Source organism: Pavona decussata, unplaced genomic scaffold (assembly GCF_977016875.1).
Source record: "Pavona decussata unplaced genomic scaffold, jaPavDecu1.1 SCAFFOLD_386, whole genome shotgun sequence".
NCBI lineage: Eukaryota > Metazoa > Cnidaria > Anthozoa > Scleractinia > Agariciidae > Pavona > Pavona decussata.
Window position 1 is genome coordinate 1,647,126 of NW_028145758.1, and position 72,089 is coordinate 1,719,214.

General features: G+C 38.9%; 5 protein-coding genes across 7 annotated transcripts in view; 4 read left to right on the forward strand and 1 right to left on the reverse strand.

Moving 5' to 3' along the window:
• The window catches only part of LOC146451567 (uncharacterized), a 12,947-nt gene extending 5,918 nt beyond the window's left edge, over positions 1-7,029 (forward strand). Inside the window, exons 3-4 of the mRNA XM_085099094.1 lie at positions 1,176-1,241; positions 6,640-7,029. Coding sequence (XP_084955220.1) covers positions 1,176-1,241; positions 6,640-6,747 — 174 coding nt within the window. The 3' untranslated portion in view covers positions 6,748-7,029. The remainder of the gene's footprint in view (positions 1-1,175; positions 1,242-6,639) is intronic.
• A 7,495-nt stretch (positions 7,030-14,524) lies between these two features.
• On the reverse strand, positions 14,525-16,213 carry LOC146451568 (uncharacterized protein KIAA1958-like). Its single transcript, XM_085098812.1, has one exon. The coding sequence runs from the start codon at positions 16,185-16,187 to the stop codon at positions 14,985-14,987; it is 1,203 nt and encodes a 400-aa protein (XP_084954938.1). The 5' UTR covers positions 16,188-16,213; the 3' UTR covers positions 14,525-14,984.
• Positions 16,214-31,714: 15,501 nt separating this feature from the next.
• On the forward strand, positions 31,715-46,026 carry LOC146451569 (uncharacterized). 3 transcript variants are annotated; one of them, XM_085099070.1, is made up of 4 exons: positions 31,715-32,209; positions 42,537-42,662; positions 43,136-43,919; positions 44,275-46,026. In XM_085099070.1, the coding sequence occupies exons 1-3, from the start codon at positions 31,850-31,852 to the stop codon at positions 43,145-43,147; spliced, it is 498 nt and encodes a 165-aa protein (XP_084955196.1). In that variant the 5' UTR covers positions 31,715-31,849; the 3' UTR covers positions 43,148-43,919; positions 44,275-46,026. The 3 variants fall into 3 exon arrangements, with proteins under 3 accessions (XP_084955196.1, XP_084955194.1, XP_084955195.1); XM_085099068.1 differs by having other exon boundaries at positions 31,726-32,209; positions 42,537-43,919; XM_085099069.1 differs by lacking the exon at positions 31,715-32,209 and adding an exon at positions 32,620-33,112 and having other exon boundaries at positions 42,537-43,919.
• Positions 46,027-55,111: 9,085 nt separating this feature from the next.
• Positions 55,112-57,279, forward strand: LOC146451570 (uncharacterized). The gene is made up of 2 exons (XM_085098763.1): positions 55,112-55,263; positions 55,420-57,279. The coding sequence occupies exons 1-2, from the start codon at positions 55,112-55,114 to the stop codon at positions 57,203-57,205; spliced, it is 1,938 nt and encodes a 645-aa protein (XP_084954889.1). The 3' UTR covers positions 57,206-57,279.
• Positions 57,280-64,135: 6,856 nt separating this feature from the next.
• Positions 64,136-72,089, forward strand: part of LOC146451571 (uncharacterized) — a 12,930-nt gene continuing 4,976 nt past the window's right edge. The window contains exons 1-2 of the mRNA XM_085099093.1: positions 64,136-64,385; positions 64,511-64,630. Coding sequence (XP_084955219.1) covers positions 64,218-64,385; positions 64,511-64,630 — 288 coding nt within the window. The 5' untranslated portion in view covers positions 64,136-64,217. The remainder of the gene's footprint in view (positions 64,386-64,510; positions 64,631-72,089) is intronic.

Sequence of the window (72,089 nt, forward strand, 5' to 3'; positions counted from 1 at the left end):
CTGTAGTCCCACTTTACCAACCAATGTGAATTTTGGGGGTGATTGTACTATTCATAAAAATATTGTAGACCCTTTGGGTAGATTTATTGTTTTCAAAGCTGACACGAAAGACAAACATACGTGCTAATAAACATATATGCACCAAATAAGGACAAAGATCTCATACAATTCTTCAATAATTTACTTAAAAGAATGTAATTAAACAAAAATAATATCATCATAGGAGCACTTACTCAGCTCTTGACAAAAAAGGAGGAAAACGTATTCAAAGGAAAATCTGTTATGGTACACATCTCACCCTGCATAATGTTTTATTTGGAGTAATCTCGAAACAATGCCTTTTTACCAGTAATATTTATTGAATATTATTATTTATTGTATTATTTTATAATGATATTAACTGTTCTTGTGGGACTGCAGAAAAGGCCAATTCTTTCTAAAATTTGGGGATTTTAAGCTAAAATTGCCATTACATGTACATTTAAAACTGAAAGTAAAATTGTTAAAAGGATTTTTTTAAGAAGAAATGGATAGTAATCGTGTAATTATGTTGAGGTGTATTTTTGCTCTTATTTCACATTTCAACAAACTTTCTGTTCTTGTTATTGTTTTTGTCCATTTGTAACTGTCTTGTCTCTGTAATGAGTAAGAGTATTGTAACAGTTGTAGAAGCTTTGGTTAAGTTTTGTTCAGTAGTGTCAAGCTTTAGTTATATGTTATATTGATATATAAGATAGACATTGTATTGTAACCTGTCCTTTTTGTTTGAATAAAGTATTAAAATGTTGACAAAAAGGCACAAAAAACCCAATATTATCTACATTTAGATGATTTTTTATGTTAAGATATGGTGACAATTTTATGTCTAAGATTTTTCATCCTTAATCCTTCAATGAAAGGGAATCAACTAAATGGCAAATGTAAAACAACCTATGTACTTCATAGTTTTGCTGTATTCTTTCTCTATTGTATTTTTAAAACAAAAGTTTTTAGATGGTGCCTTCTAATACAGGGGTATTTTAGCACAGTTTTATTGTAGTTATAGAGGTGGGTTTAAATGGTAGATGTATTAATGAGTAGAGATCAGACTCAGGAAAGGGGGTTGTGAGGGAATTTTGTTTACCAAGCACATTTGATGAGTGAGACCTGTCTCGCTTTCCATTTACTTTTTTCAGGATGAGTTGAGGAAACTTTTTGGGCAAAGACCTCAACGACGAAAAATAACAAAGGCTTTCAGTGAGGTAGGTATTTTAGGTTAAATTCCATAATACCATCCACTACAATTAAAGGGGAAGTGTCATGGGGTTTTTGACCTCTTTTGTTCAAAAATGGTGAAATAAGACTTTCACCTGGCTACAAAATAGTTTTAGAGCACAGAGAGGGAAGAAATTAACTCACTTCTTTAAAGGAACAACTTGTGATCTGTTCTAGCGCATTTTGGAAACAAAAATGTGAGAACTTCAAAAAACGTTAACATTTTTAAGTTTCAATCCAGGCCAACTTACTCATGCCCAAGGCACTTATCAACAGTTTTATTGCATTCTGGTGATACTTTATAGTAAAACTAGAGAATATTATTTTTAGGTTTTGAAATAACATCAAATTTGCGTGATACTTCCCCTTATTAAAGCCTTAAGAACAAATGGCAATAAAAATAGGAATCTAACAAAATAGCCTAAGGTAACAATAGAACATGTTGATTAGAACGAGAGAGTTAAATTAACATGGTATAGTTGCTTGTTTAAAGAAGGTTGCCCCCAGGAGATGTGTAACGCATTTGTTATTTATCTTTGTTCAGCATTACATTATAAATTCAAATGTAACCTCAAATTAATTCTACTTTCAACTGAAGATGGTCATTGCACGACCAAAACATGTCTTGTAAACTCAAATGTGTCCTTGTTCTTATAAAAATTGTTACCAGTGCATTATTTATCATTATTTTAAGGGACTTCATACAGTCAAACCTCCCTTTGTGACCACCTCTCGTAAGCAACCACCTCTCATTAGCGACCACTTTTCCAAAATACCAAAAGTTTTCAAGTCAAATCACCATAGATGGAACCTCTCGTAGGCGACCACCTCTCGTAAGCGACCACTTTTAAAATTTTCAGTTGTTTTTAACCTCCCGTAGGCGACCACTTGACACACAATCTGCTGTATCTCTCACAGACGCAAATTGCAAAATATGTCACTGTAACCTATTGGCCCACATCTCATTACAGCGGACGCTGTATTAAAATCTCACAACCGGAGCTACCTGAAGTGTCTCCCGCAATAGCTTAGCATTGAAACAATTGAAAACATACACATGCACTATAGTGTACACTGAAATAAACTTTAATCAGGTTGTATCCCTGTTAGGAAAGAAACTCTCTTATCTTGCAAATACCATGCATGTACATGCATGACCGGTGATGACTCTCCCAACCTTGTATTACTCAACAGAAAAATTGTGGCGATAAAGAACGTCAACTGGATTATGTTACAAACAAACAAACGCGAAAGTTGTAGATGTTTTACGCTTGAAATGTAACATTGCAAAAATGCTGTTTACTGTTTGCTCCTAAATCAGGCAGTCAAAAGAAAAGTTATCACTTTGGGTTTCGATAAGCACTGGCAAAAGGGTTTGGGTCTCTGCAATTACCATATGTAAATTTCTCAAAATTTAGACCCCCTGTGGTCTGACCTATGGTAAGCGACCACATACTCACATACTCAGCCTTAAGCCTCAAGGATTTGCAAGATACAAGTATAAACATAGAATTTAATATTTTTAACATTTTGCTCGATTCATGGTAACATGACTATTAATGAACCAGACAGGTATCAGCCAAAAAAATATTGTCAATTTTGAATAATGAGTTTTTTTTTTTTTTTTAATGTTCAGATAACTCTTTTCAAGTGCTTTCTTTTGGTAAAAAGGGCTACAACAGAATTTTTTTTTATTGGGGAAGGTTATTCCATGTGAAGTAATTCTCCATGTGGTTATTACTAATTTGCTGTTAACAAGTACTTTGGCCTATGTATACCTTCTGTCTTGTGGTTTAAAGCAACAAGGCAATGATTTGGTTGGAAAGTTGTTTGGATCAAAGTGCATCAAATCGGTGTGGCACAGTGGTAACACGTAGCGCTCTTCCTCTGAAAGACTTGGATTTAAATTCCTGTTTTTGCCATCAAAAGCCCACCACTCTGAAATCCCCATTTTTCAATGAAAAAAAAAATTGGCAAAAGAGGGGACAGGTAGGGTGCCATGTCATTTATGATAAAATGATATGAATATAAATATATTGATTGTGATTGTTATGACATTGGTTTTCTTATTGATGGGCTTTATAATGTTTCACATTCTTGCAAGTAAGGATATTTTTAATGATCATGTACTAGTAATAATAATTTATAATAATTTACCAATTTATATAGCGCATATTTACATGTGCTGATCAATAGCACTTTACAATCACATGTTTAAAAGAAAACGAAAATACATTACCGTGAGAATAAAATAAACTAAGTTACAAACTATAAAAATACTTCTTAAAAAGATAGGTTTTAAGTCGAGATTTAAAACTGTTAAGTGATTTTGCTTGACGAAGCTCCAAAGGTAGCTCATTCCAGAGTTTCGGAGCTGCTGCTGAGAATGATCTTGCTCCCAATGCTAGTCCCAGCATCTTGTTTGTATTTTTTTTTTTTTTTTTTTTTTAAACAATGACACATCTTTAGCAAATTACACGTATCACAAATGACGAAGTACTCTGCTATGGCCTCCAATATTACAAATTATATTACTTACCGGTGTTTACACCAGGTGTTACTTACATACAGTAGGAAAATGAATAAAATGAAATAATTAATTCTGAATTTAGCAAAAACAACAACAAAAACAGATTAATAGCATGGGGAGTAGGAACGATTTCTGATCGTAATTTAATACAATAAAAATAACTTGGTCTGTTAAGTCTATGAGGAACATAATCATGTTACTAGTATTTTTTTGGTGTTAAATTACAAATTTTCAACTTTGTATTGATGATTGATACTAGTAATAAATTCGTTTAGTACAAGTGAACTGAATTTCACGAAGAGGAGGGTGTAATTGAATTTTCTCACTAGCGTCATGTATATTGGGTGCTTAAAGGTGGCAAAAAGCATTTCCTTTGTATCTGGTTGAAAGTTGGAAACATTCTCCAATTAATGACTTTGTTTTTGAAGGTTTTTGTAAATTCGCAGTCTGCAAAAGTGTGATTTATGGAGTCTAGCTCACTACAGTAAATGCAGTCGCTGTCTGTATTTATCCCATATCTGAAGAGTTCTTTCTTTGTGATGACAATCCTATGAATAAATTTGAATTGAACTTCGTTCAACTTATTTTCTTTGCATGTTTTAGAAGCCATTTTAAAAACATCTGTCTAATTATCTGTGTCTATTGAAATATCTCTTTTCCAGTATATTTATTATTTATTAAGTACATATTTATTTACCTTTGTTAAGCATATTGTAATTCGCTTGATTACGAGAATATGTTACAGTCCAGCAGAACGCTTTATTGAACATGCACATGATTCACAGACTGCATTAGTTATGGACTGTTTTATCATTGCTGGCTGACCGTCAATCCATCAGCTTTTAGCCTGTTCAGACCAGGTACATCCTTGGCTATCTGATTTTGCCGGTTTGGCCTTCAGGGTCCGAGAGGGCATGCTTATGCCAGAGTGTTGTTGAGGGCTGCCATGGCCACAACCACTACATGCACCACAACCAAAGGCGACAAACCACATTCCTGCCGGGAAGTGGTGTTATTGAACATCCCCACTGAACACAAAAAGGTGACCTTGCACACTGGCCTCTGTTTGTCCGGTATTGTGTTTTGTTACAACAAGCATACTGTCTGTGAGGGTGTCAAGTGATCAGAAAAGAATGCACGGCTCATATTTATTTTTACTTCATAACGTATTTTTACGTTATTCTTTATAACGTAAATATTTTGCTTCCTAACATGAATTTTTTTGTTTGTAAATTTATTGTTATGTAAGTTTTATAACACTTATATTTTTATCATGGCCCTTGTAATTTTGGTCTGATACAAAGTTTTTGTCTATACATTCAAACCTCCCGTAAGCGATTACCCATAATGTCAAGGATATGTGGTCGTTTATGGGAGGTGGTCGCTTGCCAGAGGTCAAAAAATAGGGGATCTAAATTTTGGGTTATTTACATATGGTAATTGCGGAAACCAAACCCTTTTGTCAGTGCTTATCGAAACCCAAAGTAACAACTTTTCTTTCGACTGCCTGATTTAGGAGCAAACAGTAAACGGCATTTTTGCAATGTTAAATTTCAAGCTTAAAACATCTACAACTTCCGCGTTTGTTTTATTGTTACATAATCTAGTTGACGTTCTTTATTGCCACAATTTTTCTGTTGACTAATACAAAGTTGAGAGAGTCGTCACCAGTCATGCATGTATAGCTTGCTATTTCAAGATAACTTTTTTTTCCTACAAGGGATTCAACCTGATTAAAGTTTATTTCAGTGTACAGTATAGCGCATGTGTATGTTATTAATTGTTTAAAAGTAAAGCTATCCTATTTCGGGGGTACTTCTGGTAGCTCCGGCTGTGAGATTTCAATACGGCGTCCACTGTATTGATGTGAGCCAATATGTTACAGCAACACATTTTGCAATTTCCTCCCGTGAGAGAAACAGCAGATTGTGTGTTTAGTGGTTGCCTACGGGAGGTTAAAAACAATTGAAAATTTTAAGCAATCAACTCTAAAAGTGGTCGTTTACGAGAGGTAGTCGCCTACGAGAGGTTCCATCTATAGTGATTTGACTTGAAAACTAATGAGAGGTGGTCGCAAAGAGAGGTTCAGCTGTATTTATATTCATATCATTTTGTCATAAATGGCACCCCATACACTGTAGATCCCTACAAACTGATTCAAGGCTTTTGGCCCAGATTGTAGCTCATCCCTCGGTATTTTGAGTTTCTGCTTTGTTTGATTACCTAAACTCACTACCTTGTAATAACAATTTGTCATGGTGTTTTTGAATGCTAGCAAGCAGGCCAATAAAAATTTAGTTCTTGTTTACACCTTTGACTGTTAAGACAAGAAAATACTGATCAATAGCATTTAGCTAAATTGTCACAGTTAATACTGGGAATATAGACGTGCAAGTTAACATTCTCGGAACAAGATAAAAAGTAGCATAAAGTGAGTTAAATTAAATTAAACTAAATAAACATATTTGCCTTAAAAGTATGCACAAAACATTCAGAGCCTTAAAAGAAATGTCTTTGGTAAATGATGTGGGATCAGAGGAATCTCTTAATGGAGTTGAAATGTGTAACACGTGCTTACAGCATGCAAATATTGATTTTTTGCTTGTACCATATTTGAAAAACCCGCCATTTTAAACAAAGTGCAAACTTGTGCATAGAACCTACGTGGCAATAATAAAGCGATTTGATTTGCTTATTAGTTTGTTATTCATTTCCAATTCTGGTACATATGAGATTTAATATTTCCACGCTTTTGGCAACAGTAAAGATTTTGGAGTTACACATTTCAACCCTTGTGGATTGCTTGTGTCCTGGAATGTTGCAATGGAATGATTCGATTTCTTTGCTTTCAACAGGATTCGGAGGAAAGTGAAGAAGAAGAAGAGCTCACTGTGGAAGGGCTCAAACAAACAGAGGCGTATAAGCTGTTTAAGAGTCACTTTGAAATTATTGCGAAAAAGTAGTAACAGTATTGGTCAGAGTCCGTGAGCACTCCAAAAAGTTATGGAACCTCCAATGTGGCCACCGTTAAAAATCCTCAATGATAATGTAAATGTTTGCAATTAAGTGTATATTTAAATAACGTGTCAAATAACACAAAGTGCTAACCGAGTAAAATAACCTAAAGGTTAAAATTGAGTTTGGACACTCAAACAGACTGTAAAAATGTAATTAGATAGGGAATTGTATCTTTGTAACAGTTGTAATGTGTAAATAAAGCTGCAATGAGTTTCACTTTCAACTGATATCACAGGTAGTCCAACTTCTTTTTGTGGGAAGAATCTCAATGCCTTTATATTCGCAGGGTAAAGAATACACAAAGATTTGACAAGATTTTCTTTTATACAAAATAGGAAAAGTGTAAGACTTCCTCTTGGTAGGACTTGGATGGTGGTTTTCTTTGGTAACCCTGAAGTTGCGAAATTTGTAATGAAAAGGATTTGCCAATCATTTTGGCCGTGTGACACTCATATATAGAAAAAGGACATTAAACTGGTCCTCTTTTGAAATAGAGCTCTTATCGTTTATACTGTAGATTCAGAAGGTTCATGTCCGGGGTCGAGAACCCACTATCCGCGTTTGCATGCCTTTTCCCCATCCATTAACCTCCAAGGTAAACATTTGCCACCTTTCGAAAAGAATACTGGTTTGATGGGGGGCTAAAATAATAAAAAATAAATTCAAGGTTAATGTCGATAGTACGGGGAGTGCTTCCGCGATCTCCCGAGCCAGAAGCTCATGAGGAGAGGGAAAAACCGGAGTACCCGGAGGAAAACCTCTCGGAGCAAGGGCGAGAACCAACAAATATGACGCCAAGTCCGGGAAATGAACCCGGGCCACATTGATGGGAGGCGAGTGCTCTCAGCACTGAGCCATCCCTGCTTACGTGGCATTCATTCAAGTAAATGGCAATTCCGTAGATTGCACACCGAACTGTGCTGTTAAGCATTGTGTATTTCATTGATTAATGTCGCTAACTTCTGTTTATTTTTCGGTTGGCTTGGTTTTCTTTGTTCTTTTCGGTTGAATATATTCAATAACCCCTGTCAATTAGGCCCGGTTCATACGTCGAACTTAACATGAGCCGAACCTAATCATTTGGTTCGGCGCATGTAAAGATCGTCGTATGAATCAGTTAGGATCGACAGATTTGTATTTAGGTCGACCCGCCGTTCTATTCGACTGCGCCAGTCGAATAGAACGGCAAAAGTTCGACTTCGATTCAAACGCCGAACTTTTACATGTGCCGAACCAAATGCATACGGTACTCCAAAAAAATTGGGTAGGGTTGTGCGGCCCGCTTCCCAAAACCCTCTAAAAAAAAAACGAACCCAGGACTACAGTGCAAAAAAACTATACCCTATTTATTACCTAAATGGCGGCAAAGTGGCTAAAATCGATACCCTATTTATGACCAAAACAGCCGAAAAAACATACCCTTTAGCGCCGCACATACCTATATAGCCCATATAAGGGAGTAACCTCCCGGGCTCTAACGATTTAAAACCTTCGCTGTTAGTACATCCACCTCAAACTGCTATTGCGTATGTAACTGACGGGAGGATAATTTTGAAATACGAGTCCTAAAGGATGTGCACCATTGAAGATCCGTCATAGTCATATCATAGTACGCCGAATGGTGCAAAATTCACGAAATATTTCCATTCAGCATGCAGCAATTGCTGCGCATCGTATCTTGCGCGCACCACGTGATATAAAATGGCCTCGTACCCAGAGCCTGCGCTTTCGTGATCAAAATGACGGATGCGGGTGAACGGACCGAAGTATGTGATGTCTCTGATTCAGGATGGGGACCTTTTTTTTTTAGCAATACTTGAGGTCCTTGACGAAAGTGAAACATTATGGGAAACACTACACATGCTAATACTAATGCTGATTGGATTTTACTCATTCATTCATTTCAGGCTGATGGCCACTTCCCTTCACATTTTTATAACCATTCTCTCAATGTTTCGCACCTTGCTAGGAAGCCAACAAGCTAGGTGTTGTGCAGTCGTCACTTGTGACCTACAGTGTGCTAACCATGAACAAGTGTTTGCTGGATCAGATGAGGAAAGGGCTAGCAACTCTCAATGTCTTGCCTCAGATTGAAAAGCACCCAGATCTGTTTGAGCATTTGTTTGTAGGTAAAGTAGGAAATGTAACCTCTGATTTTGTGAAAAATCTACTGTAATTGCCTGATGAAGATAGCAGCAGTGCCTCAAAGAGGTCCATTCAGATGCTTCTTTCATTGCTTTAAAACGCTGAAGTGAGCGATTTGAAAGATTTTCTTCAAGTCCGGTAGCTGCTCTGTCACTAGTAAGATGGCTCCTGGTTGCATAGGCCTGTACAGGAAAATGTATGGAAAGTTCAAAACACGACTCGACGCTTTCTGGCGTAGCTACATCCCTCCAATTTTTTTCTTAAAATCCTTTTCCTAGTGCCAAGTTTCCAATTCATGAATTTTTCATAAGCGATGTTTTATGAAAATTATTTGACATCGGATTTCCATACAAACACTGTTATTTTAAGCGTGTTTGCCTACTCGTCAAAATGGCGTCGTAAACCGTGATAAGGCCTATTCGGGTCAGCTGTGTTGATACAGAATCGTGTTTTGCATCCACACTAAAAATTCCCACCAATTTTTCAAATCTTGCACCTTTCGATGAAGCCTTACGGGCAGTGATTAGGGAAGACACCTTCAACACAACCTGAGTTGTTTAAACATAATATTGTACTTCACGCAATGTTTCAATATTTATCTTTGGGGATATGTTACAGATGTATATTGTTGTTATAGCCCTGTTGAATTGTGGTTAAAATGTGTGGTTAGGTAGTTCAAGAAAGTGGAGTTGAAGTAACATTCCTTTGCAAGGATTTCAATCTCAGTATTGTCAGGTTCGTTTTGATAAAATTTCATGGGTGTTCATTTCCTCCTATTTAAAACTTTAACCATCCTTGTTGGTGATAATTGCAAAACAGATTCACTGTACATGTCACGCACACTAGAATGATAACATGATTAATATCAGTTGTGCCACATTTTTGGTGCCTATGAATTCAATTTATTATCATTACAAACCAGCAGCAGTGTGGTCTAGACTTTGAGCTCATTTTGTTTTTTTCAGCTCTCAAATTTCCAAATAGGAATGGTTCTTATAAACTGCTCAAATTATGTGATGATTCAGCTATTGTCACTATTAAAATACTTGTTGTTTTTATACATTGCAAGGTCATTTAAGCAGACTTTTGAAAGCTTGATAGAGCGGTTTTCAGTTGAGTGTAGAAAAGTAATTATTTTCTAATTACTGCGCTTTGTGTTTGCTTAAAAAAAATCGGGCCACTTTCTTCACCAATTGGAAGTAAGACCCCTCCCCCCCCCCCCCCCCCCGAAAAAAATTAAAACAGCAACAATTACTTGCATACAGTTTCCTGCGCTTGGCGGCATTTACATATAATTATTTGCTACTAGCTCTAATTAGTTGATTGAGTTTTCAGTGTCTGTTGGGATTGGTCTGATTAATTACTTGATTTTGGTTTTATGACACTCGTTTAAAAACCGCTCTATAACATGGAACTGTGAGATGGCATTACATTGCGTTAGCAGGTCCTAATTATACAAGTGATCGACCTTTCTTCATAGTTGCTATCTGCCACTTTGTAGACTAAAATGTTCAGGTTAGTCTGTTGAAAATTTAAATAATTATTAGCACAAGACAAGGTAAAATTTATTTATCGAAATACATAAACTGCGTCACAATGTTATCTAACTGTTCGTCAGTGAAGGGTGAATACTCTGTAACATCCTGTAGTCCATACTCCACCACGCGATGCCTCAAAGTCCAACGTGACACTAAAGCATTCTAGCTATTTCAGTCCAGGGAAGGCCCAATGAGCGATAATTGATCAGCACGTCTTCTGGTTTTTCAAGCCTTGGTCTACCTCTATCCCCATTTCTTTCCACTGTTAGACCGACTAGCGAATGCAGAGCGAGATCGGCACACCTCGAGCTAATCTGGACAGTCAGTATCAGGTGCTTCCCATAATGTTTCACTTTTGTCAAGGACGTCAAGTATTGCTCCAAAAAAAAGTTCCCAATCAGTGATATAGTCCGGGGAGGGGGGGGGGTACTTCCTTTTAAGAGGCTAATGAGGATGTGCCGCTGGATGGGGTCGCATTTTCACAACTGGATTGACTAGAATGGGGTTGCATTTTCAATAGAGTTACTAGAATGGGGTCGCACATTTTCGGATTTTTGGGGTAAGAAAATTTTGTTAAGTAGGGATTCAAAATGATCTCGGTTAAAAAGTTAAGAAAGTTGTTGTTTATTAAATGTAACAATCACCTCGCATTACTTTCCGTTCTTGAAAGTAGATGCATAAATAGAAAGTGACTTAGCTGGGATTGCAAAAATTACATTTTCCCAAAAAGTGACTAAGATGGGGTCTATAACTGGCTGCAAAATAGACTATAATGGGGAAGGGGGTCTGAGAGGCCAGCGGCACATACCCAGCAAAACTGAACCCAAGTACCCCGCCCCGGGGATATAGTTCGGTCCGTTCACCCGCATCCGCCATTTTGATCACGAAAGCGCGGGTTCTGGGTACGAGGTCATTTTATATCACGTGGTGCGCGCAAGAGTAGATGCGCAGGAATTGCTGAATGGAAACTTTTCGTGAATTTTGCACCATTCGGCGTCCTGTGAATGTGAACCGATAGAATAACTGAATGTGGATGAAGTTATAACTACTGAACGAATACAAATCTTGAATGTGAACCAATATTGATCCAGAATATAGATATAAATGCTGAATGTGAATGGTTTTATTTGATAATCAAAATATTAATCGTGAATGTGAATGTATATCGAGTTGCTGAATTTTGCACCATGTCGCCATCCATAGTAAGCTCCTGCCATGGGCAACGTAAAGTGAAGACCATCGCACCATCATTTCTTCTCATTGAAGATCACTCGGTTTCAGATCTTACAGCCAAATCCTCATCGGGCAAAATATGAAAAATTTAAAAACCGTCATAACCGGCTGCAGAAATTTAACAAAAAGACCACCAAACTTAGTAGCGGTACAGAACTTGATGACCATTAACTCACTTCTGGCTTCAGTTTCTGAAAATATGTTACGATTATATTGTTTCTTTGCGCAAATAGAAAATTGAATCGGGCCTAATTTACGTAATTTAAAACTACCAAATTACTGCAAATCAATAATGTATGTATCTGTCAAAGTTTCATCTGTCAACATCAAAAGTGTTTAGAGATAGACAGCCCCCACACTTTTTGAAAGAAAAAATTTTAACCCATACCTAAATTCACGTGAGCGACCTCGCTCATGGATTTCATGAATGAACCGAGCGAATTTTTTCCCAGAGGCTGTTTCTTGAACCAGATATTGGATGATGGCTTAACAATGGACGCCAGATATAATGGGGAATCTGCTGCAGCCATTTCAGGCGGTCGTCTTGCCAGATATATTCTTTAAAGATGCTCACAGGACAATGTGATCCACCAGTAGCGTACATGTTGGGGTTGAAGGTGCGGTCAGGGACAAATTCGTGTTCTCCAGTACGAGTCTTGCTTCCACGCTCAGTTAATCACTCGACATAATCTCTTCCTTTGGGGCCGTCTTCGTATTTTATTTGGAAGTCTCCAAACTCTACCCGGTGATGTTCGCCACTAGCTCTCCAACCAAAGAACAGGGTGTTTTTAAACCAGACTGTACGTAAAAGGCTTTGTGGTGTGTGGTATCCTAATTTTTCCACATCCCACAGCTTCTGAATCTGATTTTCGCTCAGTCCGAGAGCTTTGTTTGGCTTTTGCCCTTTGCCGGTACGGCGAAGCTGTTTTCGCTTTGAAGATAGAGCTTCACTCTGACCTTCGTAAACTGTCTGTCTGTGAGTATACTGTAATGTTTTTCTTTTTCCCTTAAGAAGTGGTCGAAACTTCGTAACTTAGACGTCAACGTACCAGGTTCATTTCCGTCCCCGTTCGTCTTACGTACGTTTAAAAAAAAGTGAGCCAAAACTTTGTCCAGTTCTTGTTCTGGTATCTTTTCAATAGTTCTTGTTTCGTTGACAGTTTTTGGCCATCTGTAAAACACATTAAGGTCACTTTGCATCTTTTTAGTTGTGTTTTTGTTTCTGTTCTCAGCAATAAAATTGTCAATGTCTTCGTCGTTCAGTTGTACGCTTTCTGTTTGTTCTGTTTGCTTAGTAACAACAACAACAACAACAATACTTTATTTCACCCCATAATTATTACAACAGAAAATATAAATATATACATACAATAGATGATAGGGGTGCTGGCTGCCCGAAATAACCTAAAAGTTAAAAAATGCCAGGCAGCCAGCTGTAACAAAATATATTTAAATGTTAAGGTCAAGGACACAAGAACAAACACACATAAATAAACAATAATAAAGTTAAACAGAGTAAAGTAAAGTACCAGTATATTAAAATGACTATAATTCTTACGTTGCAAAACAGTATTATTTCTTACCTTAGAATTACAAAATCGAAATCGAAGTACAGATGTCTAGTAATCTTTGATTAAGTGTTTCATTTTCTTTTTAAATAAAGACAAAAAAGATGATGTAATATCTTCATCAATGGAATTCCACACTGATGGACCTTGAAATGTAATATAATAATAAATAAATATAGTAATTGCAGCAACACCACCTGTTTCAGTAGTTTCTGTTTGTTGAGTTAAATAGTCTGTTTCTGTTAAGAGTTTGTCTTCTAAAAATTCAAGTCCAAGGGACCCAAACAAGTCAAAGGTGGGTTCGGCCATTGTTGCTCCTTTTCCTGCCTTTTCCGTCCGTATTCGCTCTGTTGTAAACCGGTCAAACCGGGACACTACAGTGTATTACGGTCTCATATTTTGCGCGTTCTCTTGACCTTATTTGGTGAAATGGCATAATAGTGGAATAAATAGAGGATATTACATGGCCGCGCGGAGATACGAAATTTCTCTTCGAGTGTTGAAAAATATTTCACGAGTGAGCGCAGCGAACGAGTGAAATATTCTTTAACATGAGAAGAGAAATTTCGTATCTCCAAGCGACCATGTAATTTTCTTTTTATTATATGAAATCCTCACAATACAACAAAATATGCTTTGCCAGTGTTTGCTCTTTATTTCAAAAACTAAGGTTTGAAATTGAGTACAAAAGCTTACAGTCAGTTGTTTATTTGTATCAATCGTAAACCAGGCCGATTTATGTCAATACAAAGTAAGACTTAAGCGAAAATGCCACAAAGAAAATAAATAAAAAATAGAAAAAGTATAAACAGGTAGGACCCTGGTATAAACTAATGGCATATTAAACATGGTTAGAAATTTGCTAACAAGTAAATCTGAACATACCGTCCTAGCTTTCATCGCTGCTTTCAACTACCCTCACACAACTCGACGTCGTACGCAGTTTTCCTCTTTGTATTCGGATATTCTTGTTCTTCTACGAATTCGATCGGTTTCTTATCTGTCATCTCGACAAATCTGCTTGTGCTTGTCTCCATTTTGGAATAAACTTAACTTCGACTCGCGAAAAGGCCAACTCAAAACTCCCAAAAGACCAAACGACAGCGAAACGGCGGAAAACCCTTCGGAAAACCACAAGTGCTTGACAGCGCGCGAAAATACTGCGAGCTGATTGGTCAAAAATGATATCACACATGTGTGGATAAAAGTGATATCGCCACTGGCGGGATTTATAGGTTATTTCACGGTTGGTGAGCGCGTACGATTTTTATTCACAAGTTGTGTAAAACAAACGAACGAGCGCAGCGAGTGAGTTTGTTTTACACAACGAGTGAATAAAAATCGTACAGGCGAACTAAACGTGAAATAACTTATTTATTATATACTTACCGAGATTCATAAGCGAAAAGAACTCAAAGATAAACATATCTTTATTTTCTTTCAAAGGAAAACAGCGCGCGGTCAAGCCGCCTTACAGTTCGAGAGTTGCACTGAAATGGCTTCCTTGTAAAATACTTTACATCCAAATTATCAAGCAAAAGTGCCGTTAAAAGGCAGAACTAGTTAGAATAAGATAAGACATCCTGAAAATATGTCGAAATAGTTCTACGCAAGTTCAAAATTTGAAATACAGAAGTGAAAACCGGAGCCTTCATTTTTTGTTGTTTATCAGAACCCGCATGCTTGAATTGACGAACACTAGTCAGAATCCGAATCAAGAGGTTTGATTCTTTTATAAGTTTTGCTAGGGTTTTCCTCTCGCACTGAAAGAGTGGGCGATTGATTTAAAGTGTTTATTGCCACACTGATATGTCCTCCGCTTATAACAGCACCTGAAAAAAGAGAAAGGGGCTGCTGTGCTGCTTGCTTGCTTTGCTGAGAAAACGTTGGACGAAATGTTGGATAAGTGAGTTCGTCAAACTCGTGCTTTCTTTTCTCCGGAATACAAGAGCCAGACTGTGGAGCTATTTCTCCCGAACTCAGTCCAGTGAGAGTGTGAGACATGTTCAACTGTTGTTTCTGTGAGACGGTAGAGTAGCTAGTGATACTTTGAACGTTTTTGTGTCCTGACAGTTGCATAATATCAGTTGGCGGCACGTCGTTGTTGACTAAAGTTTGAATCATAGTTTTTCTGCCGCTGTGGTTTTTGAAGTTTTGCCCGAGTCCGGCTTTCTGTGCCATTGTTTTCATTAAAGTATTAAGCTTATTTACACCGACTGGAGCTTTTTTGAACCAAGGTTTGCCGGAGCCAGATTTTACATTATTTACTGCCAAGTAAAACGGTGCATCGTCGGTTTTCATTTCCGCGGGTCGCTTTTCTGCGTAGACTTTGTAGGCCTTTACTGGACATTTCTCGTTGTTCGGCACAGCAAACATTTTCGGTGTAATGGCTCTTACATTCCGAGGATCGTTTCCTGAACGAGTTTTGGTTTCTCTTTCATTGAATTCAAGGTACTCCTGCCCTGTGGAAGTTTGACAAAGTTTTACGTCTCCCCAACACATTTCTCTGTGCTCCTTGCAGCCTCGTAACCCGAAATGGATTGTGTTGTTGAACCACACAGTGTTTAAAAGCGCTTCTGCCGTGGAACTTCCCAAGAGATCCTTTTCATACAGAACTTGAACATCTTCCTCACTTAAAGCAGCAGAAGCATTAGGCTTGTTGCCCTTGCCTTTCCGTTTTAGATCCTTTTGCTTTGACTGAAGCGCTTTCCGAGTTTGCTCGAACTGGACGTCTTTCATAAGGCAAAGTCCATAGTTTTTTTTCTTCAAATGGCGCTCAAAGCTAGCGAAGAATGCCCTTAAGGAATTAGGCTCGTATTCCTCGTTGTCTTCTTTTTTGCGAACCGTTATAAGGAACTCGCTGAGAAACTTGTTCAGCTCTTGAGGAGTCAATTCGTCCATTTGTCTCGTCTCGCCTTTCAAAACAAGAAATTTGTCAGTCAAGAGGAGCGGCGAGCGAGCGACACGGTCTTTTTCACAAGTGAAAATAATGATATAGCCAATCAGAGCGTCGATACGTCGTTTTACACTAGTGGAAAAAATCGTATGACCAATCAGCTGGCTTCTCTAGCGCGAAGAGACTATTTTTATCTCGATGCTTTTTGGCGCGTAAATCTCGGTATGTATATAATAAAGCGCTTTTATCGATTTGCTATCACTCGGTATACCACTAAATTTTATATAATAAAAATAATTTCATCGGGCATTGCGGACCATTGCGGCGTATTTTGCGGGTTAAAACGAAGAATTCAGCGGACTAAAATATATTTTAACCCGCTGTTCTGAGCCAATAAGAAAGAAGAAAATAACGCAGCCAGCCAATTAGAACTGGAACCCATTCAACTGTTCGCGCCGTTTTCTTGTTTGCTTGACTGGAAGCGCTGCCATCTGCAAAGAGATTGTTTTGAGCTACAAAATCGATGGAAAACCAAACGAAGAAGCAAATTCTTAGTCGTCTGAGCTAGATGAAGAGGACTTTAATACAGAAACTCGAGGGCGATGGTGGAAGTAATGCCTGTAGTAGCTCCACGGCCGGAGGCGAGGTGAATATAACTTGTCTTCTTTGAGCGAAACCAGCTCAGTTAAGCAATTGCACAATTAATTTTAACAGTCGTAAGAGACTATTTCTTCGCTGTTTACAAAATTCTGTTATTTTTTCCTTTTAAAAACTTAGAAACAAAGATTCTTTTGACAAAATTTGCGGTGTTCTGCCAAAGTTTTAAGTTTTTGTGACAACGAAAGCTTTTGTACAATAAAATAAACGCCGACGCAATTCCGGCAGCGTTCACGGAAGATATCGCGATCGCTTACTGTACTGTCTTTGATTCCTTTTGTGAATGCCCTCTGAAATTATTATAATAGTAATAGAGTTGATGTTGTTGGGCGTAAATATGTTTTTGGCCCTTCTCAGAACTCATTTTAGCTCTCGCCTGCGGCTCGGGCTAAAATGAGCCTGAGTCGGGCCAAAAACATATTTACGCCCGCGTCTGCCGCACACTTGAGGAAAGAGCTGAGCAAACTGCCTCGCGAGGCCAAGCAAGGCAATTAGCTCAGCTGTTTCCTCAAGTGTGCGGTTGAGTTTCCGTGAGAATTTCGCCTCGCGAGGCGAAATCTCAAATATCAAACATGATAGACATTTTCCTCACGGCCTCGCGAGGCGAAAAAACTCACGAAAACGCAACCGCACACTTGAGGAAACAGCTGAGCCGATTGCCTTGCATGCTTGGCCTCGCGAGGCAGTTTGCTCAGCTCTTTCCTCAAGTGTGCGGCAGGCTTTACTAACCGAGCGCGAGGGCCGTACTGGGGAATATTGGCCCGAGGTCGTGGCAGTACGCGCTCGGTCCGTACAAAAACGACCGAGGGCCAATATTCCCCAGTACGGCTCGAGCAAGCTAGGTTAGTAAGTAGTTTATTATATGGCACTGTACTGGGATCAAACTTGTTTATTTATAAAAACGCACTTCCGGTCACTTGAATTCAAAGGGTTTCCGTCGGATGACGCGAGCAACCCAGGAAGAACAAGCTACGGTACCACGAGTTTGAAAACAAATTTACTGAACGTTTACATGTAGTCATGTTAATTATAGAAAAGACTTCAAGAACGATTTGTAGCGGACTTTGACGAAAATCTTAACAGCAGCGGTTTGTTTTTGAAACTCACAAAAGGGTTTCGTCGATCCCAGAAAATTTACTAGCGCATCCCAAAGTACGGATCAAGAAAAGGTTGCTGTGAAAATCATATTCAACTTTAAAAGAAGCAGCATTAAGGACGGTGCCTACTATTACCGAAGTACTTTTGTGCGGTTGATGACTATGCGAGAAAAGTGGATCTTAGCAAGGGCTATTGGAATCCAAAAAGAAAATTGGGGGTAACCACGCATTTTTCAGAGATAATTAAACATTAAGAGTGAATGTCTGTAAAAATCGAGGAAAATTAGAAAAATGTGGCCATGGTCAAAAAATCGATTTCGCTCATACTGTGTCAGTTTGAAGGCCTAGGTAAGTAAGTAAAGGATATAAGGTTAGTTTTTTGAAATATTCCATATAACGGCAGAAAACCGCCAAAAACGGTCACCCTACCGGAAGCTCGGATTTCACCACGCGAGAACTCGAAATTTTACATTTTTCAGTTTCTCGCTACACAGCCATACACATAGCTGTGAATCTTTCTGTAGTATAAGTTAATACATTGTTCCTTCCTCAATCGAAACATAGTAATTATTTTCATCTCTATTCATCTGTGAGCGAACTGAGCTGGGATGAAGTAGACACACTTTTCCCTATCACGCAAAAGTCTAAAATAATCCAAAATCAGCATAAAAAAAAGCTGACCGGTAGTTCTTCAAATCCTCTGATACTTTGACAACAGACAGTTCAGTCATTGATTTTTAGATGTACGCTTTTAAATCTTTAGGATCTAGCAGAACTTTTGTACGAACGCCGCTCAAAGTTGGACAAAATTACAATTCAGCGCCATCGAAATCTACAACGCCACGTAACAAGGCAAAATTGAATAAATTAACTCCTTGGCCAAAGTTTGTATAAAAAAGACTTTAAACTATTTTCAACGCTTAAAACGTTGTAAAACTATATTGATGTTAAATATATTGTCTACACGGGTACGACAAACCAACAAACACCAAAATTACCACTAGACAAAATTAAATCTCACTCGCTCCCCAATCTGTAGTGTCACGCACGAGCGACTTGGCTACAATAACAAACAGATATTTGCATCCCTTGATAAACGATGTGCCAGATTTCCCGGTGAACTTGCTGAAGAAATAGAAAATAACTTGATTGCAATACAACCTGGAACAATATGAGAAGCTTTATCATCCTTCGATAGCCAATCGGAAGTAACCTTTCCCACGAAAAGCAAATATTGCATCGTTCTATAAATAACCAAATCTACTCATTCCCCCTCTAAAACATTACATCTAAAGCCGGAGTTTATTGTTGGGCAAGTTCACAGACATACAGAACAACGATGTCTTGTTCTTTTTTTACTATTGTCGGTGGGATTTGCGGCGCAGACGAATGCACTAGCTCCTCAGCTTCCGTCACGCCACCCACGTAGTGTAACAAGCGTACCGACACAACCAAGTCCAGTTAATTCTCGAGTTTTATTCGGCACATGTGAAATGCGAATTGATTTTGGCAAGAATGAGTGTTTTCAAAAGGCGACGGATTTACTGGAAATGACTATCTGTTTAGCTTGTCGTGAAGGTTAAAAAGTATTTTTTGCACTTTCCCGGAACTTGTTTCTGGTCACTCTGAGGCAGCTGTGGAAAGGAATTTATTTGTTCCAGTTCATGAAGTTTGCCATCCCTTTTTTTTTCTGTTGATATCTTTCTGAAGGAATTTTGTTTTTTTGGCGAAGCTGAAATGAACTATTTTAATCAAAGACCAGAATGTTGGCTTACATAACACATGGGAGTCATGAAATAATTAACAATTATTCCACAAGTGCGCGTTGGATATGAGATGATAGATGGCCGACAAGGCGCGAAGCGCCGAGTTCGCTATAATCATCTCATATCCAACAAGCGCAAGAAATATTGCTAGATCTTACTGATTTCACTGTGCAAGAATAACCAGCAGACAATTTAATGGTCGCCATTTCTCGTCCATGGTATAATAGCTCATATACTAAGGCCGCTAAGCCAATCAAATCTTTCGAATTGCATTATACAATGATTCAGTTTTTAATAAGGTTTGTTATTAAAAAGTGGATCATTGTATAATGTAATTCCAGGGTTTTGATTAGCTTAATGAGCTTAGCTTAGCTTAAATACCATTAGGGTCCCCAATAGTGTTCTGCAATCCCACCATCCTGGACAAAATTTTCTCTCAGTCCCGTAACCCCGACCGCTGTGTTAGTCCAATCCCGATCCCGGTCAGGTCATAATATTTTTTAAGCCCATTAACTCGACAAAAAAGGCATTTTCAGTTGGATGTAAATTCCCACTGCAAATCTGAGCTCTGATTTTTGCACTGGTCTTAGGTCACCAACAAATTAGCTGTCAGATGGTATGTCCTATTTCTTGACGGCATCGTTCATTTAAGGCGTTCTCAAAGTTTTCCCCGAATCACGTCAGTCAATAAGTCAGTCAGCAATTTCGTATTAGTGCTTGTTCTTTTTCCTTGTTTTTTTTTTTTCGCTCAATTGAATGGCGAGGGCTGACTTTCTTGTCACATTAATGCTTGGAAACTTTTCCAAGTCAGGGATAATGGCCGCCAAAGTCTGAAGGTCATTGCTACTCACGTGCCTTTCGCGCGAATTAGTCCCTTAATGTCGTTCAGTACGCTAGCTCTGTGGCATTCGTATAGGCCTATCGGCTCAAGTGAACTGCAGGGTCTCAGAAAGTACTGAAGAAATTTTATCTGTAAAGACATGGGACCTGTAGATTTCTTTTCTCGTCCTCATATCGAACGCGTGCTCTTGGAATAATAATTATTGTTCATTATGATGATTGATTGGATAACAGAATGAAGAAATAAGTAACAAAATGACCATCACCAACATAAATTAAATCTCTTCGTTGTTCAAATAAACGATTTTTTCCATATATGGTCGTATATTCTCGTGTCACCGGAAGGAAGAGAATACAAAACTCATTCGATACAGTTCCTGTCTGGTAGTACATCCTATAACTGGTTATTTACCTGAGACAACTGGGACGTGCTGTTTTAAACGTTCTAATAACTTCATGGATTGGCATAAATATATTCCTTTTCCAATGCGGCTACTTTCCACAGCTCGTTCAGAGCGACCCGAAACAACTTCCGGGATGGTGCAGAAATTACTTTTATGCTGAACCTGGCACGATGAATAGGACAGACAATCATCTCCAATAAATTCATTGGCTTTTAAAAAAACGAATTCTTGCCAAAATCAAGTCTACTTTTGTTTCAACTCCGGAAACTTTCACTCCTTGGGTGGTGTGACGGAAGTTGAGGAGTTAGTGCTTTCGTCTCCGCCGCAAATCCCCACGCAAATCCCACCGATAATAGTTAAAAACGAACAAGACACCGCTGTTCTGTATGTCTGTGAACTTACCCAACAATAAACTCGGGCTTTAGATGTTTCAGAGCTATGGATATGTAGATTTGGTTATTTAGAGAACGATGCAATTTTCGTGGGAACGGTTACTTCCGATTGGCTATCGAAGGATGATAAAGCTTCTCATCCTTAATAGGATTAAATTTAATTGTTCCAGGTTGTATTGCTATCAAGTTATATTCTATTTCTTCAGCAAGTTCACCGGGAAATCTGGCAAATCGTTTAGTAAGATATTTTAAAATATGACTTATTTTAAACCAAGGGATGTAAATATCTCTTTGTTATTGTAGCCAAGTCGCTCGTGGACACTACAGATTGGGGAGCGAGTGAGATTTAATTTTGTCTAGTGGTAATTTTGTGTTTGTTGGTTTGTTGTACCCGTGTAGACAATATATTTAACATCAATATATTTACTACTATACAACGTTTTAAGCGTTGAAAATAGTTTTAAGTCTTTTTTATACGAACTTTGGCCGAGGAGTTAATTTATTCAATTTTGCCTTGTTACGTGGCGTTGTAGATTTCAATGGCGCTGAATTGTAATTTTGTCCAACTTTGATCGGCGTTCGTGCAAAAGTTCTACTAGATCCTAAAGATTTCAAAGCGTACACCTAAAAATCAATGACTGAACTGTCTGTTGTCAAAGTATCAGAGGATTTGAAGAACTACCGGTCAGCTTTTTTTTATGCTGATTTTGGATTATTTTAGACTTTTGCGTGATAGGGAAAAGTGTGTCCACTTCATCCCAGCTCAGTTCGCTCACAAACGAGCAGAGATGAAAATAATTACTATGTTTCGATTGAGGAAGAATCAATGTATTAACTTATACTAAAGAAAGATTCACAGCTATGTAAATGGCTGTGTAGCGAGAAACTGAAAAATGTAAAATTTCGAGTTCTCGCGTGGTGAAATCCGAGCTTCCGGTAGGGTGACCGTTTTTGGCGGTTTTCTGCCGTTATATGGAATATTTCAAAAAACTAACCTTATATCCTTTACTTACTTACCTAGGCCTTCAAACTGACAAAGTATGAGCGAAATCAATTTTTTGACCGTGGCCACGATTTCTTTGATTTTTACTGACATTAACTCTTAATATCTCTAAAAAACGCCAATATAAAGCAATGTATGGGATTTTTTTTCCTCAATTGAAGCTTAATTATCTCTGAAAAATACATGGTTACCCCCAATTTTTTTTTGAGATACCAAAAGCTTTTGGTAAGTTCTGTTTTTCCCGTATAGTTTTAAACCGCGCAAAAATATCCCTGTATTAGTAGGCACCACTCATAGGAAGCCCGAGTAACTCGCGATGCGCAGAACGAATGCGCAGTAACAATAGTAGGCACCGTCCTTAAGTCAATCGTCCTCATCGCTCTCATCTCTGGCTCGGAAACCCAAGTGTAGGAAGAAAAAACCACTACACAGTTCTTTGAAGTGCAACTGGATTGGAGTCGCCGAATTCTTCTGCCTCTCCTTCGTTTTCGTCAATCGCCTGAGCGGCCAGCAGCTTGTTTCTGTTTCTTCTGTTGTGCTCGTGAACAAGTGACTTGTTCTTCGCAGCTAGAACTCTTCCCGATTTTTCGAACTCATTATCCTTGAGTATGTTGAATGGATATTTCTTCTCAGATAAGTATCGCTGTATTTTATGGCGTTGAAAACTGGAAAATATTGCTGGCTCGTATTCACCATTTTTCCTGAATGGGTACGTTCATAAAAAAATTGACGAAAGGTGGTCAAGCTCGGACACAGGTAGGCTTTCAATTGTTTGACTATTCAAGCCATTAGTTCCAACAAAACGGAGTAGAGTGTTCATATCAGTAGACGTCTCCCTTTTGTGTTTTCACTTTTCCGTTTGTTTATGAAATCGTCAATGGCTTCCTGGCTTTCGCTGATGCCTGCTTCAGAGGTTTCTAGATCTTCGGGATGGCAAAATTTGCTTTGTAAATGATATTCTTCTTCGTCCATGTTGGAATCAGTCTTTTGGGTAGTTTCTCTGCGAAGAATGAAAGTATTTTCAGGTTTTCTTTTCGCAGTTTTAGCTGCAAATTTTCAAATTTGCCGCTGCGGTCGTAAACAAAAATACGCGACTTATGACCGTTTCAATGGAAACGGTCCGTATGGTAAAATCCCGACCAAGAAAGAACCAATCAGAACGCGCGGATTTACCTCAAGACTACCTTGCCGTATAATAATTTGTTATATTATAAATTCGATGAAGAGAAATTTACTTAAAAGACTTTCTTGGGTGTAAAAGCGGCCACGGTAAATGACAATTAGCTTAAATTCCAATAAATTATGGCATTTTCAAAGTAAAAGGATCTGTTTCTTTTCCGGATGTCTCTTATCTCCAGAAAAAATTGCTCCAAGAGCTCTGCCGCGTTCTTTTTCATCAGGACGTAACACATCAATCGAAATCGATCATCGGAAACCTAATCGATAAATCGATATTACTCGATTTTACTCGATAATAATCAATCGATTAAGCAAAGTAATCGATCAATATCGATTATCACAAATAATCTTGCAGTCGATTTTTATCGATTTCCGATATTAATCGATTAATTCATATCGATTAATATCGATTTGAATCGATCTTGATCGAGTATCGGTATTATCGATGTGTTACGTCCTTATTTCATGGCTCAGGTCTGTCAATTTGATCTTCTTGTCGTAGAGTCGAACGGCAGACTCGGTAATTTTTACAGTATTCTTTGCCACTTGGTTTTTTTTCAAATTTCTAAATTTCCAAAGCATCTAAGCTAGGATAACAATGCTCTGTTTTTTTGGTTTTTGGGTACTAGTATGGTTGCTCTTTTTATTCTTGCTTCTGGTTATGAGGTTTATTCATCACTGTTTTCATGTTGTTGTTTATATCTCGGCGGTAACAACTTTTCAATAAAATTTGCTGGTAAAATGTTCAAACCTACTAGCTCGTCTATTTCATCAATGGTAGGTGCTTTATGGACTGTAAATTTTTGCATTATCTTTGTTTTGACGTAAAAGTTAAAGCCAAAAATTCAAATAACCCGCCCCGAGAAAAAATTTCGCGCACGGATATTACCATGGTTACAGTTTAACTGAAGTAAGAATTTCTCTTTCAATCAGCGCTCGATTTGTACTTTATCCGTTTACTCCTGCAACAAAATGTCTGTATCGCGATTTAAAACTAAATTCGATTTTGAGACGGCATGACGACTTTATATTGACGGCGTTGAGAGACAATATATTCCGTATTGGGCTCCGTCGCTTCGGACTCCGCCCAACACGGAATATATTTTCTCCCAACTAGCCGACAAGATAAAGTCGTAATGCTGTCTCAAAACGAATTTAGTTTATAACTGAGCCTCCATTTGGCGCGAAAATATTTTTACATGTAAAACAATTATCTTGCGAAATTGCGCGGTACTTAGCCGACAAGGCCGTGGGCCGAGTAGGCTAAAATCAGGCGATATTTCGCAAGATTGAGCAGGATAATTGTTTTAGTATTATTCAACACATTGATAGCAGAAAGCCTGGAGTCTCAAACTGGCTGAAGCCAAAGAGTATCATAGTTGAAGTTGCGAAGGCCCCCGGGCCCCGTTTCTCGAAAGATCCGGTGACTTACCTGGCCCGATAAGTATATTTTTAAATGTTTTTTCGCCGATTTCACAATGATTACAGACATGGTACTTCGCCAATGTTTTCATGTTTTCACATTTGTTACCAAATTACTTAACGGGCCCGGTAAGTTACCGGGACTTTCGATAAACGGGCCCCAGGGCCGAGCTGAACAGACTGGAAAAGCTTTTCAACAATTTCTCGGGTGAGTGTTTCTTTGTTTACTGCACAAGCAATCTTTCCTCGGTGTTTTGACAAACGCATCTAGTGCCTTGTCGCTTGCAAGAACTCTGGATCTGTTATGATACTGAACGTTTTTTTTTTTCCAGCCAGCTGTAATGTTTCTGAAAGTAATTGCTTTGTACTAGCTACCTCCATATTTTTGTCTACCAGAGAGAGAAAATTTCTCGAGGCATTTCATTTGTTAGCTCGGTTTAATTTTCTCAAGTGGTTTCTTCCAAGACGAGCCGAGAACTCTGTTTAATTGTTGCGAGACTTCGAATCTAAGAAAATACTGTTTGTAATTTTCTCTGTCGTGATACTGATATTTATGTTTTCTTTATTTAAATACCTATCCAGGCCAGCACGAATTGCTCTCATTGAATAACGGCTGTAATATGTGTTAAGTTACAAATAAGTGCCCGGACGCACTGGGCAAATCTTTGTTTATTTGGCGAGAAAATCTGTCACCAATTCCCTGAGACAAGTGCGCCCGGTGATTTTTAGATCTACCAAATTTTGTCAAGGCTTACCAAACTTCAAAGACGCCGTCGTCCTGCCACGGAGGAGTATGACTATCTGTCGTGGGTCGTGGGTGGATGTCGTGGGTCGTGGGCGTGGGTAAAAGTCGTGGGTAAAAAAATAAAATAAATAAACTGAAATAAATAACTTTAAAAAAATTATTTACACGTGACGAGCTCTTTAGGTAGTGTCAATCGCCTGCCCCCGTATAGGCAGTTTGCCATAGCCTGCGAGCAAGCTCTTTTGGGAGCTCTCTCCCCAAGAGAGCTTGCTCGCAGGCTAAGTTTGCCAAAGAAGCAAAAATGGGAGGGGGGAGTTCTCTAGCACTTTGTACCACCACCCTACTCCCCCCCCCCCCCCCCAACCCCCAAAACGGCCTAACGTGCTAGCGTAAACATCAGCGCATTCGTTGAGGATGTTGTTGTAAAGCCACAAGTCAACACGTATGACTTCTACTACCAACGAGGAACGGGGATCGGATTTTAAAGCTACAGTCTCTATTAAGAAGGAAACTTGTATTAATACAGACAAAGAAATCGGTGACTACGTTGTTGATATTAAAGCTTTATTGATGTTAGGGACTAGTCCACTGTGGATCATTACGTTACTTTGCTAAATCCCCCGGAACAGATTTTCAACACAGTTGGTTTTCCGTAGTTCTATTTATAATATTGTTTTTACACATACCATTACTGAGACAAAAACCATACTTTCTAAAACTTAATGCCTCTAGAAAAACCAACAACAACAAAGTTAAATCAAAGAAATCATCAACTGCCTATGGAATAAGTCGGCGAAGCGAAAAAAAAAAAGACAAACCCTAACCAAACAGCGCAAAGGCCATATGGCTAATATGGCTAAGCCACGTGTCTAATTAACAATTAGACGGCGAGCTCGAGGTTTCGATCGGCTGATAGTTGGCGAGGGGCGAAGCCCCGAGCCAACTATCAAAGGCGATAGAAACCGAGAGCGAGCCGTCTAATTGTTTTAGCATACCTCAGGGGTCGATCTATGAAGGAAAAAATTCTTTTTATTTCATAAATTTTGTAAGCACACCTTAGTGACCGACTATCGCGTAACGCGCAATCTGATTGGCTACACAGGTGCCGTCTATCGATCGATAGACGGCAGTTTGTCAGAGCGCGCGCGATTTAGCATGCATCATTGCACAAATATATCAAAATTTATGAAATAAAAAGATTTTTTAGCTTCCTAGATCGATCACTGAGGTATGCTAAAACAATTAGACGGCTCGCTCTCGGTTTCTATCGCCTTTTGATAGTTGGCTCGGGGCTTCGCCTCTCGCCAACTATCAGCCGATAGAAACCTCGAGCTCGCCGTCTAATTGTTAAATATATTTGTGCAATGATGCATGCTAAATCGCGCCCGCTCTGACAAACTGCCGCCTATCGATCGATTGACGGCACCTGTGTAGCCAATCAGATTGCGCGTTACGCGGTAGTCGGTCACTGAGGTATGCTAACAGCCGTTACATTCAGTACCTTTGGAAAACTACGTCCTTTTCGCAACAGGGAATGATACAGTTGCCAGTCTCCCAAAGTGGCGTTCCTATTCGTAGATCTAGGATTATTTTGATCGGCTAGGCTTAAATACCCACAATATTGATTGCTCAATTCGAAGCCCATGTTCAGGGTCATGTTTTTTTCGAAGTCGATGTCACTCGTTCCCAGGACCCCGTTCCATGTTCTCGCTTAACATCCAAAGGAAACAGCTCAAAAATTCTCCTTTGGTTTCTTTGTATACTTTACAAAATCTGGATTGCGCACTGCCCTTCCCCTTTCCAAGGGTGGTGTTAAAAAAATCCATGCTGATCTTGCGAATAAAAATCTAGTGCTATTTCCAGTCAGTAACTTAACAGTCTTTCAGCAAACGTTGCGACATAGTTTTATTTTTTCACTGCTTCGTTATTTTAATTATTTTACTCACGACTGTTACCCAGGTCTTTTTTAAGTTATTTATTTTAGTTTAACTTTTTTTTATTTAATATTTTTTTACCCACGACTTTTACCCACACCCACGACCCACGACATCCACCCAAGTCCCACGACCCACGACAGATACCTTAAAGTTCCGATAGTAACGACCCTCCGAAAGTAACGACCCCCTAAAGTAACGTCAAAACTTTGTGGCTACTAATAAATCCCGAAAATAGCGAGCCCCCGAAAGTAACGACCCCCCCCCCCCCCCGAAAGTAGCGAGTCCCCAAAAAGTAGCGAAACCATGCAAGGTTTTTTTTTTTAATTACTAGCTTTATACAAACTCCGAATGCCTTTATTGTTTTCCAATCCATAGTCAATTTTTTAATGTACAATACGAGCATCTTCGTGCATGGACAAATTGATCACGATAAGGCACCTTACAACAAGGGAAAGCCATCATTCGTCCTTGACATCAGTTCACTGATGGCGTAATGTGAAAACTAAACTGGTAGAATTTCGTATTAATTAACAACAGGAACGTTTCTTCAAATTAAAATTGAAAACTCTATATATATACTGCAGTATAGACCGCATTGGTGTGCCATGGACTAAAAGCACTGAGTTTATCTTTCCTCCCCTGAGTCAGAGAAGAATTCGGTTCTACATCGGCTGATTCATTCATGCGCTAGTCCGGTAGACCATCGATGTTTATTTCACTGTCCCTGCTACCAGAAATGGGTAGTGCAAATGGTCTTAATCGGCTGTCTGTTGTTTGAGCTCTGCGCGAATCATATAATTTTTCATTTTGGAGAAAAGAGCTAGCGCTAGCTTGTTTCATGATTTTTGTTCCCCGAAAATAACGACCCCCCGAAAGTAACGACTCCCCGAAAGTAACGAGCCCCAAACACTGTTAATTCCGAAAGTAACGAGGGTCGCTACTATCGGAACTTTACGGTAGTCATACTCGCCTCGGAGCAGGACAAATTTTTGTCCGGCGTGAAATCTGACAGATCTGTTAATTTACACGCCATGATTTGAAGGAAAATGTCAATCAAGAAAATTTGATCTCTATTTTTATATTAGTTGGGGCATTTCAGAAAATATAAAAAGTTACAGAAATATAAGGCATCGTTCATAAATATGTACACAACATAATGCAGTGAGTCGTGCAGGCCTGTCATTTCTATTATTATCACTAAAAGAATTATTTCAAACCAAGAATTGCAAGGCGTAGGTAGCTTCCAATAATAAGAATGAGGCCTTCGCCGCCTTATAAGTACAAATCTGTTGCGGTCCCGGGGGGGGGGGGGGGGAACCTCCTTATAAGAGGCTAATGGGGATGTGCCGCTCGATGGGGTCGCATTTTGACTAGAATGGGGTTGCATTTTCAATAGAGTTACTAGAATGGGGTCGCACATTTTCGGATTTTTGGGGTAAGAAAATTCTATTATGTAGGGAGTCCAAATGGTCTCGGCTAAAAAAGTCAGAAAGTTGTTGTTACAATCATCTTGCATTACATTCTGTTCTTGAAACCACAACTTCAATAAACCAGTTACACAATAGCACAAAACCACTGGTCCAGAACAAAGTAGATGCATAAATAGAATAAAATATAATGGGGCAGGCGCTATGAGAGGCCAGCGGCACATACCCAGTAAAACTGAACCCAACAACCCCCTGGGGGCTGTGGTACTCTAGAACAAGTTGCAGTCGAACAAGGTGAATACAAAATATTAACGGCAGAGGCGGAGGTGACGAGCTTGAGAGAACAAACAACAAAAGCTAGAATAACTGAAATATATTTGTTTTATTTGTTTTATAAAAAAAAAAAATTCTTGCCCGATATTTCGGTTTGCAATACAAACCTTCCTCGGGGGCTGAACGAAAAAGAAAAGTGAGAAACATAAAAGGATCGTTACAAAGAAGGTTTAAAATATAAAATGCGTGACAATGATTGGTTGTTTAAGACTAAGTTACAAGTGTGAGACATGTCATTGGCGTGTTTCGTCACGTCTATTTATACCAACTGAGGGTGCAACGTGTTAGCTTTGTTGATTAAATGAGCTTCACGAGCCTTTCTAACTGAGTCACGTTTGCTGCGTATAAGTTCAAGCGATATAAGTTGGACGTCGTTGATTGAGTGGCCAGGTTGGTTGAAATGTAGCAAGAGAGGAGTAGGGTTGAGTAGTTGATGGTGATTCAGGATAGATCTGTGATGCTCCTAGACTGCAAGCAGTCCCTTTCTGGTCAGTCGAGAGGGTGCGCTCACAGCGCAGCGAGACTGGAGCGAGGAGAAATAAACGAGAAGAGACTGGGGGCCTCTCCCCAAGCTCCCCTCCGCTCGTTTGCTCCAGTTTTTTCGCGCTCGGCTATTTCGCGCGACTTCTCGACTATCCAGAAAGGGACTGCTTGCAGTCTATGATGCTCCCCGAAACGTTCATTAAGTTTGCGCTTAGTCTCCCCAATGTATTTAGCCTCCCACGCAGTCGTTTTTAGGGGACTCGTATTACCTCCTCCCCACAAACTGTGGGGAGGAGGAAATACGATTCCCCTAAAAACGACTGCGTGGGAGGCTACAATGTATTGAGAGTGGCACTTCTTACATTGCATTAAATAGATTAGGTTTTTGGAATTGCAAGATATGTAGTCAGTAATTTTGCGTGATTCGTTAGTGTTGAAAAAAGTGTAGTTCGTTTGACCTTCTTGGAGAAATGAGCAAGTTAGGCATCGTGGGTGGTTGCATTTATGAATCCCAGCGGGTTGTTGATTGGAGGGCTTGTTTTGAGGTAGCTCGGAATGGACCAGGAGATCACGTAGACTTGCGTTACGCTTGTAGGCGATAACTGGTGGATGAGGGAAAACTTGTTTGCAGTTGGCGGAGGACTGGAGGATGTTGATATGTTTTTTCACAATAGATGAGATTTTGGGAAGAGCAGGATTGAAGGATATGACGAAGGGTGTTCTGTCTGTTTTTGTGGCTTTCTGTTCTTGTGGCTGTAGTGTTGCGTGACGTGGAATGGCTCGTACGCGATTTGCATCTTTTTGCAGGGAATAGCGGCTGTAACCACGTTGGACCAGGTGCTTGATGAGTCCTTCGCTTCGTTTATCAAAGAAAGCGTCGGTAGAGCATATGCGACGGATTCGCAAGAAAAGGCTGAATGGAATAGTTTGTTTAGTGTGGTTCGGGTGACATGAAGTTTTGAGGAGGTATTGATGCTTGTCTGTGGGTTTTGTGTTTTTGTGTGGAGATCTGTTTGGATGTGGTTGTTGCTGAGGTGGACTTGGACATCTAGGAAAGGGAGTGTCTGATGAGAGGAATCTGAGTATTCATGGGTAAATTTAATACTCGCGTGAATAGAGTTCAAGTATCTGATGAAATCTTTAAGGTGTTCCTCTCCTTCTGTCCATATGATAAAGACGTCATCGATGAACCTCCACCAAACGAAATGCTTGAGAGGAGCGTTTTCAATGGCGTGTTGTTCAAATTTACCCATGAATGTGAAGCCTCCAATGGCATAGTAGAAGTAGCTGCTGCCTCTGCTGGAGTTGAACGAATTTAAGGAAGAAAAAAAAATAGAACACAAGCAATAATATCCCCAGGCAACATATGCAATCGACGTGGTTAATGATCACCATAAGCCCATGACTCCTGAGATCTCATGTAACCTTTCCCGCGAACAGCGCGCAAGCGATGGTGTTTATTTCCTTGTGATTGACACTAGTGGTTAACAAATATTTTACTGTGTCTCAGTGCGCCCACGCTTGACAATTTAAAAATTTGGCAGAGACAAATTTTGTCGAGATTTTTGGAAGGGCCAAACAAATTTTGTCAGTCCAGTGCGTCCGTACCCTAAGACGCAACGTTTACGGACAGCTTACCGTCAAAAACGTTTACGGCTATGAAGTTGTAATTTTTTTAAATTTTTTTTAGTGTTTGATGGTACCGCTTCATCGACCAGCAGATTTATCTCATCTTCCGTCACAAAAGCGAACCGTTCCCCCATCTTGGCAAGTTGAAGCTATTGTGCAATACCACGTTACTTGGGGAATGTAATCAGTCACGTCAGGGTAATGGGCTCCTGGTCACATGGAGCGTTAAGACCAATCGCGTGCGAGCTTAAATATCGTTTCTTGGTAGAGGTCTATGTGAAAAGCTATGGAACAGATCTGCCATCTTTTTAGAGCAGTTATGGTGCTCCGCAGCTGGACTTAGGCCATTTAATATGTCGTCTTCCACAAAGGCGGATGCCGTGAAAGAAATCGTTCAGGGGATTGTCAGTCTGGAAAGATGCCTTGAAAGAAATGTTAAGGAAATATGTACGGCACTAACAGCATTTCTATTAGAACCCTGCAATGAGCTTCCGGGTCGTGACGCCGATCTGACAGCAAAGCTAAGAAAACATTTGTCAGACATCTACTGGACTTTAAAATTGCATCTGTTTTTCCACCTTGGAGAATACACTGCTTTAAGACATGAAGAACTCCAGCAATTCGGCAAATCACTCCAACTGACAAATGATGAGCTACAAACTCTACCAAGTAAAGAACATGCCATCGATCCTGGAACCAAAGTTCTGGAAGCTGTAAGTATTACAATTTTTATGATAAGGTTACAAAGTCCTCGAATTTAATATAAGAAGGGGTCAAATTAGAGGCAACTGCACTCGCCTGTTTTCACTGTAACGCCATAAAAAAATGTAAATAAATAAATCGAATCCGTGCAACGAATAAAGTCAACAAGTTGAAATGTTATAGAAGATAAAATAAACAAAACAATCCTTCCAAGTCTCAGGTCGGTGCGGTATCACACACACTGATATTTGGCAACATTTTTCCACACAAATTTTTCGAGCTCAATATATGAAGACGCCATTTTTAGGCCCCCTGCAAAATGGTGGATACTAATTGTGACACACTGGTAACTAAGGGGCTATTCACATGATCCGGAATGAAATTCATTCCGGAATGAGTTTTGTACCAGAATGAAGTTCGTGCCGCATTCACATGTGAAAATCGACCGACTCTGGCTCACGTCGTTTAACTTGGCGCGAGTTTTTTTTTTTGTTGTGCATAGCACATTCCACTCCATCTCCCAACCTTTGCCTTTTGTCGCAGGGTTGTCAAAATGAGCCGGCAACCGGCGCATTTCATCGGCTATACCGAATACTGCGCCGGCTACTCTGACTGCTAGGTTTGTTCTAGACATGGTGCTGCGGAAATAAAACTGTTCAGTTAATAATTCATCGGAAGCCAAATCGGAACAGAGGCAATAAAACAGTTATTTTGCCTAAAAAGTACATTAAATTGTGTGCATGACACAGATGTCGACGCTTGCGAAAGCGCTAGCGTCGGTCAATGCTCAAGGTTTCAAAAATATTATGGCGAGCGGAGGCGGCGGATCAGCGAAACAAAATAGGACTTTGCTTGATTTCAATTTCATTAAAAAGAAGAAGATGAGGAGAATGAGCAAGACGACGGGCAACAAGGTAAGCGTTGATAAAAACTCGTCCTTTGCACGTTTCGCATTTTCTGGGAAAACAATCAGTCAGTGGACAGACCATGAATTCAATACCCCGATACGGCAAAAAGAAAAGTCATTCTGGTTCACTGGTTAATAACTTGTGGGTATTCAGGGAGTATTGACACTAACATAAATGTTACTTTCGTGATCCTTTTTTTCTCACATTCGAATTATTCTTTCTTTTGTGTCGCTTTAGAAACACTTTTGTTTATTACGACAGTGTGAAAATTTTGTAAATTAACCCTGATTAGATTTACTGACTATTTACATTTACGTTTTTGTGCTGGCACGTCTCGTAAGCAATGAAAAAGAAAAACCAAGGCTAAAACTAATATTGAAATGAAGAAGGATATTAAATTTTAGAATAAGTTGAGCTTTATTTAATTTGCAAGACGAAACTTGCAGCCAAATTATGCGTGTTGATACAAACAAGAAAATTGCCAAAATTATCCGCCACCTCTGTAATTAGTGAGATGTTCATTTCATTTTTGTGGGCTCTTGACTTTGGCATACTGTATTTCGCAGACTGGACTGGAGTGGACTGAATTTGTAAAACGTGGATTTGTAAAACAAGGATTTGTAAAATGAGGACTGGTAAACAATCACAAGAGAAGAAACAAAACAAAAATAGTTTTATTTGTTTGATCATTTATTATAAAACCATGGCAAATTCTTTCGACTTCTCACTATAAGATTTTATTTTCACTATCCCGCATGCCGCACCTTGCGTCCGGCTACGTTAGTTTTTGTGTACCAAAAGACGTACATTGCTGTACACATTGCATACATTGCTTTACACATTAGTTAACCACGTCATCACACCAGATGTTATCACAGATTATATCTTAACCAGGACTGCATGGTAACACTGGTAATTAGTATTGTTTATGACAAAAGAGATTGAAATTCTCAAGTATCACAACAGGTTCTTCAAATCCTTTCTGTCTCTCCTCGCCCTCTCCGCAGTTACTTCCAGATTTAAGCTGACCAGAAGTGAAAATGAAATCATTGACCTTTGACCGAAATAATTGTGCATGAAAAGTTTGTAATGCGTGGGGTAGAGATGGCGGCTTTCAAGCTTCCATCTCTCTCCATCTTATCAAGAAGTTGAAAGGTGAATCCACAGAATCAAAGTGACGCTTTCAGAAGGAAGCTGGAATTCTAAACAGTGTTAAAGGCCACAGAAATATTACCAGTTTTTTGAGTTTTGGCCAAGATCCCCAGGCGATAATGATGGAATATTCGTGCTTCGAGTTCGGTCCGCTTGGTGTGGAAAAAAAGATGTCTACGCTTGAAGACTTTTAATTGTGTTCATTTTGTTGATGACGAATTCGACTTATCTTCATTTGCCGATGTGTTGGTAGTAATGTGCAAGGGACGTGGTAACAGGACTAGAGTTTCTACACAGAAGCGGAATTGCCCACAGAGACCTAAAGCCATGCTTTAAGTCCCTGTGGGATTTAGTGATACGGTGGCTCATGGTATCGTTCTTAGTACAGTCAACTTTTTGTCACTGTTGGAAAGATCACTTCAAATCAGAAAAGATGTTAGATGGCTGAGATAACATGTAATGCAACACAAAAGTAAAATGCAGCAACATTTGGTTCTGTGTAAAAATGTTTTTATGAGACATTATCGTTTCAATAGTTTGATTCGATTTACAATCCAGTCCAGTCCTGTAAATAAAGTATGCTTTTTTAGGAGTTTTCAACGTATTGAGTCTGTAGATGAAATCCACTTTCCTGTAGTGCCGTTTATTATGTTATATACCGGTAAGATGATTTTACCTTTTGAGTCTGTGGATGAAATATTAAAGTGTGACCATTCAAATGAGATCTACATGTACTTAGCAGTACTTTCCACTGGTGCTGTTTGTAATCTCGGGTTGCATTGTACCTGGTGCTCTTACTTTAGAGTCATTTGAAAAATAGAGGATATTACATGGCTGCGCGGAGATACGCAATTTCTCTTCGCGAACAAGTGAAATATTTTTCAACACGAGAAGAGAAATTTCGTATCTCCAAGCGGCCATGTGATATTCTATTTATTATATAAACACCAATGAAATACCAAACAATTTCATTTTCGCCGCGAAAGGGGCGATTTATTATATAACCATAGTAATGGTGTTATTTTCACGTATGAAAATAACGTGTTATCCTCACGTGTAAAGATATCACGTTTTCGCGCGAAAGCTCACTTGGTATTTCACTGGTGTTTATATAATAAATAGAAATATTGTCAGAATCATAGTTTTCAGTTTCTGGCCACATAAATTTCAGAATTTTCAGACTTGATTCAGCTACATTTGTTTGCAGTAGCCTGTTTTTATAGGGCAAGATGAATGTGCATGTTTCTGTAAAGAATTATGATACGTTTTACAAATCGGCATTTTACAAGTCCGCGTTTTACAAATCCAGTCCACTCCAGTCCAGTCTGCAAAATACAGTATATTACCCTTGACTTTTTATTTTCACCTGGTTTACATAATGATAATGAAGTGGATGATCGTGAAGAATCTGATTATAACAGTGATTTCGAAGACGATTAGAGCGATCTAATCTGTAATGAAATAACTCTAAATCTGACTCATCATGGTTTCTTCAATATTTTGTATGTTACAGTAATTTACGTTTCAAACAGTGAATTTAAAGATTACACACTGACAGAAACCGTACAATACTGTGAAAAAGAAAAGTTGTATGTGTTGAAGACAAAATACAGTGTAACAGTACACTTCACGTATCACATAGAGGTTGATTCCAGATAAGATCAACTTAACAGTGGAAAAACCATGTACAAATTTACACAACGTTTGCTGAAAATATGCCCAGAGTGCATTTCAGAGTATCATTTTTGGCAAAAATTTCCTCGGGGAGGCCCCCACAGGACACCCCATAGAAGGGGACCAACATCCCTCCATACCCTCACTGAACGATGCCCATGCCTTGCTGCAGCCGCCTACTTTATGGACACCAACCTCAGTTACTCAGAAACCTACTGACAACCCTGTAAAGGTAATGAAAACGTCCAGCAATTTTTCAGTTTTCGTTGCATCCCATTTCCATCTACAAACCAAATCTTTCTTTAATTTCATATCCCCCATCTTGAAAAAGATACGCGTGCGCTACTTGCCTCAGGCGATTTTTCATCTTTGAGCGAAGTTCGTTCTCACCTTACATGATACCAGAATGAAATGTCATACCAGAACGAAAATTTCATTCAGATTGAAAACCGGAATGAACTCATTTCGAAATGACTTGTGTTAGGGCACAATTTCGTCTCGGCATCATGTAAAGAGATGCAGTGAAATATATGGAGATGGAATGAACTCATTCCAGAATAATGTGAATAGCCTCTAATAAAATACCACTCCTATACCTGCCAACTCTCACGCATTTATATGTGTGAGTCTCAGGCCTGCGGACTAAAGACATCGATCTCTCTCATCGAGGACAATTTTTCACGCCTGAAAAACAAATCAGGACAAGTTGTTCTTTAACACGATTAATAACAAAAATTCAATTAAATTTCCCGTGAAACGGCGCCTAATGTGCACTTTATGTCCTAGCTGTATTACAACACACTAAAAAATTTTTGCAAAAGCTTTCAAATGTCCAGAATCCCTTCAAATCAGAAGTGTTCAAAGGTCGTTGGGACATCTTTGGACATTTTCTGTAATGTTGGCAAGTCTTCAGAAAATAGTCGGAAATCTTTGAAACTGGTTGGGAGGTTTTTCAGAAATCCTGGTCATCATGACAACACGAAATAATCACGCATTTGACTCGGAAAAAGTTGGAAGGTATACACTCTGATTATCCTAACCATAGCACTCTTAGCCTGCAGCTGCATATAGCATACCAGCAGTCAGTCATCAGTAGTCTAGTCATTAAGGTTCCTGCTTGGGAATCCAACCACCTAGGTTCAACTCTTTTTTGAAAAAAAAAAAAAAAGTAAATAAAGAGTAAATAAAGTGTGTGACTTTATAGTATCCGCTATCTTGAAGATCACCTGAGGAGTGTCATTTTTAACACATGAAGCAGCTCTGTCACAGCTGTCATCTTAATGCCACTAATTTAAATATTAAATGAAAATGCGGAAAATTTTTAATGTTCCATATCGACTTTAGGTAGGATCGTATTAAGCCGAAAACTTGTAAAAGATGTATTTTTAGATAATCTCACCCCTGATACATGAAGGTAAAAATTCTGAAGGCCCTGCAGTTTTGGTGATCACATGTGAAAAACCAAGAATTACATAGTGCAACCCCTGTGGCAAGTCAGTGCTTGTTTGGCCCCCTGATGGTGGTGGACAGGGATACCTGAAATAACTACTCAGGCAAAGCCTTATGGGTGCAAAAATGGCACTGAACCACAAAGAGATTTTCCAGGAAATCCTTTTTATGGGTAGGGTTGCCAGTTTACCATATGATGCCTAACTGAATGGTGGTTACCTGCTATTGGAGACCTCAATAGATTTGAGTAGGAGTATGACTTTTGTATGAAGTTTGCCGTTCATTTGATATGCAGTTAGGGGGTCAAGAAATTAAAAGAGTGTATAACACAAACTCCCTTGAAATCTTCATTGACTCAAAATGTATCATGGTCTGAACATGTCAATGAGATTGTAAGAATTATTTCTTCTGGTATAGGTCCTCTTGAAAGTTTTCAGCCATTTATTTCTGAACAAACAGCCATATTGCTTTATCAAGCTGTTATGGAACCGCATTTTGACAAGAGACGGAGGGACGGTCTAAGTAATGAATTGGTCGACAAATTGCAAAAACTACAAAATCGAGTTGTTAGGGTTATAGCTAGGTTTGATTACTACTCAAGTGCCTCAGAACTCTGTAATAGGCTTGGGTGGGATAACCTTTATACCAGAGGAGTAAAACAAATTTAGCAAAGTTAATGTTTAAGAATTTGAAAAAGAAACTCTGTAGTACTTGCAAGACCTGTTCATACCATTCAGCACTGATTATATGAACTTGGAGACAAAGAAAACGATGATTGTTTTCTTTGTTTTTGTAAGCCCCATACTGATTTTTTAAAACACAGCAGTGGAGCTTGTTTGTGGAATACGTAGTCTTCCAGCTAATGCCAGAGCAACTACGTCTTTTAAGAAGTTTAAGGATGATATAAATTTGTTAATGGCCTCCTCATACTCCCACAGGGCAAACATGCCAATCAGTTTTACTTTTAAAATCTGTTTTGTAACTGATATTTTTATTATGTATGTATGTATGTATGTAAACGATGAAAACTCCTGAAGCCTGAACTTCTGTGAAGAATTATACAATGCTCTTCAATCAAACGAATTGAGCGCTCTATGAAACAGTCGTTCTACCCAGAAAACAAATATGTAATGTATGTATGTATTCCAGAAAAAATCCACACTTCTATGACAGTTGGCAAAAGTTCCTTACTCGCCCCCCCCCCCCCCCACCCCACCCCACCACTTCCCCTGCACCAGTGGATTGATGGATTCATCTTTCTTTACAATTTCTAGGGTCAAAAACCTCCCCTCCCATCTGGATTGCCGATATTTTTATGGAGATGCTACATTTTCAATAATGTAATTTGCATTCAATAGAGAAGACATAAAATTACTTTTAGCTTCTTCAAAGATGCAAATTAAAATGGCTTACCTCAAAGAGTCTGGATAAGGTCGACTGGAGCTCTTGTGTCTTTTTCTAAAATGTCAGCTTTCTGTCTTTCATTATTTAAGTTTTCATTGATTGTGAACGTGGCGCGCAAGATTTTAAAATTTCCTACCATTTGTTGGTATATAATTTTGTCAAAAATTAAGTTATTTTTGGTCCACTTCTTATCCAGCTTGTGTCGTATGTACTAAAACAATTATTCACCTCATTGTCGGTGAAAGTGATGGATATTTACATTGCTGCTTTGGCGTTCGGCAAATATCCATCACTATTTACCTCCACTTCGGTGACTAATAATTGTTAAATATTACAAATCACAAAATTATGAACTAACAATCATACTATTTACAAACAAGGAAATACAATGCTAAACTTATGAAACTGGTATCTCTCTTTTAATTTTGCAAGACAAGATAATTAATGCAATACAATAAATATATTACTGAGTGACAGACTAAAAACAGTGCACTAGAACGCAAAACTAAATGAGTCAATAATCCAAATAAAATGGAATAAACTAATTTAACACTAACGAGACAACTATGTGGTCAAATAACAGAAAATTAGCTAAAACAGAGTACTATAAATAACTTGATCACTAAACAGGCTTTTAAACAGGAGAATGTGATGACAGCTAATAAGCTGATAAGGTCAACTGGATTTTTACATTAAAATATTGCTCAATTGTATCTAGAGCAATTCTCAGGGAAACTAAAACTACTTAACAAGAACCAGGCATAACTAATCGATGATCAATGACTTCAGTTGCCAGTTAATGAGTAATCGATGGGTAATGGGTTGATTAGTCATTGATTATTGGCAATGATCACTGAATGACTGAAGCCCAAATTTTTGTGGCCTTATATCGATTACTCATCGATGACATTAATTACTCATTGATGTAATTGATTGCCTATTGATGTTATTGATACGTCATCAATGACCCATCATTATTACTCATTGACTATTATACTTCGCTCAAAGGACACATTTCTTGCTTTCTTGTACCATTTTTTTTGTTTGTGCTTCTTTTATCTGTGTTAGACGTATTTTTCTTTATAACTGGCGTTCCTGTTGACAAAATTACACCTTTACAAAAGGTCAAATAACCGGCATGTCAAGACATGAAGTGCTAATCACAAAGAGAAGAGAGCCCTGCCGAAGGATAAAGAACTGACTACAGCAAGAAGATGCCATAGCAGATCTGAGAGGATTAACATCAAAGGTACATGAATCACTTATGAATACATGTAATTTAATGAAATTGCAAAAAATATTTCCATTGCATAATCCATTTGCATTGTGTTAACTGTCATAATTTATTACACTGACACCTTTCCTGGTAAATGTTTTTATCAGATGTTTAATTTATACATCAGCTTTGCATATAATTAAATAAATGCATGCATATCATGTTCAACTAAATTTATCTAATTTCATTTTGTTTTTTCTTTACAGGAAAAAGAAAATGAGCAGCTTCATTAACCACAAATACTAGAAATGAAATTTTCCCATCTGCAAAAAATGGCCCTTGAAGCCCTGTATAGAGAGCAGATATCCATCTCAAGGTGTTATAGAAGAATTTGCCAACTTGAACAACCTTGATGGGGCAACCGTCCAGGGCCCAGTTGTTCGAAGCCCGATTAAGCTAATCCTGGATTAACGCAAACTTTGACTCGAGTTTAACTGCTTATCAACAAAGATTCTTTGAAAAGATTTTTGGCCCTCAGTTTTTACTTTGACTTTTCTTTACCTTTAGCTCGAAATTAGTCTTTAAAACCATTTTTAACGAGCGCGATGAAAAGCACCGATTAACTTCTAATCGTGGATTAGCGTTAATCGGCTTTCGAACAACCCGGCCCAGGTTTGGTTCAATAATAGATGATGACGAGATACGGGGGAACAAAATAGGCCTTTTGAAGCTTAATTCACATGTACTGTTAGTTGGATAGAATAAAGCTGGAAATATGTGTTTACATTTTATAAGTTGTTTTTGTTTTGTTCTTATTTGCCAAATGCAGTTTTCAGCTAAGAGATGATATCGATGAGTGTAATGAATGAAATCAATGACTAATCGATAACCAAAAATTTTGTGGTCTATCGATTAGTCATCGATTACTTAGCTTATTGATCATCGGCAATAATCAATGACTAATCAACTGATTACCTATTGATTACTCCTTGATTTCATTGATGTAATTTTTAGTTATGTCTAGGAAGAAATACTGCTTAATTCTAAATGGAAATTACCAAGAAAACATAACTCAAGAGAAATTATACAACAAAGCTAAACTTAACAAAACCAACATAATGAGGCCGCAAGTCCAAATCATTGTAAACATAAGCGTACGTACTGCAAGAATTAAACTACATAAAACTAATACCAAGCACTGGAGATCAATTCAGACTTGACTTGGAATAATAAATTATTGAAGAACTGACTACAGAGCAACAGCTAGTGCGAAGGCACGTGTTCAACTAACTAAAACTAGCTTGTTACTGCCAATTTCTTGATGCTCCAGCATCTAATGTCATATCTTGTGACTCAAGGCTTTAGCATGCATAAGTAAAACCACAATTTTCCAACTTATTGAAACAGGTGTTCTTTATTTATTAAGAGGTTCCTGTTTACTAGAAAGGAAATGACTAAACATAATTTAACTGATATGCCCTGGAACACTGCTGGCTGATTTATGTGTGGTAATTAGACAACATAACTTGTGGTGTGTGTGACAGAAACGTGATAAGTATAAAAACTACATTCCTGTGCACTTCAAAGGCTAGCATACATACTAAAACACTAACTCAAAATACCCCACATTCCCTGAATACAAAATAAGGAAATTGTGAACTTGGTCACATGTTAGATCTCCACAAGGACAGCATTAAAGTCTTTTGTTGACTTTAACTATAATATATGATACTTTTTCAATATCCAACGCCTCTTAAAAGTAGAATAAGAAGTAAACTCTTTGCTGGAATCACATCCAAAATTCCTATGAAAACCACTCTTGAGGTGTCCTTTTCATCCAATGTCAGGCAACTGTTAATATGATAAGTGGCTTTTACCTGGATGGGTTAAATAGTTCCACCTTATTGTGAAAACGAATTTTTGTTTTTGAGTCACGTAGAGTTTTCCGGTGATGGTGAATTTGTCAGTTTGTGTATGCCCAGGTGTAAGGAATAGAATTAATGCAAAGAAAGGTTACACTAGTAATTGAACCACACACCATAACTATTGAAGCCTATTTAACTTTTCAAAGCACATATTAATTCCCCCACCTCTTGGCACCCTAAATTAGATAAAGGAAAAAAGACATGCAAAATGATAAGAAGTCATAACACTATGCACATGTGTATAGCATAATATACTCAGGCAAACTGGGACATGACATATGGCTTCCCACATCCAAGGATAGATTGACTTTATTAAATAATTATTCAAACCAATGCGTAAGCCTGATTTAAATATGCTAATGTACAACAATGTGTAAACTTTTTGTAACGTTAAAACTGACTTGGAAAATATTTTTGTGAGACACCTTACTAATGTTTTCAACAACTTGAAAAGTTACAAAGTTTGTAATATATCATTGGAGCACTTATCGTTTGATTTAAAGAACTGTGACGGTTAACTCCATCATTTATTCAACAACTATAAACTTCATTTTAACAATTAATGGGGATTATTCCTGATGCCTTCTCTGTCTTATTAATTATCTTTCAGATAAGTGACCTCGTGGAACCTTCCGTAAAATATGCAAGAGGAACCAAACCTCATGCAGATGCTGTAATGGAAAGTGCAAGTGCCTTGTTTAGTAAACTTCCTTCAAAAAACAGATTCCGACCAAAGGTATTGGCACAAGTTTCATATAATGGTAAATTTTTTGTTGGATCGTCAATATCAGTAAGCTCTTTCTTGCGGCCTCTTTGCTTGTACAACAGAATTCGACATTTTAAGCATAGCCTCAAGAAAGCAATAGTATTTTTTAAACCTCTATGTATTGCTGATGATGAGGCAATGAGATGGTCCTCTTATGCATATGAAATGAAAGAGACTAAGACTGCAAATGAGACAAATAACAGGCAGGAAAAGAGTTATACTGAGTCAAAACCCCCTTGCCAAAACTGTCGAATGGTGTTCATGAATTTAAATGGCTTCATAGCTTCTGAAGATGCATCGAAGGGTGACTCATTTTTGGGTGCTTGTGCAGAGTATTGCCCTGTTAATGAGCTTGTTGTGAGTGATTCAGATGCTTCCTTTGGAGCTGATACGGTTCTGAAAATTCATGAGAATCGATGTTCAGTTCTCTTTTGTGACTATAGGGAAATTGCTGAAAAATGCTTTGATGCCTATGACTCGGGGGACATCAAACGAATGGAAGATATTTACCCCGAAGTAAGAAGTAAAATACACATTTTTGGTTTTAAGCCACAATGTCAAATGTAACATTTTCTGGTGGAAAAGTGTATAGGAGTTCTAGAAAGGCAAATACGGAGGTACTCGTGAGAACTTTGTTAGTAGCCCCATAAAAATATTAAACCTTGCTTTGTACCTCGAAGAGATACCAAATACAAATTTTAACTTGCAGTTCTGTTATTATATTTGTGACTAAGTTTGTGTTGTTTTTATAGGAGGGTAGACATATAACACCTAAATTTGGACGTTTTAGACATTTTGTAGTTAGTGAGGTACGTTAGTCTCATGCACAGCTAACTGCATGGATTCAGCTCACAAAATACGAAATAGGTTTACCAAAATGTTCATAAGTAGCCTGTTTTGTATGTAGGAAAAAGAGCCTTTTCTGGTTTACAATAATAAATTATTTTACTGGCAGAACGTCTCGGAATGTAGCATGGGAAATATAGTGTTTGTACTTACTCACAAAACATTCCTCTTAAGCTACATGAAGTTCAACAAAGGTTCCAGTTCACTTAGCACTTCAGTTGAATGCTTGATCAATGATGGGCACTGTCCCTTCTGTAACTGTGGTCTTGTTTCATTCTAAGATTATTTTTGCAGATACTGAGTTATGCATTTTTTTTTTTTACTGAGGATAGATCTATTATATTGTAGATAGAATTTGATACAAAATTACAGTCAACCCAGGTCACGCGTGAACAGAATTTCCAAGAATGAAATGAACATTCGAATTTCTCTTTGTAATGTCCGACGTGTGAATGGAATGTTGGACATTTCTCTAAAAATCGTTCCGAAAAAGACGCATTAACTGAAAAAAAAGATTCAAAATACTTGAGAAACAATTGTTATTCTTGAAATATTCAATTTTTCAGTGTAAAGAAAAATGCATAGCTTTATCCTGTCAATAAGCTAGGGAAATTTATGCGGGAACCCCGAAATCTCGTTGGCGATGTTCAAAACTGACATGTAAATTTCAAAACTCCATTCAAATTTCGAAAATACCGTTCACGCGTGACCTGGGTTGACTGTAAAACATGTAGAGTTTTTGAAATTAGTTGGTTGGGTTCAAACCACTAGGGAAACATAATTTTTTTTTTAGTTTATTTCATTAGAAGAGACGTTTTTGAGAAACAGTTTAAAATAGAAACTAGCGATATTAGAAACGAACATCGTTTCACCGACGAAGCGTTGTTCATTTCCAATATCGCTAGTTTTTATTTTAAAATACTTCATAAAAGGAGTAGAAGACTTTCTTTCCTTTCTCCATTATTTATAATTTAAGTGTGGGAGAATTGAAGACAGCTGTCGAAATACTCGCCTTTGGACTCCATAGCTTTCACTCGTGTTGCCAAAGTTTTGTTTTGTTTTGTTTTTGTAGGCAGCGTATAGGCGAGGTTGCCTATCCCCCTCTCCCACTCTCGGACAGATATTAGGCATTTCCAAAGATAGGAGATGTGTCTTGGATTCGAGCATAAGTTTATGCAAGGCCATTTTGCAATCTCGCGATTTTAAAATTACAGAATTGTAACCTTGTTTCAGTTACTATAGCGGTTAGCGCATCGACAAAGATGATCAATCAGTTGCAGCTAACTTGCTGTTAACTGAGGGCTTGTGATAAGATGGCAGATCATCAGAGGAAACGACTGAAGCATCACTTCTTTCTGCCTTAGTTTGCCGTTCGCTGGAGTCTGGGGTGAAAATCTCAACACCTCCTTTCTCCCTTCCCTGGTGTATTAGTCTCTTAACAGTATTTCAAGAAAATGGTATTGCTTAGGGCTTGGGGTATGGGTATTGTTGCTGCTAACTGTACCCCTCTTGTTGAAAGGGATGGCTTTAAAACTTAGATAAAGAATAATACTGGAGTCAACTTGATTAACGTTAACTCTTGTAGTTTTCAATCTAAAACTCAATGAAGAGTTTAAAAACGGGGGTTTCCGTTTGATAATTCCCATTAAAGACTTCTAACAATGTGTTTGTTGCTCATTCTCTCCAGGACCGCGTAATAACAAGGGCCCTGGGCCCGGTTGCATAAAACATGTTAATGTATGTGAAAGGCAACCTTTTATCGTTCCGAAGGATTTTCTACAACGCTATCTTGAATCCCTCGACTCTGAGCACAGGGAACACAAAGGAGTGGTAGAAACTCCTTTGGATTGCAGGGAGCGACTACAGAAAACTCCCTGAAGATGCTTTATGTAACCGGGCCCTGATTATTAGTCACAAGAGCAAACGCTTTATTAAATTGGCCCCCGCTGAGGGCTACGGTGCAAGTATATATCTTATGTATACTCTATAAATGTTTATAAGTATATATATTTTAGCAGGGTTAGTTGAAACAAAGTAACAGAAGCAATTAAGTTTTGTTAGAGGCATTTTTACATGCCTAAATAATTTACCTTTTTGAACCTACAGTCGGACCTCTATTAGGCGGCCACCTATTAAGCGACCACCCTCCATTAAGCGGCCACTTTCCAAAGTCCCGAATTATTATTTTGTCAGTAAAGTGCTGTATTCGATACCTCTATTCAACGGCCAACCTCTATTAAGCGGCCAGTTTTCAAAGTCCCCAGGGTGGCCGCTTAATAGAGGTCCGACTGTATTTCACCAACGTTGCAGACACTAGTTAGGTCTATCTGGTAAGTCTTTCGGCCGGCTTCTTTCAATTATTGCTCACTACGATGTACCTACCAATAATTATGACTATGGATCAAGTTGATTAAGCTGTACGAAGTGCAGCATTTGTGTAGTTAGTATAGGTAAAATGTTATTCAATAAAAAGTCGTGCACGACTCTATTAAGTGTTCCTTGTGTTTTCAAATTCACAAAAGTCATGACCGAAGTAAGGCGTAAGACGACTCGTGCGTGGCATCTCTGGCCCCATTCACACTAATACTTCGGTTTGGCCTTATGTCCACAAAAAACGATCGAAAACTGATACATTCTGAAACACTCTCCAGAACAGGAAATGGAAAAAATGAAACATGGAGTGTGATCAGCGAAAACGAAGGCTTTCAAAAAATGTTGTCGTGGGAAATGTAAATGCCAAACATCACAGGCACGTCCATTTGTCACAGTTTTCTCCGGGTACTCCGGTGTGCGGTTGACTAAGTTTCGCTCAGTGTTTTGTATTTTGATATGCTGATTTAGAGCGGTCTTCAATTGTGTCGAAAGTAGTTCGCGTTTGCATTGGTTATGCTTTACTTGGCCCTCTGATTGGTTAACAAACCTCGCGCCACTTTCTCAGCCAATGAGAGCCAAAACCAATCCGCTCCTTTTCCCGCGCTTAGCACCGGTTTCATGTTTCAGCGTCGTGTCCTGATTGGTTCATTGCACTGTTAACATCTCTCGTGATTGGTCAGAGGAATTACTTTGGTTTTACAACACTCGACTGAGAAACCGCTCTACTTGACAAACCTGCAACAGAGACCTGGGATAAACTTAAGATGCTGTTCGGGTATGTGAGAACATCAGCCGCTGACATCAAAAGATATCCCAGGTCTTTTTCCTTTATCCTTTCTGCGAAGTTGGTTCCAGTTCAACTTTGCAGGCAGGTCGGCGATTCTTCTGGCAAGCTGGTTATAAAATTTTATAAATCGTTTAATGGGGACACTGGCAGCCCAAGCTCAATGTAAGAGAACCGTTGAACTATAAGGATTTGAATGGGAATACAACGGATTTGTGTAAAATGGTAGAAACTAACATTGTATTGTCAATAAAGTCAGCTAACCCTGCTGCTGCTTGTATTCTTTGTCATTTACCAGCTTTTCAAGCCGATTCAAAGCGATTTCGGCGAGTTAGCGTCATTCGTGTTTCCACTGGGTAAATAAAGGTTATTTATTTATTTATTTATTTATTTATTTATTTATTTATTTATTTATTTATTTATTTATTTATTCATTTATTTATTTATTTATTTTACTGCTAAGTGAAACGCAAGGCCGAACACTGTCTCAGCCATGCCCGAAGCGCGAAACGGAATAAATCAATTGAAATCATCTCTAGTGCGTAATTCCTTCATAGAATCAGAGTAGAGAGGTATACCTATCTTGCCAGTGCAATTCTTACTCAATTGAAGCCATATAACGTTTGCTAGGAAGATGTTCTTCCAAGAGAGCTCGCTTCTGAAATTTCGAAAGAACCGCGGCAAGAACGCCATGGACACTTCAAACGTTCGAACATCACGCCGGGTAACAATAGTTCCCTGGCACGGGTGGTCAGCGGCCAGTTGTCTACAGGCAAACAGATTTGTTCCCGGGGTCCCCTCGTGTCCTATTTGTCAATGAACCATTGTTTCCATCCACCAGTCAAAATTACTGCCGGACGTTTTTTTCAAATTTAAAGTTCGCGATCCATTCAACCTAAATTTCCAGTACAGAATGAAATATAAGGAACGGCAATTTAAAAAATTTTGGACAACTTGTCCTTTTTCCCGAAAATTTACTGTTCCATTGGTCATACCATTTCGTCAGATGTTCAGCCCCAAATTCTTACGGTATTTAAAAATTACACTCGTGTTTTCTGAATAAATTTGTACTTTGTAGTAGCGGTAATTAATTTCAGCCAGACGTCTGTAATCTATTTTTGCTTAGGACTTAGCTGCCCTCCGTATTATCGGGGTGCCCGTAGCAGCGAGCTGTCCACAAGGCAAGAGTAGACTCTACTTTGCATATGCGCATACGTTCTGCGCATCCTCGTTCCCAGAGCCTACGATCTTTTGGTCAGCGGTTGGATCGTTCAACAATTTAAAAGCAAAAACGTTGGGGCTCTGGGGACGAGAATGATCTCGGCGTAGCCCGCAGTAGCAGGCGTAATCAGGGAGGGGGAGGGGGAGCGAGAAAACCTGATAGAAGAAATGGGGACTCATCCCAGTCCCCCATTTCCCCCATTTATCTGACCTGATTTTCCAGAAGGTGGCTACAGAAATTGACGTTTTTGTTACCTTTTCTTAAGATATTTATTTATTTATTTATTTATTTATTTTTTTAGCGTTTCTTATTGAATTTCACATCAGTTACTTAATAGATTACAATGGTCATTAGCAAATATTTATAAAACCAAAATATTTTTCTCCTACCCCCCCCCCCACCCCTCCCTCCCTGATTTGCTAACCTAGCCCCACTCTCTCTCAAACGCCTTCTAACCGCGCAACGATTTGGCTTTGAATTCGGCGCGCGCTCTGAGATTAGAACTAAGTCATTAGAGCTAGCGTTTCGTTTGGCTTCCTGAAGCAAAGTTTTCCTGAGGACATCATTAAGTCTAGTGAGGGAAGAAGTCTCACGGGTGCAGTTCCTGCCTCGTCTAATATGCTTGCTACCAGTAGTCCTCTTTTAAGCTAAACGGGTAATTTTCAGTTACTCGGGCTTGGACTATTAAAGGCTTGTATATTGTGGGCTTTGCTTGAGGAAGTGACAGTCTTTGGCTTTAAAAGTAGGTCTTAGGGATGAGTTCTATTCGGGCAACGTGAAATTTTTGCGAATTTTTCACCCAGCCAAAGACTTAGTATATTTTTGTGGTGGATAAGGGCGCTAACCCTTCCCTTTTCAAATGTTGATTTCAACATCCGGGACTTAAGCTGATATGGAAAACACTAGCAAGAATGGGCAAGGATTTTCTCTTCAAGAAGCGTGAGTTTGAAAAGCTATTCTATTATTTTTCGCCGTTATAACTGTAGCGTTGTTAGGCTAGTGATCGATTAGTCGAGAAGTGCGATTTTGGTCGGATTTCCGGACTCAATGTCATAAATAATTTCCAGATGTTCGTCTTGAATTTATAATTAACACGGAAAATCAATCTAAAACGCTGTCTTGTTCCGATTAAGCCGATTCTTTGGTGGAAGGCTAGTCTTGAGCGCTTAAAGACTGGTTGAGATTTAAGATGCGTTGGCGCCGTTAATAATTACCAAGTTTCACACTTGTTTAGTCGGATCACAGGTCATGTCTCATTTCACTCAGGTGTCAATGTCACGTCTAATTCCAAAGAAGAGCCCCTCTTTTCTCTTGCATAGTATTTCCTGACCTTACTTTCTCGTGATGAACCGCCACTGGAGTATTGTTAATGACTAGCATATTCCTTCAGCTTAGAAAGTCTCAAAATGTGCTCAATTTCTGTAGCCACCTTTTTGAAAATCAAATCATTCCATACTAACATCATAGATAGGTTAGGTGGACTTATGGATAAATATACTAAAGTTTGCTCTTCAAGTGTTTTGGTATAGGAGATATGAGATCCACTCTCCATCACCCCCTTAGGTCCTAGTTTTTCTGGTAAATTTGACCCAAATTTGACAGTCAGTAAAAACTGTACAATTTAGCGAACGAAGTTCATGTTTTGTACCTGATATAAATGGGTATAGAACTTCTTGAAAAAAGCCATAATCAGGCCGGGGATGAGACCCTAATGAGATGCCATTTTGACTTGTGGGCTAATAGGCTTGTCCCCATGTGTTGAACCCAAAAATCTATTTTTAGAAAAAATTGCGCTATACGCGCGTGCGCGCACGCGTGTAAATGACCAGGATTGCGCCTTACAAAATGGCGTCCAAATTTAAAATTCTGCCAGGGAATATTTCCTCAGTGCCCACATTTAAGGAATTAGACTCTCACAACGAAAAGGTAATTGAAAGAAGACGAGGAAAGTTGGAATAAGCGGCATATTGATCACATGAGTCTCACAGCAAAGTCAAAAAGGCGCCAAAACGGTGGCGCTGTGTGCTTGCTACAGTCGAATGAATGAAAAAAGCTCACTGTTTTTGACGATTTATTGGCTTTTAATGGCAATCGCTTCCGGCAAGACTGTAATTACAAAGCACTGTTTTTCCAGCGACAAGAAAACACTGTCTTTGAGGCGAAAAGCAAAAAAAACTCAAAAACCTGTCTACGCCACTCCACACGCCATCTTGCGTGCGGAACGCGTGCGGCGTCGCGCGCGGCTAACAAATAGGCACTCGAAGGAGTGCATGTGGTTTCAGCTACCATAATGAAAAGTTATTGTCTGTGTTCGAGTGACCCTAAAAAAGGTCATTGTAAGAAATTGAGAGGGAATCTCTTCAAAGATCAATACAAGATATGTGGTGTTACATTTAATGTAGGTTTAATTTGTCTGCTCTATTGACTACCTTTTTGTGCATTTATGAAAAAGTTGCAAAGCTGGGGGTAACTTCGATAGGTGTATGTTACATACTAGTGGGGTTGTAAATTTGTAGGAAGGTTATTTTCCAAGTGATAAAGGGAGATTTTTGGACTGTTGTTATAGGTATCTCTCAAGCGATCACACAAGTTTTGTGCATAACTATTTATGTGTTATAGACCAAGCGTTAGCGAGGCTCAAGTTTTCCAGGTAGGTTTCAAACTATGATCTGTAGCAAAGTCAGCGACCAAGAAAATGCTAAACATGCAGTCCAAGAGAAACTTTTAGAAGCAAATAACCGATATATTGCTTTAGAGTTCTAATTCTGTCTAGTAAGCAGTGCAAAACAACACAAAATCATTGTAAATAAAAGGCAGTCTATAACTACATGTGGCTACTGCCTTATTTGTAGAATATTGCAGTCTATTGCAGTAAAAAACAATGTTATATAAAATTCAGAGGGGTTGCCAAAATGTGCAGCGTAATTTGATCGTTTTTTTACACTTTAAAACACAGGGGGCAGTAATAGGGTGCGTTTTTTTGGGAGAATCCAAAAACGGATTTGTGATCTCAGATCTTTCGGTTCATGGTGCATCAAAGGAACCGACGAATCCACTCTGAAAATGGATTCGTCGATTCCTTTGATGCACCATGATCCGAATGATCTGAGATCACAAATCCGTTTTTGGATTCTCCCAAAAAACGCACCCATAGATATGGTTTGGCTCTCTCATGGTTTACATCGCTGTTTACATAAGATCGCATGGTCACAAGAAATTCCGTGAATCAAGACACACAGATAAACAAACAATAAGCTTTTTTAATTGAAAAATTTATTCAGACAGACCTGTGTTCACGCCTAAAAAGCAAATTCGTACAATTTTCGCCTCGAGTGAAGCTACGTGAAGCGATCCAAGCGAATTGCGAGTCACTATTGTAAAGCACAATTTCTCGACTGTCTTACATTAAAACTGAATACGTTTTTCGAAAATTTCGCCAAAGCTATTTGAAATTATGGCAAATCGATCAATTTAACATAAAGCACGGTAAAATTCACATTCAAACCTGTAGTATTTTGTAAAGTGGATTTCCAGTAGCACACAAAAATTTCCGAGGACGTCTACAGCTCATGCGATAATTTGCAGATCTTCTTTTGCGATCGCACATGTTTCGCCTTGACACATTCTCCAACAGGAATTCCTTCGCTATGAACTCACTGATTTCCTCTTTCTAAGCAGCCGAGTGTTCTTTAGAAGTTTTTCTTGTGATTTACAGTATTGAAAACTTGTGTTCTCCTTCCAAGATGCACAAACTGCCACCTTAAGAATCCACGCGTGAGAGATCCGGCAGCCATTTTGAATTCAATACAAGGATCTTCCGTACGAATAAAGCCGACTGAGATCTCGTAACCTGTCGTGGTGAACCGTCGGCATTCCGAACCTTTACGGAAAATGGACTTACTTACTTACTTACGCAACACGACGACAATGCAGGTTTCAGCTTCAGAAGCTGAAACCACAAAAATACAACAATAAAGAGTAAAAAGACAGAAATGTCAATGTCAGCAAAAAACAAGAACGAATTGTCCAAAACACTCACACTTTACGAATATGTTCTCAGGCACGTTAGTACTTTAAAACCTTAGTGAATTTTTTCTCAGTTGCTTTCCGTGTCACTTTTGCCAGAATGATATGGTTCAAATAATACCCGAAAAATGTCTTAAGTTCAGTTGTTTGTTGTTGGAGAAAGTCTAAACAGTTGTGGAAAGTTATGATGCTGCAAAGTTGTTATGCAGTTTTCGTAACCTCCATATTGAACTCTGTCAGCTTTCACTGTTTTCTTGCTCATGTTGAACTGGAAAAAGAGCTTTTTGCTGCTTGGAATCAAGTTCCGTGGCCATGCAAAGGAAGAAGCAAAAACAACAATAGGCTACATGGATGGACTTTCTAACCAGGAAAAAAAAAAGCTAAAAAGTTAAACCTTCTAGATCTCACATTCCTAAAAACCGCAGCCGGTTTCTTGGATATAAACAAAGCCTATCACTGATGCCGGGATATAAAACAGTGGAGGATGCATTTCACTGTGACCGACACCGAGTTCAAACACTTGGATTGCTTCTGGGTTTTAGTAAAGATACGGTTTCAAAATAAGGTAAAAAATCTCTTCTGTCATTTGTTTTCACTCCCGCGGACATGTACGAAAACTTGTCGTTTGTCTGCTAGTAGTTTTGTTTCACCTCTTCAGTTCTTATAAAGTTCTGCTGGAGTCATTTTGCGAATTATTAACTTATTTTGATGTTAAAGATACTTGTTTGATGTTGAGGAAATTTACCCTGCGAACTTGAAAAAAAGAAAGTTTGAAAACAGACAAAACGTGTTTACAGCAGTTTCTTGTCCCTTGGATGACCATAGAAATCAACAACTAATAAACAAATGAACATTAAACTCAAGTTTTACTTGTAATACTTTTGAAAGCAGTAAGCCGACAGCCGTCATAGGAAGCGGTAAGCTTTTCGGCAAAAAGAAGTAATCGAGAAATTCACTTCCGACCAATGTTGAAAAATTTGGCACTGATCTGTGAACGAAATCTGCTAAATTCGACAGCTTTTAGATTGACTAGATAATTTCTGCCAATAAACTAAATTCTTTCTAACCTTTCGCTCGGTAATCCCTAACTTGTTTAACCATTACCTGTTTCACATGCACTCGGCATTAAACGTTTTGTTTTACCCTACACTTTGGTCGGCTTATTTCGGCTTATTTTTAGATGTTTTGGTACAACACATGGGGACGTGTGGAGCCCACGCTTACAATCTCTATCCCTAATTATGACTCCTGATACAGACAAATCTATCGCTCGCCATTCTACACCGACTGTAAAAAAAATAAACAACCGCGAAAAGGCGGGAAATGACGTCATCAATATCCTTACTAGTGAGGATATAGAAAGTACGCCTCTCGGATCCCGGATGTAGTTTTGTATGAATTTTACGAGTGTTGACTTTTCCTGTAAAACACTCGTGTCTATATAATAAATAATAGTAAACACTCTTCATAAAAGCAAGGCGAATTGGGCTTTCGTCAAACCGAGGCAAATAGCCACAGCAGGCCCCAGCTAAAAAGAAAAGAATTGTAGGGGGGGAGGGGGACCCTTTCCATTTATCTTAATTTTCCGGAACAAACGAATGACTTTTGGAGGTAATCTACTTTTTCCACCGTTCCATTTGTACAAAATTTTCATTCAGTCCATTTTGTTGTTTTCTTGCGCTAACATTGCGCTGTCACGTACATTTTTTGGTCTTTTTTTTTTTAACAACAACAACAATTTATTTACAGATTTAGATTATATAAAGGGTTTGTCCCGCAAATAGCCACAAAGCTAGTCGAGGCGGGACAAGACAAAAAAATTACAGTAAATTACAAACATGCTAGAAAACGGAAAACTTCACTTTACATAATAACGCAGATTTAGAAAAGGCTATACATCAAAATTAAAGTAAATTATATGTAATTTTTTATTATCATTAATCAAGAGAAAATGTCCCCTCATTTTCTCTTGCATTAATATTACAATAGAAAAGAGATGAAAAGGGAAAAGGAGAATCGGATTATACTGGCAAAGAGAAGGACATGGATGATCAGTTTTTCATTTGGTCAATTATCGTTTCCACTTCACTATAGGAGTCTACAGTTTCAAGTGTATCAAATAACTTTTCTTTTAGGGATTCTTTAAAAGATTTTTTTGTACTTTTTTTAGAGTTGCAGATATCCCGTTCCAAATCTTGACCCCAACACGCGAGAATGCATTTCGTGTGGCATTAATGCGAGATTCCTTTGTATAAAAATGATCAGAGGTAGCGGAACGCGTTTTATGGGAATAGAAACTAGAAATTCGGGAAAACAGATTCAGAATATTTCTTGGGGCAGTGTTGTCGTTTAAATCAAACATGAGGTTGCAAACGGATTCACAATACAAGAATTGTACTGGTAATATTTTTGCTTTAACAAAAAAAGGTATGGTATGGTCGTTTGTTTCAGCAAAATATATTAGCCGCAATGCGCGCTTTTGAAGAACAAGAATTTGATCAAGGAAGGTTTTACATGCATTGCCCCAAGAACCATAAGTTATGTAAGGTACGATTTGTAAGGTACTTATAAGTTATGTAAGGTACGGTCTACCAGTGAGAGTAATTGATAGCATTTCCATTGGACACGCAAACTTTTCGTAAATTTGGGATAGCGTCCATGGTTTCCATGCAAAATAGTGGAGCTTGGAAGCTTGAATTTGTTCGCATTTGTGATGACGTTAAACACCGTAGCCGGCCCACGCAAATTTTGCGTGTATTCCCGCAGTAATCTCGTACCCTGCACAGCACCCTGATCTCAGTCGACCGTGGGAGATCTGGGCACAAAATTATGAAAACTTTAAAAACTGCAAAAGCCGTGAACGACGATCCTGCTTGCTTGTACATTGGATCTCACAGGAGATCTAATCAGCCAAACTTGAAAAATAGACGATGAGAAGTCCAAAGACTACTGCAAAGCTGACACAACGTAATATATTTTAAAACAATATTTTGGCTGGCCAAACCAGCCGTCTTCAGGTTTAGATGTTACTAAATTATAAATGAAATTACAATGTTATGACACCGTATTCACAAATGGCCGCCAACCTGGGACGAGCGCGCGGCCAAACATGGAATCGAGGCGTTTTAGGATAAAACTTCCAGATCATTGTAGGAAACAAGTGAAATTATGTCTGTAGTCCTTTCGGAAAGCGATATTCCTGGTTCCTCTTTAAATGGAAGAAATCCATCGGAGCTGAAAAACGACGAGTTACGTTTTTGGCTTAAATGCCGTGATGATCCCGCCAAAGGTTTACGCACAAAAGCCCAACTCGTTAAGCGGTAAGCTTGTATTGTTCGATCGATGCATCCTTTTGACACAATAAACTTTGAAATTAATATACTCTTTTGTGTTTCTAAGCAGTAAGATAGTATTCTTCGATCGGTGTTTACGTTTGACACAATCAACCTGAAATACTCCTTTGCGTTTCTGAATAGAGTTGAAGAATACATCAGTCAAGGAAAGGACGGTATTGTTGTTGATCCTGATCCAAATTCACTGTACACGAAACGAAAACTTGCCAAGCAGAGTGATACTGCTGGGCAAAATTACGTATTACCAACTAGTTCCAGTAGTTCTGCTGTCGCTTCAAGTTCGGAGCAAACGGTGAATTTTCCAAATCATGGCTGGGGCAATCGCTTGGAAAAAATGCCGCTTTTTACCAAAGCTGAGATGAATCGATTCATTGAAAAAAGTGGCAAACACCTAGGAAGCAGTCACCATTCCGTACCGACCAGCTGGAGAAAAGCAAAAACTTTTTTAGATGACGAATATCTTAAAGATGTTCAATGCACAAGTGATGAAACCCACTTTTATTTTCGCTGCAAATGTTATCATTCCTTCCGGAAAAACGACGAACCGCATGTTCTTAGGGTTGCATTATGCATTCTATCAGGAGATGTTGTGCAATCAACGTGTTCTTGCGTTGCAGGGAAAACTGGTTACTGTAATCATTCTTTGGCACTAATGCTGAAAATGTGCAAATATTCTTTGTTTGAGAGTACAAGTACGCTTGATTTGCATGATGATGCCGACAATCCAACTGAAGCTTGCACGTCAAGGCTCCAAACCTGGCACCGAAAGGGGAGGGGGGACACTATTGTGTCAGAACCAGTAATGGATTTAATTGTCAAAAAAACCAAACTGAGCGACAGTGAACCTCGAAGAGAGCCGGGCTTGAAGTGTCTACTTTACGAAGCAAGAAATAATGTCGCAGTCCAAGAGGACGAAGAAACAAGATTTAAGGACACTTTAAGGGAAATAAATCCTAAAATGGGATTAGCAAACGTCTCAAGCAATCATGATAACTTGGTTGATACTAAGTATGGGAAAAGTCCTGTAGGATCCTTCTCAAGCTACCAGCTGTCGCATACTGAGTCAAACTTTGATGTTTATATTAACGTTGAGTCTGCAGTTCAGAGAATTGATACAGACACAAACAATCCTCAAATAAATCAGTTTCCTTGTTTCCCTTTACAAAACCTAGGAGAAAGTGAGGAACGTAACCTGAGTGATGATAAAAAGGAGTTTGTTAACCGACTAAAGTTGGACGAGGATGAGATTAACGCATTAGAGGGCGCCACAAGAGATCAAGCCAGTAGTGAGCTGTGGAGATCCGAACGTCGATTCCGGTTTACAGCTTCAAATTTTCACTTAATTTCTCACCGACAAAGAAACCATCAAAATTTTGCTAACACTCTTATACATCCCAAAGCTTTCACTTCAAGGCATACAAGCCACGGAATTAAGTACGAGCCAGAAGCAATACATGCCTACATGAAGCATATGACCAATAGATCAATGCCAGTTGATGTTTATAAATCTGGCCTTGTTGTGTCCCAAAAAGAACCAACCCTGGCCTGTACACCTGACGGGAAAGTAATCGATCCAGGCTGCACAGAACCGTTTGGATTACTTGAAGTAAAATGTCCTGAGACGAAGTTTCTTGTGACGCCACTAGATGCTTGCTCTGACAGCAACTTCTGTTGTGAAAACGTTGATGGACAGTGCAAACTGAAAATTACCCATCCCTATTATGCACAGGTACAAGGTCAAATGGGAATTACGGGTTCCAAGTGGTGTGATTTTGTGGTGTACACCAAGAAGGGAATGTCAATAGAAAGAATCCCCTTTGATCCCCAGTACTGGCATGAACTGGAAGGCAAGCTACTTTTGTACTATTATGGGCATTTCATTGATTTTGCTATTGTTGAAGCCTTGTAAGCCCCAATGTTATGTACACTTAGGCATATATTGGGCTTGGTGGAGGTTTCTTCTTGGGGTTTCACGAGCTTACATCCCCCATACATCAAACCACAGGTGTATATGTCAGTTGACGAAAATAATGTTGTTGCTAATGATGTTGTTATGCTAACAAAACCTTTACATGTTTAACACGAGTCTATACAATCAACGGGAAGTAATAATTATTTAATGTAGACAAGAAAAGGGCAACTGATACAACTGATTTATAAGTCATATTTTTGTAACTGCAACAAGATTGTTCAGAGACTAAAAAAAAAAACAATGAAAACTTTAACTTCGAGTATGTGATTAGGTCGTGAGTCCTCAGATTATTATTCAGATAAAATGGGATCCTGAACGTTACATAAGAAACTACAAACCGTCCACATTTGGTTGACCAGAGGAATTGAAGTTAACTGTGTTATTCTGTCCCAAATGTGGAAATTTTTAATTTTATTAATAGACTTGAAATCTTCAGGCATAGATTTATCAACTTCCTCTCGGTTGGGCCAAATATTTATAGTGCCAAAACGAAGATACATAAAGTTGATCCAGGAAACAAAAATCCTGCTGACTGTTGGCTGAGAGATGCCAAATAAAAATGCCAAATGTGCCTCATTAAACCCTTGTCGCAATCGGCACATGACTAAAAAAAATTCATCTTCGGGTTTCAGAGTTCTCTTTCGCCCAGGTTTGTTTTTCTGATTGTCCCCATCGTAATTATGTGCCTGGACCTTTTTGTCGGTCGACCGCCAGTAGCGGATGTTTTGTCCGTTTTCCCCTGGGTTTAAGTATACCAGCGTGGCCTGGAATGTCTGCACGTTTGGAAACCAGTGTAAAACGAAATAGATTCATCTCCAGACAGATTATCTATGCAAAACATGCGTGACTTTAATTCTCCGTTCTCCTCGAGTTGACGCTTAATTTCTGCCTGAGCATTTCTCAATTGGGCTTCTACATTTCCTAGTTTCTCTTTTGAAATTGATACTTCCTCATCTAACCGCGCAGTTTCCTCTTGAGCTTGTAACAACTGGAATCGTAATGACTCGCATGAATCTTGTGATTCAGTATTTACGATTTCAGCTGTTTCGAGAGAAACTGTATCGTCCGCTTCGGATGTTATGTCGCTGCTTACCGTGAATGATTCTTCCGTGAACGATTCCTCCAGTCGACGCTTTCTCTTCTTCGGTAAAAATCTTGCAGACGGTGGCGGTCTCTTTCGCGGTGAAGTGCGCCATGCAAATTTCGAAGGAACTGCGGTGATGTCTACACTCATCTTCTTTCCTCCAAGGTCTTTTTTGATTTCGCTTTCACGAAAGTGCAGTGAGCAAACTTTTGTAATTTCCGTCAGTTTGAATTTCGTTCCAACGTCTCTTCGAATCTTCTGCAGCCATTGAGCTCGAAGGTTTGGATCTTTCGGAAAATTGAAAAAGCCGACTCTCTTTCCGTTGGCGTCTACGATTCCTCTCTGGTTGCAAAGAGGAACACAGCAATTAATATTTGAACTCGAACTCATCCCCGGTGAAATTAGCAGTAAAAAAACTGTCGCATTAAAGAAATCGCTTTTAGATGACCGATAATTTCAACGTAAGTTGGCCAGTTAATTGGCCAAAGTTTGCACGAAAACAAATATTTATCCTAAAACGCCTCGATTCCATGTTTGGCCGCGCGCTCGTCCCAGGTTGGCGGCCATTTGTGAATACGGTGTATAGGAGCGGCAGAAATGACGTTTACAAGGTGGTACCAAAGGATAAGAAAATAAGTAAAATAAAATAAAAAAATTACAATTCATCACGTCTATTCAAACCGTGGGGTTCCAAGGTCCCCGCTAAATCTACATAAAAAAAAGACTCTCTGGCTTTTCTGATTGAATCACGTGAGGAGTGGATAACTTCAAGTGGTATTTGTTGCATGTCAGTGTGGCAGTGGTTAGGTTGAGAAAGAAAATGTTCAGAAACAGTGGTTGGTTTGGATGTAATGTTAGGTTTTTCAACTGGGCGTCTATGTTCGTTGAATCTGTCTTTGAGACGTCGCTTAGTTTCACCTATGTATTGTAAATGGCAGCGGTTGTACCAGGTTATGTGTGAAGTGATAATACGGGTTTCGCCTGTGGAAGAAAATGTATAATGTTTAAGACCGTTAGTAATGTAAGGACAAGTGGCGCAATTTTGTCCACAGTGGAAAGACCCCGGCGGCTACATTGACGAAAAGACGAAACAATACCTTATACAAACTGACGTTAAACCTGGACGCTTTTAGACCTTTTACATTTTACCTAAAATTCACAAAACTGGAAACCCAGGACGCCCCATAGTTTCATCTAACAGCCACCCTACAGAACGCATCTCACAGTTCGTTGACTACCACATCATGTAACCCTCTCATCTCTTCCTTGGATTCGCACATTAAAGACACTACTGACTTCCTTCACAAACTCTCTAACCTTGGGACTCTACCTAGTAACGCCCTGCTTGTCACTCTCGACGTTTCATCATTGTACACCAACATCCCACACAACGAAGGAATTGATGCTTGCCGTCATTTCTTCGAAACTCGTACGGACAAACACATTCCTACTGAGACACTTTGTGACCTTTTACGCATGATACTGACCATGAATAAGTTCACATTTAATCAGCAACACTATCTTCAGGTCCATGGTACTGCCATGGGTACTAAGATGGCTCCTTCATTTACTAACCTTTTTCTCGGCATTTTCGAAATTAACGCTCTCTCTACTGCTCCTTTCCATGTCCATACCTGATGGAGGTCCTTGATAATATTTTTATGATTTGGACTGAAGGTCTAGATCATCTCAAAATATTCATCGATTACCTCAATAATATTCATCCCACTATTAAGTTCACTAGTAGTCACTCATTAACTAACGTTCCTTTTCTTGACGTAATGGTATCTCTACATGACAGCACTATACAAACTGACCTATACACTAAACCTACAGATAAACACCAACATCTTCTTAGTTCATCATGCCATCCTCAACATACTAAAACATCTATTCCATTTAGCTTAGCTCTTCGAATCCGCCGCATCTGTTCTACTAACACTACATTTCAACTCCGCATTAATGAATTAAAAGCTTATCTCCTCGCAAGAGGATATCATAACACCTTCCTTGACTCACAATTCCTACGAGCTGCTAATATTTCTCGCACTGACGCTCTGCAAACTAACCGTAACGACTCTATTAACCGCATACCTTTTGTCGTTACATATAACGCAGCACTTCCTCACCTCTCTAATATATTACGCAAACATTTTAACATATTACTTTCCTCCGAACGTTGCAGGGACGTTTTTAAACACCCACCTATCGTCGCTTACAGACGCACCTCCAACCTTCGCGACATTTTAGTTAAAGCGCAACTACCGACTGTCACCGCTCCTAACAGCACTAATTTACCACACTGAGGATCTTTCCGCTGTGGACAAAATTGCGCCACTTTGTCCTTACATTACTAACGGTCTTAACCCTTTTCATCCCAACAACACATATATGTGACGACAACACCGTTCTTGCTTCTATGAATTGCTCCTTGTTTAACTTAAGCTACAACGTCATGATAATGTGTGAATGGCACCAGCTGATGTATATTTCCATCATCAAACCCAGCAAACCGACTACGCCTCCCGATTTTCGCTGCATATCACCGTTCGTTTGGCAAGAAAGCCCAAAATGCCAATTGTTCGGCCAAATAATAACATCAAAAATTACACTTATTTATCGTCAATTTTTAATCCAAATAATTTGTTCAAAAATGAAAAGTCTAGATTTACAGCAAACCTCAAGGTCAGACCTTGGCATCTGACTGGAAGTTTTCCTCTCAACGCTTTCCGAGGGCTATACTTCAGCCACTTTATCAGACCCAGTCTTGCGTATCTCACGTTGCCTCGTTTACGCCCGAAGAGAATTCTGGGTACTTCAGCCACCCACTACCACCAGCAAAATTTCGAATCCATTGAATATTTTACTACTCCAAACTCGCCCAAATTGCCTTGGCAGGTCCTGGAATCCATCCACAAAACGGCCAGAGAGGCAACTTCACTCGTGGGCCTCCATGTCTGCTACACATCATGTTTGGCGACTCAGTCAGCATGAAATCACCTCTCACCTCTGTTTTCTTTCAGAGGATTGCCTCTACCCACATTCCAGCTTAATGATGCCAGAATGGGGGTTTCTGTAGAGGAAAATAGCTCGAAAAGCACTTATAAAGCGATGATTTTACCAGATTCGTGCTCGTGCACTCACTTGAAACAAACAACAACCGTCACTTGCATCACGTGACAATTTAGCCTGAGCCCACAGTTTCTTAAGACCGCAGATATTTTTATTTCATTTCCATTTATGGAGAAATTAAGTGGCTCAGACTATTTATTGCCAAAAAGTCATTGAAAAAAATACCACACACCTGGTATTTAAAGGGTTAAAATTATACATTTTCTTCCACAGGCGAAATCCGTAACATCACTTCACACATAACCTGTAACACCAAAAATTTAATCTACATGGTACAATGTAACCGCTGCCATTTACAATACATAGGTGAAACTAAGCGACGTCTCAAAGACAGATTCAACGAACATAGACGCCCAGTTGACACAACTAACATTACATCCAAACCAACCACTGTTTCTGAACATTTTCTTTCTCAACCTAACCACTGCCACACTGACATGCAACAAATACCACTTGAAGTTATCCACTCCTCACGTGATTCAATCAGAAAAGCCAGAGAGTCTTTTTTTTATGTAGATTTAGCGGGGACCTTGGAACCCCACGGTTTGAATAGACGTGATGAATTGTAATTTTTTTATTTTATTTTACTTATTTTCTTATCCTTTGGTACCATCCTGTAAACGTCATTTCCGCCGCTCCTATGTATTGCAACATCCTCCATAATATAATGTTGTAATTTCATTTATATAATTTAATAACATCTAAACCTGAAGAAGGCTGGTTTGGCCAGCCGAAATATTGTTTTAAAATTTATTACGTTGTGTCAGCTTTGCAGTAGTCTTTGGACTTCTCATCGTCTACGAGATTATCCCCGCGGCGCAGGTTTGTCACAAAAGTGGTGAAATCTCTCTGGATGTATCAACTTTTTTATATATATATAAAAAAAACATTGTTAAATTTGACATGCATGGGTCTCAAGCGAGTGCTCGTTTGCCGTCTCCATCCCCAATTATGGCTCCAGTCAGAAAAACATTTTCAAGGGTCGCCGGTCGCCAGATCTGCACATGCCGATTTCTGTCTAAGCCCGTTAAGAGGGTCCCCAGTAGGTTTTTCGGGATCCGGGATTTGGCTTTTTTAAAGGTCGGGATTCGGGATTTTAGCGGAAAAGAGCGACGATATTCGGGATTAGAATTAGGCACGGGAAGCGGGATTTGACGATTTTACGAAGCGGGATGCGGGAAATGTTACTCTAAAGAAACGAGATCCGGGAAGTCCGGTGTCAAAAATGTACAATGAAAATCTAGCTGTCACCGTCCGAGAAAAGAAATTTACGGGTACCTATGTCTTTACAGATAAAATTTCTTCTGTGCTCCCTGAGGGCTCGCAGTTAACAGCGTACACAACAGCATAAAGGAACTAATTCAAACGGCTCCGAGTGATAAGAAAACCTCCATTCGGTAAATTTGAGTAGTTTCCTTCTTAGTCAAAATTCATCCCTGACTGAAAAAATTTCTAAGGATCAACGTGATAAGAAAGGCAGCCCTCACCATTCAATTAAGCGAAAAAAGAAAAAAAGGAAAACGAACAAGCTCTAAAAAGAAATTGCTAACTGACTTATTGACTGACGTGATTCGCGGGAAACTTTGAAAACGTCTTAAATGAACGATGTCGCCGTTATGGTGGAAAAAAATAGAAAAAATAACCTTACAGCTAATTTCTCGGTGACCAAAGAGTGCTCACATTTGTAGTGGGAATTTACATCCAACTGAAACCATGATGCCTTTTTTTCGTGGAGGTAAGGGGCTTGAAACAAATTATGACCTGACTGGGATCGGGATTGGGCTAAAACAACTGTCGGGACTACGGGATTGAGGGAAAAAATAGTCCGGGATGGCGGAATTGAAGAACCCTTTTGGCGAACCTCCGTTAACCCCGTTCTGTAGCCCGGTAAAGGGCACAAAAAGTCGTGAAGAAATTAAGTAATCTAAAAAAAGAGCAAGGCTGATTTCACGGTCAGGGAAGTATAGGAAAATATACTTCCCTGACCGTGAAATCAGCCTTGCTCTTTTTTTAGATTATTTGCTTTACAATTTTTTTGCTGATTAGATCCTTCACTACAGGATCCGGTACTTTTATTTTGTCACGGTGGTCTTTGCAAGCACAGTTTATCACTGGTTTTTACTGTGAAGAAATTAGCTGAAAAAAGTCGCCAAACTATGTTGTCGCAAAAAGTCGTCCAAAAAAAAAAAAAAAGAAAGAAAGACAAATGCCAATGGCTCCGTTGACTGAATTCCCCATCAATTTCCCCATCAATTGCAATTCACTCTCGATTGGTGACGTCAGAATTTAATTTTGAATGATGACGCTTGATGACGCTCACTTTTGGTGTCAACAAAGATATCGGTAAATTAAACTAATGCCTAATATCGTTATTTGTGGTATTAGTATCGTATCGATCTGAAAATCTGGTATCGATGCACTATTACACGCCATTGTTATGTCTGATGTAGTGTCGTCTAGTGTCCACTCTATCATGACTAACTGCTTTTCAAGCAATTTTTACAGAAAACACAAAACGAACAATAACCAATGACCACATAAGCGGGCTTGGATGTAGGTCGCAATTTCAAAATAAACGATACCACTACCGATACCCATTATGGGTATCGATACTTTTCTTGCCCTTGGATATTATGGGATAACCATCCAACACCTTCTTCAAACTCAGTAAACAAGGTAACATCGACGGCGGAGAGCAGACGTGGTACGAACTTTTCGTGAAATTCGTTGAATATGACGGCAAAATTAGATCACTTGCCTTCCAAAAGGAATTTAACCTCGCGTGTAAAAGGTGGTGAGATAAGTTATAATGACTATAATTTGAGGAAAAAGCCAAAATCAAGCTTTATACCTTTGCCAAGAGTAAGCGTATTGTCGTCCTTGCCTGTCCTTCATGATCAGGTAGGAATTTTTAAATAGCGAATGTTTTCTTGTTTTGCCTCATGTACAGACCATTTTTAACAAAGGTATTTTGCTTAGCCTTCAGTTTTTTCAGAAGAATCTTATCTTCGTAATTCGAATTTCAGATGTCTTCGAGGGAAAGAAAAATGATTGAAGAAAAAGCACCGCAAAATGCTTCACAACTTCGGACATCTTCGGCAGAATTTTGCCAGACGTCGTCGTTGGAATTTACACCACTTCCACAGGTTAGGACTTGTGTATCATGTTAAATAGTCAAGAGTCACTAGAAAATAATTGAAGCGATGGTTTTAGCGCGAAATTCTTGGATTTCATATGAGTATTTAATGCGTTAAGTTCGCAGCGCAGTTAACGTTAACGGATGATACCAGCTTGCGACCGAGTTCGAGGAAATGCCGAGTTGTTTTGGTACGGACCTTACAAGTTCGTACGTACACAGTTTTCAGTTTTATAACCAAGTCAATGTTTGTTGTGGACGTAAAGTAAATTTCATTTTGGGCCGGACTCAACGTCATTCCTAACATTACGAGAGGTTTTTCACGTTTTTCGACGCCATCTTGGTTGAGAGCACAGTGGAATTGCGGCTGTTTCGCCCTTAAAGTTAACTCGCCCGAACTTAGGTCGATTCGCCCGACGAAAGACAATCGTTGCAGTGCTGAAAAAGGCCAGCGATCTGAACGTTCCAGGCTTTGGTAAACGCGACAAAAAATATTCGCACTCATGTAAACAAAACATTCAAAGCCGGACAAAAAAATTTAGTTAACCCATTATGCACCAGCCATTTCCAGAGGTTTTCCAAAATTCAGCAAAATTGGCAAAGTGGTTATTTCCTACCCCATGTGCAGTAAAAATACATAACTTACAGGGCAAAAAAAACAACACCCCTTTGATCTAAGATAGTTAAAATTACTAATTATGGAATAAAATACACAAGTTGCCAATTAACAATTTTCCAAAAAACAAACTTGAATGTAAAAATTTCCGAAATTTTTAATGAAATTTGATCCCCGCGCCACATGGGCAAAATTTGATCCATCTCGAGAGCATGTGTTTGTTTACGCAAGATCACACAGTTATCACATTTTGTCAATGAAAATAGAAAGAAAAACACAGAAAGCTTTCCTAAATGAAAAATTTATTCAGAAAAGTCTTTGTTTACGCCTTGGAAAGAAATGCGTATAATTATCAAAGTAGTAGATGACAAAGTAGTAGATGACAAACCTGTACTCAATGTTGAACAAACTTAGCCCCAAAGCATAGTATCCCTCGTAGTTATTCCCTTGTTTTGTCGTCTTTGTGAACATTCCTGGTATCGACATTATCGTTCTGGTGGGATTGATAAACCATTGATGAAGGTAACACTGGCAGCTGTGTTAGCACACGACAGGCACGTTTTGAATGATAAGGAATTTTCAGAGCTAGTTCGTTAGCATGGAATGATAAAGGGATTGATTTTGAGTGAGCAAGGGGCACAAAGGGTGACCGAACAACAATGCACAAAAGGCCTAGGCAGAGAAAAGTAGTTCACAAATGGACAACAATGATCTTTAAGGTAGACATTATTTGGCGAACACAGCAACAATTGGAGAGGAAGATTGACAAGCACCTAAGTGGATTTTCCGAATTGAAAAATTAAGAAACACATTTAGCTGTGGTGGAAGAGGAAAACATTGAGCTTAGGAAATCTGCAGACTCCAATGATAAAGAACTAACTGATTTGAAAACCAGCATTGCCAACACTTGCACACAGGCAGCAGCCAGCAACAAGAACCTTGAAAAACTCATAGCGGAATTTGAAGAACTGGAATGGAATGGAATGGAAGCAACAAAAACAATCAGTCTCTTTTAAAGTGGATAAACTAATAATAATTATGAATGGTCAAGTCTACAGACTAGTGAAAACAGTAAACCTTTCATGTTATGGGAACAGCAACCCAGCAGATGGAGAGCTTTCCACCCCAGATTGGTAAATACAGTGTATGTGTACAGATCAACAACTCAGTGTGCTGCTTAAAATATTGTTATTTTTGTCCTTTCTACTTTTGCTACTGCCAATGTATGTCCAACTTAAATTGTAAATTAATGCTTCAGAAATTCTTCATTATGCATGTTTGTTCTTTTTTTTCCTGCATTTTTATTTACATTACTGTCCCAATGTTTCATTACTTGTACTGCTTCAACATTTTGGTTACAAGCAACTTTTTTCAAGTCATCTTTGTGCAAACTAGGCTCTAGACTGCGAGGAGTCTCTCTTTTGCTTGAGAATCCGTGGGGAAGAACGCAAGATATTTGAAGCGCAAGTTGCAAACGCTAGTTGCAAAGCCACGAGTAGCATGGGCACCTTCCGGCAGATTCTTAAGCAAAACAGAGACTGCTTGTAGACTAACTAGGGGCACTCTTTATCTGTTTTCTTTATTTGGTTTTTATATTGATTAGATTTACTTTTATACAGCTAATTGACACCTATTTTCTTTCTGTTTGTTGTTGGCTTATCTGTAGTCCCACTTAACCAACCAATGTGAATTTTGATGACTGAACCTTTTAAATTAATATGGCTTAGTGTAAAGGGCATAAGCAATATTGTTTTCAAAAATGAAAGAACGATCTTGGTGTTGCAAACAATAAGCAGATGTATCTGTTTTCTGCAAGAAACTCGTTCCACAATAGGCCATTTTCATGATGGCGTCATTTTACTACAACTACCAGAATTAATTTCGTTTTCCTTTTCAAATGCAAATTTTGTAATCCCAGTGGAGAGCAAAGAACAATAGCTCTAATTAGCATGAGAAAAGAAAAACCAGAAGGATTCTGGTAGTTGTAGTAAAATGACGCCATAGTGAAAATGTCGTATTAAAACAAATACTCAGTAACAAAATGAATGGGGTGCAAAGCTTGTAACCTGCTAGAGTAGTTCAAATACTTGCATAGTTGCAATTGTAATTGAAAAATGGGGGTGATTGTACTATTCATAAAAAGATTGTAGACCCTTTGGGTAGATTTATTGTTTTCAAAGCTGACATGAAAGACAAACATACCTGCTAATAAACATATATGCACCAAATAAGGACAAAGATCTCATACAATTCTTCAATAATTTACTTAAAAGAATGTAATAAATGAAAATAATATCATCATACGAGCACTAACTCAGCTCCTGACAAAAAAGTAGGAAAACTTATTCTAAGGAAAATCTGTTATGGTACACATCTCACCCTGCATAATGTTTTATTTGGAGTAATCTCGAAACAATGCCTTTTTACCAATAATATTTGTTGAATATTATTATTAATTGTATTATTTTATAATGATATAAACTATTCTTGTGGGACTGCAGAAAAGGCCAATTCTTTCTAAAATTTGGGGGTTTTAAGGTTACTTCCATGTTTCGCGAGTGCCTTCAGGGAAATCTAGCGTACGCGCGCTGCTTTCGATAAAACCACGGAAAACTATATATCACTGTAAAGCTGATAAATTGAAGTTTGTGAAAATATCAATGTTTTTTTATTTTGTTGGATACATAAGCGCTCAGAGGCCTGCAAACTCAATACTACCGACGTGTACTTAACTGAATTACCCACTCTCACGTAAAGGTGCAAAACCAAACAGACTGCACAATATCAATCAGGAGATAATAGGCTAACAAAGTGTGTCAGGCTTTTTCTTTACTCCTATTGGTTTGTGAGAAAAGCCATCCTAAAGATGGACAATGGAAAATTTTTGTAGTCCCATCAGATGTTAACACGTCACGGGAAAAATATTTTGAATTTCGTAAAAGCCTGACACACTTTGATGCATTAATATCTGATGACCATTTTGGCCAAATTTCGTTGAAATCTGGCAAATCTACATAGCCTATTAATTCATTTGAAGATGGGGAATTCGCGCAAAAACAAAAGCCGTGTTTTTGGCCTCGAAACATTTTCCGAGTTTTTGCACCTCGTTAAAATACTTGTCAACGCGCTCACGCCACCGGCCAATCAAACACAAAGAAGCATTCCCTGGGGAGTTCTGTAAGCATTTAGTGTTACTGTAATATTATAAAGCGATTTCGTTATGGGAAAAGTTATTAAAGTCTGGCGTGAGAAAGCCACCGGCTAAACCAAAACAAAGAAGAAAACGGCAGATAGACGCAGAACACGAAACTGGCAGCCCCAGCGGAGTTGACACAAGACACGCACTTCTCACCGCTATCAGTACACGAGACTGCGTGCTGAGGTTCGCTGCTTATTTTCAGCCGGTCAACAACGGGGAAAGTGGCTGGATTGTCGCCGGCATCTTCGATTTCGGACTCCGACTGATGTTCGACTCTCCACTATCTGATTTCTTGTCCTTGAATTTCTCTACTGCTGAGGCAGTTATAGAAAATCTGACTGGTTGTACCAAGAACCCTTGTCGCTCTCCGACAGCTGAAGTTTTTTGGTTTCGTCAAATGATTTTTCTACCTTCTTTGGGCCGGGTTTTTTCTTAACTGTCACCCAAGGTGACTTTTCTAGTTTCGCTTTCTTCATAACAACCTTTTACGCAATGCTTGAATCCAAAAAGGAACGCTGTTTCACAGGAAAATTTTACATACAACGCCGTGACATGCGATGAACACGATGTAGACAAAAATATGCAAATTTGCCGGTAACTCAAGATCGCGGGTAAATTTTGCCGCGTAATATCTCAACACAGTCCCGCATAAATTGGATTATGACACCTTTGCTCGCTCACCGCTTTTCCTACAAAACTTTGTTTTTCAGGTAGCTCGCGTTCTTTTTAAGATTTCTAACGGCTGTTTTCACGAAACTTTGCATCCCTTTCTTGTTTTAACAATTATCTAAAAAAAATTATATGAGAAAAATTCGACCTTTCTTCCCCATAAGTAACCTTAAGCTAAAATTGCCATTACATTATTTTAAAACTGAAAGTAAAATTGTTAAAAGGATTTTTTTAAGAAGAAATGAATAGTAATCATGTGTAATTACCGTATTTATTCGTCTACAAGCCGAGCTTGGCTATAAGCCGAGACCTTAAACTTGTGAGACATGATAGTGGGCAAAAGCTTACAGAAAAAAATCGAAAAAATATCGGCTATAAGCCGAGACCAAGGTTTCTAAACAAAAAGTTACTTGAGCGTTCGTTCAAGAAACCTTTCCTCTCAGAAAACATGTTGAAAGTTATTGTTTAGAATAAAATCACACCTTTTAGAAACAATGAAAAGCTTGTTAATTGATTCTAACTGCACTATAAAGCAGAAAACTTAAAACGAATGCCACCAGACTGATTTTTATCGTCACAAACTACCAACTGCTTACCGAAGCCAATAATCAATCGCTTGCCGTCATCATGCCGAAAGCACGCCGTTCATCGTACAATATGGCTTTCAAGCTTAAAGTTGTTGCAGAAGCGGAAGCAGTCGAGAACAACTCCGAGATTGCTCGAGAGTATGGACTTAGTGAGTCCATGGTCCGTCGTTGGCGCAGAGATCAGGCCAAACTCTTCAACCGTGAGCTGAAGATGTCGGCGAAACGTACAACTATGGGTCGCTTTACCCCAAAGTATCCTGAGCTAGACCAGCAGATATTGGAGTGGTTCACCGAGCAAAGAGATCAAGGTGAGTAAATGTTTGACACTGATTTGTTTTGAAATTGTTTCAAAAGGAGCGTTAAATGAAGAATTGATAAAAAACGACAGGCATGTTCACAAGGATGAACGCATGTGAGTTTGTTTTTCATAGCGTGGGAATTGACACTTCTCATTGGTCGGATTTGCTAATCGTCATAACAAATTAACAATGCTCGTCAGCTCAAAGTAAACAAACTCTCGAGTCGCTTGAATTTTATTCATTTACATGGTTTTTCATTTATTTTCATAGGTTTTGCTGTGAGTGGATTGATGCTGCGCCTGAAGGCAAAAGAATTTTCAACTGATCCCGCATTCAAAGCTTCCCTTGGCTGGTATCAGAACTGGAAACGACGACACTCGGTGAGCTTGCGTGCGAAGACAACCCTAGCCCAGCGACTGCCAGAAGACATGGAGGAGAAAATTGTGCAGTTTCACCGCTTCATCATAGCAGCCAGGCAACGAGCTGGGTATCATTTATCCAGAATCTACAACATGGATGACACACCGATGCGCTTCAAACTTCCATCAACGCGTTCGCTGGAGTTCACCGGCAGCCGAACGGTTCCCATAAAAACCTGCGGAGCAGAAAAGCGGAGCTACACTGTCACACTTGCCGTCGCTGCGGATGGAACAAAACTTCCACCCAAGGTCGTTCCAGATTCCCTCCGTGTTTCTTTCCACAAGAAAGGGTGGATGGATGAGTCAGGTGTGAAGGAGTGGATTCGCCAGTGTTTGCCGCGGACCCCTCGTAATGAACAGTCGCTGTTAGTGTGGGACTCATTCCGAGCTCACTTGACTGATGAAGTGAAAGAAGACCTCAACTGGCAGAAAATTGATGTAGCAGTTATCCCTGGAGGCCTGACCCCTGTTTTACAGCCCTTAGACAAGTGTTTGAACAAGCCGTTCAAGGGCAATGTCCGAAGAAAGTACTTGGCCTGGATGATCAGCGGCCCGTTCGAGTATACTCCGGCTGGAAAGAAGAAGGCACCATCGAGAAATCTTGTACTTCGATGGGTGCACGAAGCATGGCGAGAGATTCCGGCAGAGATGGTTACTAAGTCCTTCAAGACCTGTGGAATCTCCAACTCTTTGGATGGAACTGAGGACGACGTCGTGTACTTTGAAGAGGTGGAGGAAATCGACGATGATGAAGAAGACAACAAGTTTGACACAGAAAGTGAAGGCGAGAGCGATGGCGAGTAAACTGTCGGTCAGTTGAAAGCTCTTTAACAAACGGCTCCTTTAGGAGCCACCACATATATAAAAGTCAATGACCAACTTCAATTTGTTTTTTCATATATTTCTGTATGCAGTACTGTCTCGGCTTATAGACAAATAAATCTATGTTTCCCATGAATTTGCTGTTTCAGAAAAATTTTGTTTGGAAAAACACTCGGCTATAAGCCGAGGACCCTTCTCTAGTTCAAATTTTCGAGATTTTGGTAAAGTTTTGTGAAAAAATTGCTCAGCTTGTAGACGAATAAATACGGTAAGTAGAGTTGTATTTTTGTTCTTATTTCACATTTCAACAAACTTTCTGTTCTTGTTATTGTTTTTGTCCATTTGTTACTGTTTTGTCTCTGTAATGAGTAAGAGTATTGTAACAGTTGTAGAAGCTTTGGTTAAGTTTTGTTCAGTAGTGTCAAGCTTTAGTTATATGTTATATTGATATATAAGATAGACATTGTATTGTAACCTGTCCTTTTTGTTTCAATAAAGTATTAAAATATTAACAGTAAGGCACAAAAAGCCCAATATTGTCTACACTTAGATGAATTTTTAATATGTTAAGATATGGTGACAATTTTATGTCTAAGATTTTTCATCCTTAATCCTTCAATGAAAGGGAATCAACTAAATGGCAAATGTAAAACAACCTTTGTACTTCATTGTTTTTCTACATTCTTACTCTATTGCATTTTCAAAACAAACGTTTTTGGATGGTGCCTTCTAATACAGGGGTATTTTAGCACAGTTTTACTGTAGTTAGAGAGGTGGGTTTAAATGGTAGATGTATTAATGAGTAGAGATCAGACTCAGGAAAGGGGGTTGTGAGGGAATTTTGTTTACCAAGCACAT

Bases quoted from the DNA above. Each gene is read 5' to 3' on its own strand.
- LOC146451570 (XM_085098763.1), top strand. From the start codon at position 55,112: ATGTCTGTAGTCCTTTCGGAAAGCGATATTCCTGGTTCCTCTTTAAAT. The intron at 55,264-55,419 runs GTAAGCTTGTAT...GTTTCTGAATAG, and splicing joins AAAGCCCAACTCGTTAAGCG to AGTTGAAGAATACATCAGTC.
- LOC146451569 (XM_085099068.1), top strand. From the start codon at position 31,850: ATGTCGTCTTCCACAAAGGCGGATGCCGTGAAAGAAATCGTTCAGGGG. The intron at 32,210-42,536 runs GTAAGTATTACA...ATTATCTTTCAG, and splicing joins GAACCAAAGTTCTGGAAGCT to ATAAGTGACCTCGTGGAACC.
- LOC146451568 (XM_085098812.1), bottom strand. From the start codon at position 16,187: ATGGACGAATTGACTCCTCAAGAGCTGAACAAGTTTCTCAGCGAGTTC.